This window comes from Ochotona princeps, chromosome 9 (genome assembly GCF_030435755.1).
Source record: "Ochotona princeps isolate mOchPri1 chromosome 9, mOchPri1.hap1, whole genome shotgun sequence".
Lineage (NCBI taxonomy): Eukaryota > Metazoa > Chordata > Mammalia > Lagomorpha > Ochotonidae > Ochotona > Ochotona princeps.
In genome coordinates this window covers 19,799,201-19,871,289 of record NC_080840.1, presented here as the reverse complement: position 1 = coordinate 19,871,289, position 72,089 = coordinate 19,799,201, and the positions used below count along the sequence as shown (strand labels likewise).

General features: G+C 42.3%; 1 protein-coding gene across 2 annotated transcripts; it reads right to left on the bottom strand.

Moving 5' to 3' along the window:
* Positions 1 to 37,223: 37,223 nt before the first annotated feature.
* RAD21 (RAD21 cohesin complex component) lies at positions 37,224 to 66,717 on the bottom strand. Of its 2 annotated transcripts, none has more exons than XM_004580692.4 (14): positions 66,589 to 66,717; positions 60,218 to 60,392; positions 53,487 to 53,616; positions 51,584 to 51,683; positions 48,939 to 49,045; positions 47,810 to 48,016; positions 47,346 to 47,471; positions 46,988 to 47,110; positions 45,249 to 45,472; positions 42,987 to 43,149; positions 42,022 to 42,167; positions 40,394 to 40,543; positions 39,446 to 39,529; positions 37,224 to 38,927 (listed from the first exon to the last, which is right to left on the bottom strand). In XM_004580692.4, the coding sequence occupies exons 2-14, from the start codon at positions 60,359 to 60,361 to the stop codon at positions 38,736 to 38,738; spliced, it is 1,896 nt and encodes a 631-aa protein (XP_004580749.1). In that variant the 5' UTR covers positions 60,362 to 60,392; positions 66,589 to 66,717; the 3' UTR covers positions 37,224 to 38,735. The 2 variants fall into 2 exon arrangements, with proteins under 2 accessions (XP_004580749.1, XP_058524515.1); XM_058668532.1 differs by lacking the exon at positions 66,589 to 66,717 and adding an exon at positions 66,195 to 66,326.
* Between the last annotated feature and the right edge of the window lie 5,372 nt (positions 66,718 to 72,089).

Sequence of the window (72,089 nt, the reverse complement as noted above, 5' to 3'; positions counted from 1 at the left end):
TATTTTAGGCTATGGGATTAAAGTGGAATATGACACACTTCTTATCCTAGAGAAATCTGTCTAACTGGAGAGATCGGTGCATAAACAAATAATGAGGCGAGGATAGACATTACAGAGCTTATGGACAGAAGGGAACACCTTAGTAGAGGAGCCAGCAGTGGTCCTAGCCACACTAAGTCATTTCTGCTTTGCTTGTTTTTTCCATGAACTCATCAATGTTACCTCCGACATGCAGCAGTCATGCCATTTCCCCCCAGTCCCAGTGATTCAGAGTCACACGCTAGGTAGACACTGAAAGGAGAAGGGAGAATCTGCACTAGAGTTGCAGGTTCTCTTTGTCTTTGCTATCTCTGTGACTTGAGTATGTTGGTCTTCATCTGGTGTTAATCTTGTGAAAATGCTTTGTGAAGTTACCTGTTTGACATTCACAGCAGAAGGCAAGCATCTTCCCAGGTCAGAATTCTATTAGTGTAAGGTGACATGCTCCTGAAATTCTCCCGCCTGTTGAAATTAGATCACACTGTTGCACTGGGGCACAATCCTAAAAATTACCAACAGCAAAACTTTGTAAAAATGCAAGGACTACTGCTAACAATGTCTCTCCTAACAACCATACTAATTCCTTCTCTAATATTATTTATTAAAGTAACATGTATTGGTAAAAAGAAAATACAGAGTTAACGACACAGACCTAATGGTTTTAAGAAATATGTTTGTTCTAGATTTCTGGAGTTCAGAAGTAAGGAAGATCTTCCATCCGATGATTCACTCCCCAAGTAGCCACAAAAGCCAGAGCTGAGTCAATCCAAAACCCAAAGTCAGGAACCTCTTCCAGGTCTCCCACGTGGGTGCAAGGTCCCAAGGCTTTGGGCCATCCTTGACTGCTTTCCTAGGCCACAAGCAGGGAGCTGGATGGGAAGTGGAGCTGTCAGGATTAGAACCGGCACCCATATGGGATCCAGGCACGTTCAAGGTGAGGACTTTAACCATTAGGCTATCGTGCCGGCTCTGTTTTCCTAATTTCACCTTGCATTATTTGTGCATCCGAATTTACTTTTTGAAATGATGTGGACAGTGCTTATGTAGTTACCCTTCTTACTGAGCCATTGCATTGCCGTTTGTACTTTCAGGAGTCCCGGTTAGAAGGAATATAAATGCAACTCCTGCCTGGTAAGCAGGGGTCATGTTTGCTCTGACAATCTGATGCAGAAATCAAAAGAGCTTCAGTTTCCAGGGAAACTGGATTCCACAGTGGCTCCAGGACCTCCTCACTAGTCACGTCTTTTTCACACTCCTAACTCGTTGAATCTGCTTTCTGTTGCCACAGCAGAGGTGCCAGCTGACCACAAGCTCTCTGTTTAACCAGGTCAATCTATGCCCCTTGACAAAAAGGGAAACCCTGGTTATCCTAGCCTGAATTTAACCTCAGAAAATCAGCCACAGACCCTGATAAGCTGGGCTCTTGCTGTTTGGTGTGTGGTCTTCAGACAAAGTGCACAAGCTGCTCCTGGGAGCTTGCTAGCAATGCAGAACTCAGGCCTCACCCCAGACACGATGAGTCCTAACCTGTGTTGCCAGGATGTCTGGGTGGCTTGTGTGCCCATGCATGTTTGAGGATGCCTGCTATAGTGATGGCTTTAGTTCTCCGTTTTGATTTTTCTTTATAGGTGTTGAAAAGCCTTTGCTGACTGACCAGCAACCAAGGTTTATAGCTGAAGGAGGTAATAGGTGAGAACGGTGCAGTGAAACAGTGAGGACAGGCAGATCCAAGGTACTGAGAAATACATTCTGCTGTCACCTCCCTGCCTGCGGTCTCTCACACCATGTAGCAGCTAAACCAGAACAGGCAAGACCTGCAGCTGTGCCATCCACACGTTGTCGGAAGCACCTCAGGAAAATAGTGCCTTACCAAAGCAAAGATGGTACTGGGCTCTGTCCCTGCTTAACTCGGCCCAGTCAATCAGTTAATATGTCCTTCCGTATTTCTGCATTAAAGTAGCACAATGGGCAGGCAGGGCAAAGCCAGCGTAATGTGATGTCATTTTGTAGGCCACTTGAGATTGCTTCTTTGCATTCTACAGAAGTCCCCTGCGGGGACGTGCAGGGGGCACTGCTGGGATTCCTATCCTATTAAGAAGCATGTGGCTTTCATGCTGCTGCTAGCCAGGGACATGTCCAGTCTTGGATAACACCTTGAAGAGAAAATAATTAGCAGAGAAACAAAATAGCTTTAAAGTGGCCCTCAAATGTAATCATTAACAAGATGAGTACAAATAGGCAATAGGAACTTAGATAGGGTGAACTTTTACTGTCTTAGAGTAAAAGCATTGATTCTTCCGTGCCTGAGGCCAAATCTTAGGATATTAGAATCAACAAGAAAAGAGACTTTAGGCCTGGCATGATGGCTCAATTTGCTAAGACTCCCCCTGCAAGCACTGGGATTCCATATGGGTGCTGATTCATGTCTCGGCTGCTATACTTCCCATCCAGCTCCCTGCTTGTGGCCTGGGAAAGCAGTCGAGGACGGCCCAAAGCCTTGGGACCCTGCACCCGTGTGGGAGACCTGGAAGAGGTTCCTGGATCCTGACTTTGGACTGGCACAGCACCGGCTGTAGTGCTCACTTGGGGAGTGAATCATCGGATAGAAGATCTTCCTCTCTGTCTCTCCTTCTCTCTGTGAATTTGACTTCCCAATAAAATAAAATAATCTTCAAAAAAAAAAAGTTATACAAACATAGCAGGAGTAGTAACCAGTGTCCATGTAGAATGCAGGTTAAGAGGGGAGTGCATTTTTGTTTAATGACTGTTTCCAGATGATGGGGCCAGTGTGGTCCTAATAAGGTGGTCCTCTCCAGTGGGCTCCAGTGGTGTGTGGCTTGTGCAGTCTCACAGGGTCTCATGCTTGTTCTGCTGTCACCATCCTGAAGTTTTTACATTAACTTTTCAGTAACAGGTTACACTTTCCCCTCCTGTGGTTGTAGGTCAGGCCCTGGCCTTACCTCCTCTTGGTCAAAGCCAGTGTCTCCCAAGAAAGGACAAGACTGGCAGAGTCACTGCCTCCTGCCCTGTCCAGGACTGGGGAGACTGGCCATTCACTCCAGGACCCCAGAAGATTGGGCAGGTGGCTGGCCTTGATGCCAAGGAGCCAGTTGTACTCTCTGAGCAGTTCTTTTTCTTTTTTCCGCCCCCCTCTTAGCAGTTCTATCCCACACCTTTCTCTTCTCCCGGGTAGAAATGCTTCCTGGGTTCCAGCTGACCACTCTCGGTGTGGTAACAGGTGGAGTGGCCTATGGAGGGTTTGGGTACTTTCGTTTGATCATTTTTCATTAGGCAGGATTTTTGTGGACAAGCTCAGGACTCTGTCCCAGCACGTAAGAATAATAATCTGTGGCCCTTAAAGAAACAGGAGGCTCAGGAGGAGAAACACAAGTCACTCAGCTATCACTCCAGTGGTCTTTCCAAGTTGTCAAAGCTACTCTGAAGTCTGCCTAGCTCATGAGAGGATGGCTAGGGTTTTACAGGCTGAACTGGGAAGGAATGCCTCTGTTGGATGACCAGGACTCAGCCAGTAAATTGATCCAGAGGAACAATATTGTCCTTGGAGCCAACAAGCGTGTGCCCTGTTTGTCCAGGTGCAGTGCTCATGTGCAAACCTGAGCCCTCCGAGGCTGTGCTGCAGGTTCCTGCAGATCCCGCAGGTGTGTGGCAGTGGGGAGGGGGACCTTGGACCCCGCAGGTGTGTGGCAGTGGGGAGGGGGACCTTGCACCAAAGATGGGGAGGGGAGTTCTCCTGGGATCCAGCCTGCGGCTCAGCACTGAGACTCGTGGGCCTGGAATAACAAAGGAAAGGAGTCAAAACAAAAGGAACCCGCAGCTCAGTAGTTTCAACTAAGCTGAGAAGCGATGAAAATGAAAAGAAAACTCAGCTGGAGTTCAGACTGTGGCGACAGTTAATAAATCAGTGAGTCTGGGATATGTTAAGTCCCACAATGAAATTAGGAAGTTGCAACACTGTCGTTAAGCTAGTATTAGTTTAAAAATAGTAATCATTAACACGTGTGTGTCTCCTGTAGCTATATTTTATTTATTCATTCATTTTTAAGTTAGACTGCTTTCTCCAGAAGAAATTGTGTGTGTATCGCTACACAAAATGGCTTCTGGCACCCAATCACTGTGTAACTTGGACAGGTTCTTTTATTTTTTTCTTTTGTTAAGATTTATTTATTTTTATTGGAAAGGCAGATATACCGAGAGGAGGAGAGACCGAGAGGAAGATCTTCCATCCGATGATTCACTCCCCAAGTGAATACTACAGCCGGTGCTGTGCCAGTCCAAAGTCAGGATCCAGGAACCTCTTCCAGGTCTCCCACGCGGGTACAGAGTCCAGGGTTTTGGGCTGTCCTCAACTGCCTTCCCAGGCCACAAGCAGGGAGCTGGATGGGAAGTGATTAGAACCTGCGCCTATATGGGATCCCGGTGCGTTCATGGCTAGGATTTTAGCTGCTAGGCCACTGCGCCGGGCCCGGACAGGTTCTTGAAGATCTCTCAGCCTCAAAGTACTCATCTGTAAACCTGATGTAGTGGTAATTAGCTCAGTGTTCAAATATTCTGTCAGCAACCTGGAATAAGAAATTTCATATCACGATGCAATATACTAAATGCACATCCGACACAACCATAACCAAAGCCAAGTTTGCAGAAAATATGCCCTATTTACACTCTCATTCTTTCAGTTCCTTTTTTTTTTTAAGATTTATTTACTTTTATTACAAAGTCAGATATACAGAGAGGAGAGACAGAGAGGAAGATCTTCCATCCGATGATTCACTCCCCAAGTGAGCCGCAACGGGCTGGTGCTGCACCAATCCGAAGCCAGGATCCAGGAACCTCTTCCAGGTCTCCCACGCGGGTGCAGGATCCCAAAGCTTTGGGCTGTCCTCGACTGTTTTCCCAGGCCACAAGCAGGGAGCTGGATGGGAAGTGGAGCTGCCAGGGTTAGAACCGGCGCCCATATGGGATCCCGGGGCGTTCAAGGTGAGGACTTTAGCTGCTAGGGCATGCCGCTGGGTCCTTTCAGTTCTTTTATATTGTATTTAAGAAATACTGGTTGAATTGACTAAGATAATATTTGTCAGTCACTGGGTTTGATTTCTGGCTCCACTTCAAATTCTCCAGGCGGCAGAGAATGGCCCAGGTACTTGGATTCTTGCTACAGGGATTGAGTTCTGCACTCCTGGCTTTGATCTGGCCCAGTTCTGCTTATTGCAGGCCTTTGAGGAACAAACCAGAGGATGAATGGTCTTGCACATTTTCTTCTTTCTCTTTCTGTCTTTCCAAACTCTGTAAAAAAATTAAATATCATAAAACAGCACATGTTTTACTTTTGCAACCCTTGATTCCCACTACGTGTTTGAGAATTTCTACTGGAAAAACAGGTCAGGCAATGTGTTTGAATTGTGGTTATGATTCCAAGCGTAATAAAGTAGAATTTCCTAGAAAATACTCTGAATACTGGCTTCTTGTTGGTCTGGCTAGTCTGTTTTCCGGGTTAGTTGGGTCATTCTGTCTTCACAGGTGATCCCAGAACGCATAGACTGTCTTGTGGTGTCAAGCCTGCTAATGGCACCTTGTAAAAAGTCACCCACTTTTCTTTCACACGCAGCAAGTGCTTTGTATCTGACCTCTTTCTAAGCTGGCTTTGCTCATAGGCTGTGAAACTTCAGAGCACATAGCTGGTTTTGGATACTTCTGTTTCCCAAATCCAGCACAGGGTCCAAGATGTTGCAGGGGCTCAGAAACTTCTGCAGAATAAATCAATGAGTGACTTTGGGGCTCCAAGCAGGTCTTTGGTTCTCTGGGAGAGCATAGGAGGACACACTATCTCCATGTTCTTCCAACCACTTGACTCTGGCTAACAAGGTGGGTTTTGTTTATCACAACGTCAATGGGAAGTAAGAAGAAAACTGGGGTGATTTGAGCTCACAATTAAACCAGAAAATAAAGAATCCTCTGCCACAGGGGCCTTTAAACTCTGAGAGGGCATTCTATTCCTGATCTCAAGGGGCACAGCCAGCTGCCTGCTGTTTTGGAAGCCAACACTGCAGTGCAGAGAAATCTAATCTCCTGGGGACATAAAGTCAGTCAAGTGCACGGGACTCTCCCAGGCTGGAGTGGGAACTGCTACTTCAGGTCTTGGGCTCTGGCCACTGGCGACGATCAGGATCTAATGCAGCAGACTGGCGAGGCAGCAATGCAGGAAATGTGGTTTTCCAAAGCAACTGAGAAACTTGGCTGGCTTCTGTGGGAAGGGATGGGCCCGTCTGGGTGATCTTAGTTGCAAAGCAGAAAGGAGCAGAAGGCCAAGGAGTGTATGTGTTTAATCTCTCACAATTTTTTTTCTTTTCAGTAACATTTTTATAATCTATAGATTTCATTCGTTTAAAATTAGATTTCTATTTTGAAATGTATTTTCCTTCTAATGTGATCGTAAAAACATGTTTTTGGGGGCAAATATCGCAACCCTAGAAGCCTATGGAACGTAACTAAAATTAATCCTAACTCCCTTGAAGGAAGAGCCCTTGATGATATATGTAAAAGACTTATTGATTGATTGATTGATTTGAAAGATTCATTTATTTTTTGTTTGAAGAGTAGCTTTACAGAAAGGAGACACACAGAGAATGATCTTTCAACTGCTGTTTTACTCCCCAAATGGCTACAATGGCCAGAGCTGAGCTTATCCCAAAGTCAGGAGCTTCTTCTGGGCCTCTCACATGGGTACAAGGGCCCAGGCACTTGAGCTATCCTCCATTGCTTTCGCAGGCCATCAGCAGGGAATTTGGATTGGAAGTAGAATAGCCAGGACTTGAACCAGCACCCACATGGGCTGGTCCCTGTCAAACATGTCACTTAAAGATATGTTGTAATAATTCTGTGCCCATGTGGGAGGGGAGAGGGCCCATGGGGACCTGGGAATGCAGTTTTGCCAATGGCCTGAGAGATGGAGCTTGAGGGGGTATGCAGGGACCTGGGCGCACACTCAGGCTGGCAGAGTGAGCCTGGGGATTCTCCCATGTTCTCAGTCCCAAGTGGGCGAAGGAGAGGGGTGAGGTTTAGGACAGCATGCTGTCCTGGCATGCTGGTGGACCAGGCTTAGGGAATTTTATCATGCCTTGGTTTTGGGCGTGTGGAAGAGTAGGGCTCTGGGCCAACATATGTGCTGGGAGCTTGGGATTACAAGCATCTGATGGGAAGGCCAAAATGGGGGATGGGCTACGCTGAGCTGGGTCAGAGCAAACACTGGTGCATACAAAATCTGTGGCTAGGAACAGGCCTGGCTGGGAGCTAAGAGGATGCCTCAGCTGGGTGGTAGTTCCTACTGGTGAGTACGAGGGCCAGAATGGGGGCAGTGATCTGGGCTGGACATGGCTGCAGTGTCCCTTGGGGTGTGTGTGGACTGGGTCTGGAGTGCACCAGACTGAGCTTAACTCCAGCACCCACTGGTGCTCATGAGTCCAGGGTGGGTGTAGGACAGGCTGAGCTAGGTCTCAGCTTCTGCTAAGCCAGGCGTGAGCAGTGTCAGGGCATAGACCAGGTGTGGCTGGACTGTAACACCCAACAGTAAGAACCGGAATAGATGTGGGCTGGTCAGGCAAGGCCACTCTTCCTTCCAGGACGTGAGGTAGATTAAGTCAGCCTGAGCCAGACACCTACCGATGTGGTGAGATCGGCCATGGGGAGGAGATCCGACAGAGGAGTTTGTGGAACTTTTTTGTCAGGACACAGTCCCTGCAGGTGAGTACAAGAACCAAACCACTGGAGTAGAACCCTTGGAGTATGCTGCACACTGGGGACCCTGGGTTGATGTCAGGTGGCAATTACCTATCCCTGGGTACTGGGGCATTTTGGAGGCTGGGTGCAGCTTCTCTACTTTACTCCCCCCTTTCCCAAATACAGGAGGAGGAAAAATTAAGTTTGGAGGTGGTGGTCTCACCCACTTTCCCACAACCCTTGATTCTTCATATCCTGATCAATTACATAAACATCATCAAAACCAAACCAAACCAAAACAACAACAAAACAATAAAAACAAAAAACCTTGAGATGGGGCTGGAGATAGAACTGAGCCAGCAACTGCAACTACAGTGTTTGCATAGGCTGATGTGGGTGACTGACTGAGCCATACTGCTAAACATACAGAAGAGTATGGTCTGGGATCACCTCCAGCAAGGTTTCTTTGGGAATCTCCTAAGTGAACCTCTGGACTCAGAACTCCAGCCATGAGGAGAATCACGGATCTGTGGCCTCACCATAGAATGCATGTGTCAGAACTGAGTCTCAGTGGCTTAGACAGAGCAGTGGATGGACGCCCAGATGCACATGGAGGATTTGGCAGTCCATTAGGCTCTGCAGAGGACATCTGGTACCAGTGTAGAGGGAGGAAGGTAGAACAAATTGGACAACGACCCCAGCCAAGCATTGAGAGCAAATATCTGGGCGAATGGAGATTCTAAGGTGTACCATGTCAGTCAATGGGCATTTGTAGGATTTCCTTATTCTTGGAGCGGCAAGACTGATAGCATTTCAGAATTATTGAAACCATTCAAGCAGAACCCTCCAAGCATGTACCACATCAGGGACCCTGGGATGATGCTGGGTGGCTGTTCCTCATTCCTATGTATTTAGGTGATTAGGAGGCTGGGTGTGGTTTCACCCCCATGTTCCCCCCTTCTCCCAGACATAGGAAGAAGAAAAAGAAAATTTGGAAACACTTCCCCTAATCCTTGACCCTTCCCACTCTAAGCAACTGTGTAAACATCATCAAAAAATGAAATTTATATTAAAAATACATATTGTAACATCCCTTTTTTATTTTTAAAAATTTCCTTTATCCTTAAATAGCCTCCTCAAAAATACCATCTTTACTGAGTCTAGCAGTTTGTTACCAAGAACAATTTCTGGACTTCTGTGCATTGTCCATGCCTTTCAGGGCCAACAGTGCTCATCTCTGTGGCCAGAGACCACCCTCTGTGCTGAGCAGTCAGTCCTGAATATGGTCGATGTTCCTTGAAGTTGCTCAGTGGGACTGAACAGCTGATGTTGTCTCCAGAGCCAGCTCAGGTGTTGAGTAATGCTTGACAGATGTGCCAAAAACTCTTTCAGAAGATGACATTCCAATTCAGAGCCTCTTTCTCATGAAACTGCTGTCACTCAGGAGCTTAAGTAACACAACTTGCATTATTTCGTAAAGTGAGACCCTGATTCTAACATATTCAATTGCAATTTTTTCAGTTGGAATTGCATCTACACAGCCAACTAAGACATCAATGGTGTTGGTTGTTGTTTCTAATGACCCTCTTCTATTAGGGGACACGTGATTTTTTTTTCATAAATTGATGTGGTGGTCCTGCTATTTCAGGCTTCATCTTCAACATCATCTTCCTCCCTCCTTCCCTTCTTCAATTTCCTTCTTTACATTTTGATAGAATTCCAGAGAGAAAGGAACACAGAGATCTTGCACTTGTTCACTCACCAGGTGTCCACAATGGTCAGTGCTGGGCCAGGTTGAAGCCTGGAGCATCATCTGGGTCTCCCATCTGGCTGAGGGGAACCCGAAACTTAGGCCATCTTCTCATGCCTTTCCCAGGCCTTTCCCCGGGAGACTAATCTGAAATGAAGCTGTTGGAACACAAACCATTGCCCCCATGGGATGCCAGCATCATAGGTGGTGGGTTTCCTGGCTATGCCACAGTGTTGGCCCTGTGTCCTCCCTTCTTAAAGTGAGTTATTCATTGGTAAGTTGTTGATTTATTTGGAAGCATTGACCCTATAAACTGGATCTAAAGTGTCAGTGGTGTTGACTTTCTTTTCTCCCAGTGCAACCATCAACTTGACCTCTGTTTCTCTTCCATTTTGAAAATATTCATATGGATATTCATATGATGGAGCTATTTGCTATTTTTAAAAAAGATTTATTTATTTTTATCGGAAAAGCAGGTTGACAGAGAGGAGGAGATACAGAGAGAAAGATGTTCCGCTTGCTGGTTTACTTCCCAAGCAGCAGCAATGGCCAGAGCTCAGTTGATGTGAAACCAGAAGCCAGGAGTCTCTTCCAGGTCTCCCACGTGGGTACAGGGTCCCAAGGCCTTGGGCTGTCCTCTGCTGCTTTCCCAGGCCACAAGCAGGGAGCTGGATGGGAAGTGGAGCAGCTGAGATTAGAACCAGTGCCCATATGGGATCCCAGCGCGTGCAAGGTGAGGACTTTAGCCGCTAGGCAACCATGCTAGGCCCAGATAGGGGCTATTTTAAAATGCATGTCTTATTCTTGGTGTGTCAGCTCTGTGCTGTCCATACATGCTATATCAAGTTGGTATGAATTCATTATGCTGTGAAAACTAAAGCTCACACTTAACTTTTTATAATATGCTCTTCTATGAACTGTTTAGATTGCTTGTAGGACCACACAGCCTGTTCTAAGTCTGCACTTTCATTTCCCCATCCACGTTAGTGGTAATGTTAGTTCCCACCTATTGAATGTGAATGCTCCCAGAAGTGGCTGTGAAAATGAGTTCTCTATAAATCCTTGACCAAGTGGAATGTCTTTCCTTGTTAGGTCACACATCAAACCATTGTTTTTTCAGGTTCTTTTTGATGAAGACAAAATAATATCCTACAATGGATCTTGCTTTTTTTTTCAAAATTAAAATAAGGCTTCCACATGTATTTTCATTTACATTCATGGCACATGCAACCAATATACCTTTGGTCCCTCAGAATCTGGTTTGCTTTATAATGGCATCTTCCAGCTGGACTTGATTTGCTTTTGGTGAGAACTCCATTGAAACACGACTGAAACAGTGGGTTCTGGTTATGCTGATGAGAAAGGAAATCCTAAAAAGCCTGTGTGGTTTGTTTATCTATTTGTCTTATGCATTTAATCATTCAGCAAAGATTAAATATTTGTGTTTGGTGCTGAATTTCATAGCTATTGGAATGTAAAGGCGAAAGAATTCATTCTTGACCTTCAGGAACCCATATGTCCTGGTGAGAAGAACCCATGTTGATAAACAACTGTACTGCCAAGTGATAGAGCTGTAATACACCAGCTATTTATTTGTTGGTTTCCTCTGGTGTGTCAGAGACTATCTGGGGACTGAGAATGTAATTATCTGTGCACAACATTTGACATCAAGGAGCCTGTACGGCAGTGCTAAAAGGCGGGCGTGATGTAGCTGTTACAGGCATACGTATGAGGTCTAACTTGCCTCTAGGAATTATGAAAGATTTCCCAGAGGAGGTGATGTTTTGAGCTAAGTCTTAAGAATTGAGTCAGCGCTTTTCCAAATGAAGGCTATGGGAGATGGAAGCTATAGGGCAGAGCATGAGGCAAAGACAAAGGTCTTTCTAGTCAGAAAAAACAACATCTGCTGAAGTGGCAAGTGTTATTGCATGTATAAATTGGGAAAAAATGAAAAAGTGAGGTTAAATGGGATGTACATACCTTAGGGACTAGAACTTTCCTTTTTTTTTTTTTTTTTTTTTTTTGATGATGTTTACATAGCCGAAAAGGATGCATTCCCGTGTGGACCACTGACCAAAGTAGGAAGGGTTGAGGAATAGGGGAAACTGAAGGAGCTCATTGTTTCCAGTTTTCTCGTTCTTCTTCCTGCATTGGGGGAACGGCAAGAGAAGGGAAGAAGCTGCACCTGGCATCCCAACCGTATCAGTACCTGGGAATGCGGACAGCCACCCAGTGTCATCCCAGGGTCCCTGATGTGAAGCTTGCCCTGAGGGTACTGCTCAAATGGTTTGGATAGTTCTGAAATGCTGTTGATTTTGTTGCTACAAGGGTGAGGAAATTCTTCCAAGTTCCATTGGCTGACATAGTACAACTTAGACTCTCCATTTTCCCAGAACTCTTTCTGTTATTGTTGAGACTTTAGAAAGAGGCGCAAAGTAAGTTTATGCCTTATGGCCATGAGGAAGACAAGCTTCTTCGGGATGAGGTGAGCAGGAATATTGTTAGGAATAAAAGTGAGGAGTCTTACTCAGTTACCTGAAAGGAAAATGAAAAGTGTTTAACCTATGAACTTTGGTGAAAGTAAAGAAGTGAAAGATTGGTAAGAAACCCAGAATGTGGGTTTGAGCACTGGATGAGAAATGTTGGAATTCACATTACCTATCATGTGTCTGGTTGTTAGTGACATAAGTGGTTGTTACATGGTAATGTCCTAGGAACCATGGGAAGCTATTGCGGAAGCTCTTCTGCTAATTCTGGTTGCTGTATAAAGAACATAGTGCTGTACCTTGTGAAGACTAACAGCTTATTCACTTCAAAAGGCCTTTTAGATGGGGCTATAGTTTGGGCAAATGTATGTATACACTTGTGAGTGTGTGTGTGTGTGTGTGTGTGGTGTGTATTTGACATATAGCTGTCTCCCACATCGCTAAGTTTTTAATGACATGTGGAAGCACCAATATAACGAGGAGCTTACATGTATGTACATGGATTATACTACAACTCCTGGACACAAACTCCAGCTCCACCTCTCACTTGTAGCATGAGCTGGCACAAGAAATAGAAGTATATCACTATGAGTCTCTTTTTCCTACAAAAATATACTCAATAATTATCCCTGCCTTGTAGGGTTGTTGTGAGGATTAAATGAATTAATTTATGGTAATCCACTTAGAATGAAACCTGCCTAGTACAAAGTTAAGTACTTTGCTATCTCTTATTATCATGCCAAAAATGTCTCCAAGGGAACAAATCCTTCACGGATCCCTGAAGTTGTTCAAATGCTATCTCTGCCTGTTGCTGATATGCAAAGCTCAGCTCCTTGCTAAGGCTGGTGCTATGACTGTACATATTTTACCTCCCTCAGTAGCCACAATAGAGTAATGACAGCCAGTGTAGAGCAGTGTGATTTCAATGCTGCCGAGAAAGACATGGATCAGATATGCTAAACAGCATATCTGAAATCACGGGACAAAAAAAATGGGACAGGAGCCTAACCTAAGACTAGCCCATTCTAATGTCCTTGGGCACAATCCAGGCTGTTGCTAGCACAGCCAGTGACCAGAACTGCCTGTCATTTCAGTAGGACTTCAGTGGAAAGGAATTCATTATTCCAACATCAAGAGCCACCTTGAGTCCTGAGTTGAAAAGCTTGCCCAATGCCACACATGGTGATGAAACACAATTTAGGTGGTGTCTTTGATCATGTAAGACTAGACTGTGCTCTTTGCTTTATCCTTCCCAGCCACCCAGCCCCACAAATCTTGTTCTCACTGCTCTTTTTTTTCTTTTAGAATTTTAGCTTTCTTATCTTTCAAAAGGTTTAATTATTTTACTTGAAGTTAGAGCTACAGAGAGAAAAGGAAACACAGATCTGCCGTCCACTAGTTCACTCCCCAAAGATTTGCAATGACCAGAGCTAGGCTGATGCAAAGCTGGGAGCCAGGAGCTTCTTCCAGGTCTCCATGTTTATTGTTATTTACCATATTATTTAGTCTTGAAACAAACACTAATTATCAGATGGCAAAACATTATGACACTGACCTGGAAAAGATGATTTTAAACAGCAATTGCCACAGCCTTGCTAACAGAGCTTTAGAAGCCATTTGGAGGAGTATTGAATGCATACTCTGAATAGGTATGAGTGCCTCAGTTGGCCTGTTTCCACATCATCACTTCATGTCTTGCTAGAAGTTGGCAAATATCAAGCTTATCTTCAATTGCATCTTGGATATGCTCCTGCACATTGCGCTGATGGCTCTGACCAGTGTGTTCTCTTAGGAAGCCTTCCCTAATGTGTTAATATCACAGACATTGATACAAGTGTGAACTACAACTAATTGCATTGCCCTTTTCAACTGCAAGCTGTTGTACGGGTGTGTGTGTGTGTGTGTGTGTGTGTGTGTGTGTGTTGTGGGGAGAGGCGGTTGAGGAGGTAGGAATAAGTTATGGATGTAGGTTTCTCCCAAGGTGATGAAGTCTGAGAACTTGGCACCATCCCAGGTCATGTTCTGCAATCTCGGTTGTGGAAGTGGAGTTTTCAAAGCTTTGCATCAGTCGCTGAAGGGAATCATGTTTTCCCACTCTTGAAGATCTACTAGTCTTTCATGTTACTCTCTCCTGGAGAAAGAAATCTGGTTTTTACCCAAGTCAGGTGTGCTGTTTTAGCTCAACTGGGTATTTGAAAATCTGCACATTAAAAGCCGATAAAAACAGATAAAACTAGGTCAATTTAGCAACAAGCCGTTGATTTTCAATAGGATTCACTTCTAATATTGTTTCCATTGAGAGTTTCTCCTGTACCTTTTGAGATGCTCTACAAAGTCCCCTTCACACAAAACTTTTCAAGAACTCATACTGTAAGTGCTCTTTTGCTATTTTGAAATCTTTGGTTGTCATGGGAAGGAAGAGACATTTTATATCCATATTTGAAAAATAAAATCTATTGGCAATATCAAGAAGGATTGACTTGGGGTGGACCGCATTGTCACGGATTCAGGAGCAGGTGCCTTGTTTCACTTCTGTACATGTTAGTGAGAACATGGTGATGTCTGAGTCTGAAGGGGACTCGAAGGTCTCACACAAAACACAAATCAGGTTGCCAGCTGACTGAGAGGGAAGTGGTGCTTTATTTTGCTTTCTTTGAAAGCTACCTTTAGTGTGCCTATAATGGGCCAAATGTTCTGTAAAGTGCCATCTCATTTCATAAAACTTTTGAAGTAAAGATTATCATCTGGTCTCTGAGAAAACTAAGCGTCTTAGAGATGAAATAATTTTTCCAGGATCACACAGTTAATGTGTAGCACTTGATTCAAATACAGGCCTGTACAGTGTCACAACTCATATATACTGAGCTTTGACATTGTTTTAAATACTTTAGATGTGTGAAACTAATTCAAACCTTATGAAAGCTCTGTGTGGTAGGTTCTAACATCCTTCTCACTTTACAGACGAGGAAAAGAAGTCACCATGGTGTGAAATGATTTCCTAAGAGCACTCAGAAAATATGGGCTGTGGGTAAGAATCCTAATCTTCTGGTTGTAGAAACTTCTTTTTTTTAAATATTTATTTTACTTTTATTACAAAGTCAGATATACACAGAGGAGGAGAGACAGCTTCTTCTGGGCTCCCACACAGGTGTAAGTCCCAAGGTTTTAGGTCATCCTCCACCACTTTTCCAGGCCACAAGCGTGGAGCTGGATGGGAAGTGGAGCAACAGGGACATGAACCGGTGCCTATATGGGATCCTGGCACTTGGAACTGGAAGATTCCAGTAAAGCCATTGTGCTGGCCTCAGAAGGTAATAATCTTGAGGACCATCTTAGAAACTGCCTACCATATTTTATTGCAAGTAGTAAGGGTACTCAGGTACTGTCTTGAGCCTGATTATTGTAGTTGTGTAGAGAGGAGGAACCGCCCACCTTTGTCCCCAAAATTGGTTCACATGTTCAAACTGATGGACTTATATATGTACCAAGACTATATGGGGCCCGGTGGCATGGCCTAGTGGTTAAAGTCCTCGCCTTGGACATGCCAGGATCCCATACGGGTGCCAGTTCTAATCCCGGCAGCCACACTTCCCATCCAGCTCCCTGCTTGTGGCCTGGGAAAGCAGTCAAGGACAGACCAAAGCCTTGGGACTCGGTACCCGTGTGGGGGACCTGGAACAGGTTCCTGGCTCCTGGCTCTGGATCGGTGTAGCACTGGCTGTAGTGCTCACTTAGGGAGTGAATCATCAGATGGAAGACCTTCCTCTCTGTCTCTCCTCCTCTGTGTATATCTGACTTTGTAATAAAAATAAAGCCATCAAAAAAGAATATATGAAAACATTTGCTACTCCAATAATGAACTGACTTCCCACAGCTTAAGAAAACAAAAGACTGAGAAAGCAAAGAAAGAAGACTGACTTAGGGTATTAGGCTGGTTAAGGGCTGGGGCCAGGAGCAGGGCGTCTGCGTACGCCAGGGTCTGGATGTTTGAATTGCCTGCTGGAGCCAATAGAGGGCATATGCTATTTCTTATCAGTTCTTCCAGATGTGAGGCAGAAGTGGAAAGGGAAACTGTGGCATTTGGAAGCTGTCAGCACTCAAATATCAAAAGTAGAGCTGGAGTGTTCATTGCATTGCTGAACTTGAAATTTGGTGGATAAGACTGGGTGTTGAAGTTCTGAAGTCTGGTTCCACAATGGCTCTGAAGAGTGATTACGTTGTACGCATACTGACCCTGGAAACACGTGCCTGACAGCACTTCACATCCTCCGTGAGCACGGACTTAATGAAATGTGAGGGACTCTGAAGCAGCTGAGCTCATAGAAGCGGAGAGCAGGACATTGGTTACCAGAAGTTGAAGGGTGAAGAGCACATGGAGCCGTGTTTCTTCAACCCTAATTCACTGAAAGTTTTTTCAATCATTAATGGATGTTGGATATTATCAAAAAATTTTTTATTGGAAAGTTGGATATACAGAGAGAAGAAATAAAGAGGAAGATTGTTTGTTGGTTCACTCCCCAAGTGGCCACAAAGGCTGGAGCTGAGCCAATCCAAAGCCAGGAGCCAGGAACTTCCTCCAGGTCTCCCACACGGGTGCAGGATCGCAAGGTTTTGGGTCATCCTCAATTATTTGGGCCAACCTTGCCTTGCAACACGCCGGGAACCCATATTGGTGCCAGTTCGTGTCTTAGATATTCCATTTCCCATCCAGCTCCCTGCTTGTGGCCTGGGAAAGCAGTAGAGGATTGCCCAAAGCCTTGGGATCCTGCAACTACGTGGAAGACCCAGAAGAAACTCCTGGCTCCTAGCTTTGGATCCACTTACCCTGATTGTTATGGTACTTGGGGAGTGAATCAGTGGATGGAAGATTTTTCTCTCTGCCTCTTCTTCTCTCTCTAAATCTGCCTTTCTAACAAAAATAATAAATTTTTTAAATGTCTAATTCATGTCTGCTCTTGTATTTATCATTTCATTTTTTCTAGTTACTGTTTTTTCCCTTTCTTTTCCAGGACCTTGCAATGCACCATTAAATTGTTTATTTGAGATCGTCTCATTTTTTTTGAGGTAGGTGCTTATTACTACGAATTTCCCATTTCATACTACTTTTGCTGTATACTGTGAGTTTTGCTGTATTGTGTTTTTATTTTAATTTGTTATTAGGAATTTAAAAATTTCCCCTTTGATATTTTTTCAATGATCATTCAGAAGCATGAGTACAAGAGAGAATTGTAAAAATACAAAAGAAAAGCTTGTATTCACTTAGATTGCAACTCATTTAGGACAAATGACCAACGTCTTGGCAGAAGCTTATAGACCAGGAGAGAATGGGATGATATTTTAACAAATCTTAAAATAAAAATATTGCAGAAAGAGTGATATACCCAGCAAAGATATCCTCCACAAATAATGGAAAAATAACGACTTTACAGGAGAAAATAGTTAGAACTAAACCTGATACTGATGAAATGCTTAAGTGAGTCCTCGAATTAGAATAATGATGATAATGATCATTATGAAGGCATGTGGAAATACAAAAATTAACAGTAAGGCACGCATAGTAGACAAAGAGAAAGGAATCAAACACTATCAAGATTGACAACCACTAAACCACAAAGGTGAATAGCAAGAGAGGAAGAAAAGAACAAAGGATGTACAAAACAAGCAGGAAAAATAACAGAATGATAGGAGTATGCCTTCATCCACTAGTGATACCCTTAGATGTAAATGACTTAAATTATCCGGGTGCAAGATCCAGAGCGGCTGAGTGGATATGAGAACAAGACCCAGTGACGTGCTGCCTCTGAGAAACGCATTTCCCCAGCAAAGACGAATGTTAACTGAAAGTGAATGGATGGAAAAACATGCACCATCCAAAGGCAAAGCAAAAGTAAGAGTAGCTAGATTTATATTTGACAAAAATAGACATATAACCATGAAAGTATTAACAATGCTTGTGACTATCAACAATAAAAACTCCACACACAGTTTTATATAGCAGTAGAGTTACTGCAGATATATGAACACATTATTTATGTTCACGTCTATTCATTGCCACTTCAAAATTCCTGGTAGTTTTAAATTTGTGTAAGATCTTGTTATTCTTTGGATCCCCACCCTCTCTTGCAATGACCATCAAGGTTGCTCCGGAGTCCCCCCAAAAATTAGATCAGATAGACGGAGACCAATAAGGAAAGCTTAGAACAGACAGGAAACAGTCAGCTTGGACTCACATATGCCTTACTAGGTAGGACACAAAGATTAGTTACTCCTCACTAAGGCATTGAAGATTTCTCTGCACACCTCTCCTAAAGCTGTTCTGCACCTCAAGTGTTAACATATGCCTTGTTAGAGTTATAAGCCTGTTTGGGCTATTCTAAAATTCGTCAAGTTCAGTTAAAAAAAAAAATCAAGCTTAAATACTATAAGCTGCTAAATATAAAAATGAAAATAGAAAAAAGACAGCTGAATAGTACCCTATAGCCATTTTAAGGTGTATAATACCTGGTTGTGTATAAACTAAAATTGAGAAGCCAATGAAGTAGTTATAGGATGTGGTTAAGAACTTGCATTTTCTAACATATTGGTCACTTAATACCATGTCAATTAACTCCATAATGTTGTAAATTGTTGTTGATGTTGCGCTGTGGCTTTTCATTGGAGGGGATGATAATCTGCCAGCTCTACTTTCAGACCAGGGATGGTCTCCCAATGAAACTGTTGAATTTATCTGGACAATAAGACGCTGAACACTATGCATGGTACATGCCTGCAATGAAGGAATCATGACTGGTTATAATTGTACTCCAACAATGTGGAGGAGTCCAACATGGGGGGGTGTTGGGGGAGGGGCTGGGGGAATCCCAGAGTCTATGAAACTTTGTCATAAAAAAAAGATCTTGTTATTCACTAACATGAGGTCTCTTATTGCTTTATAACAGATATGTCGTTAAAATGTCGATAATTCTATCAATACAATTTTCTTTGTCATTGTATATTCTATTTTGGGCATATATAAGCAGTCTGTCATGTGGCCTGCAGCCTTCAAAGGAACTTCAGGGATCAAACAGGGCAGAAGATGCTGACAGAGTCATACTTTTATAGAATTCTTGGCTACATTCACCTCTTTGATGAGCATCAATAATGCACTTCCCAACTTGTCATTTCCAGCTCCTCCTCAGCTGGAAGATTTGAGGATGTAAACCAGCTCTGAGAGAGCCTGACCTTCTGCACTCACTTCAGGCACAGTCAACTGCAGGAGCCCAGCAGTTTATCTGTGCGAGGTGATTGCTTCCATCAGCAGCAGGGCTCACTAGATTTTAGGGGCTGAAATGTCTTTGCAAGGCTTAGCTGATGACAGATTTTCCTCTCTTCTTATAAGCTGGTGATGTGAAAGATGACTTTTCACATCTATGAAAGAACTTTAAATCTGACAAGCTGGGCTTGGAGCTTCCTTTCATTTAATCAGCACCAATTCCAGCCTGTGCTTTGGACTCCATTGTTTTCAGGGCACAGAGGCTGTGTCCTCACTGTCTCCTCGGATTCTGCCTCAGCCCTCCTGGTAGTCCTTGTCTTCTATTGCCTCTCCATCTAGCTGTGGCAGTTGGTGAGACCAGGAGCCTGGAGGATCCCAGCTTCCAAGCCTGGCAGGCTCCTGCTGACAAGCTGTCAACTTTCACCGTGTGACAAAAAAAGAGAACAGCAACAAATCAGGCCCACAGCAGAACCCGTGTGGAGTTGGAGTCACTGATCTTGTCAGTCTGTCCTCAAAACTCTCTCACCCAGAACTCTATCTAAGCTTAGCTCAGAGACAAAACTTTTTGTACTCTGTTACCTGAGAACATACGGTTGTATACACCTCTGCTTCTAGATTTAACTGTAGTGATGAAAAGGAACACGTTAAAATTGAAGAAGAGTTTTCTTAGTCATAATTTCATTTACTCCCCACAGCAATTGCATGTACCGAGTTTTCTTGCTCTCCTCTGACAAATGAGGTAACCTGGCTAGAAAGATGAACATGAGGACTCAGACTGGGCTAGGTTGCTGCATCTTCTGGTGAGATATGGGACATGGAGGCAGAACCTGCTGGCATACACGCAGGCTGGGGCTGGGGCTGGGGATGGGACTGGCCAGGCAGCTGCGTCCAATGGCATGTGTATTGACCGGTGCTAGTGACAGACTGCATTTTTTTTAAACATATATTTTTATTGCATTTCCTTTTTTTAAAAAAAATTAATTACATTGCATTATGTGATACATTTTTTTTATGCACTGGGATTCCCCCAGCCCCTCCCACACCCTCCCCCCACAGCGGATTGCTCCACCTTGTTGCATTTCCATAGTTCAAATTCAGTTGACATTCTTTCATTGGAGGTATTTACCAAGCATAAAGTCCAGCATCTTATTGTCCTGGTAAGTTCAATGGTTTCTTGGTGAGACCATCTCTGGTCTGAAGGTAGAGCCGGCAGAGTATCATCCCAATCAATTAAAAGCCCCAACATAATATTTCCAACCATTTACAACATTATGGCATTAATTGACATGGTATTGATTAACCAATATGTTAATAGGAAAATGCAGGTTCTCAACCACAACCTGTGACTTCTTCATAGACATTTTAATTTTGGTTTACATTCAGCCGTGTTCTATACACCTTAAAATGGCTTAGATTGCTATTCAGCTGTCTCATGCCTATTTTAATTTTAGTCTTTAGCAGTTTATAGCATTGAAGCATGATTTCGCTGAGCCTGGCTGTTTTTCGGGTGGTCTAACTCTATAATTCCAACAGGATATATGTCAACAGTTTAGGTGAGCATGTTTAGGAGGGGTGTGCAGAGAAATCTTCTATACCCCAGTGAGGAGTAATTAATCTTTGTGTCCCACCCAGTGAGGTATAGGTGCATCCCTGCTGACTGTTTTCTATCTGTTTCTAAGCTTTCCTTGTTGTTCTCTAGACAAACTGCATTTGACCTTGCACTGACTGGAAGTACTTTTTGGGGGGAACTCTCCAACTGATTGCTGAAACAGGGAAAAATCACAAGATACATGGTCTGACCTTGGAGTGCATGTGTCAGGACTGGGCCTCCTCTGTTGCTGCCCACTTGCACACAGGTGACATGACAGCTCATCTAGGCCAACAAAGGATGTTGAGTGCCTCACATCAGAGGATGGAAGGCACAACAGATTGGGACACATTCCTGGCCAAGGTTTGCAGCAAGTGTCTGGATCTGTACAGACTCTAGGGTGGACTTGGTCAGCCAATAGATTTTTGAAAGATTTCATTACAAGCCTGGTGTAATGAAGCTGCCAACATCTTAGGACTATCCAAACCACTGAAGTAACACCCGAAGCATGGTCTGCCCTCAGTACCAGCCTTTGTGTGTGCTGATGGGTGCTGCAGCCCCCAGATCAAGTTCTCTTGCATTCTTGTGGTTGTCGTGGCCCAACCTGATGTGGCTCACCTCCTGGCCCTTACATTCATGGGTGGGTACTGCTGTCTAGCCCAACCTGGCCTGCTCCCCATCCTCAGCTTTTGTGTGCACCAGTGAGCAGTGGGTGATGCCATGGAGTCCAGCTCAGGTCTCCCACCTGGGTGGGTGCCTTATCCTGACCCTGACATGCCCTTGCTTTCTCCCCTCTAAGCAATCTTGCCTCAGCTCCCTTGTTTACCTGTGAGTGCGGTGGCTCGGTCTGTGGAAGCCCAGAGGTCATTCCTCTCCTGTCAAACATACCTTCAGCAGCCCCTACTCCAAGACAATTTCAGACCCTCTTCCCCAGGCAATCCGCAGCTCCCTTGCTTTACTGGGAACATGCAGCATGCCTGGGCGGTGGAGGAGGGAGGGTTGCATCGTGATCCACTGTCCCCCACTTGCCCTACATATCTTTAAAAAAGAGAGAAAAAGTGGAATAGACAACTCTGCTGGCACACTGGTATACTTAACACAGATTTGGCATTAACCAGGCCCAGGATGCCTGCCAGCTATTGGCTACTGTTCTCTCAGCAGTGTAGCACTTGCCTAGGTATAAGGCAACCTGGGCAGTTGCCTAGAGCTGGGGTCAAGTCTTGGAAATGTAATCCCTAATGCAACAGTGCTGAGAGGCAGGGTTGAATGTTCTCTTCTGCAGACTAATAAATAGAGTTGGTGAAAATGCTTCATTCACTTTTGCCATCCAGGCCAATAAAAAGAGTTAGTGAAAATGCTTCATTCACTTTTGTCATCCAGGCCAATAAAAAGAGTTAGTGAAAATGCTTCATTCACTTTTGTCATCCAGGCACACAGTGCCTTGGAACTGGAGACAGAATCTGTTGATCCTTGGATCTTAGAATTCCCAGGCTCCAGAGCAGTGTGACACCCACCCTGTAGCCTTCTGTTAGAGCAGCACAAAGTTGGCCAAGACTGGGACCCCGGTCCTTCTTTTGAGAAGTTACTTCCCCTCCCTGCCTCTATCTTCTTCACCTGAAAAACTTAAATGTGGGAAGACAGAGAGGAGAAAATCAGGGCGTCAGCATTGTTTTCCTAAGCCCCAGATGATGTGTTGTTCCAACATGGACTTCATACAACCAGTAATATTATCTGAAGAAATATCTGTTAAACAAAATCATGATGACTTAGACTGAAAATGAATGTATATGTATATATATATATACACACACACATATATATATATGTATATATATATATCTTCCCCAAGGAAAAACAGGAAATTGGTGCTTCCTTGTCATTTCATTACTACCACTTTCCTTATATCAAAGGCAAATTGGTAATAATGGCAAACAGCCTGTCATCTCTGGCCAACTATTTTTTTTAAAAGATATATTTTATTTTTATTGCAAAGTCAGATATACAGAGAGGAGGAGAGACATAGTGGAAGATCTTCTGTCCATTGATTCACTCCCCAGGTAGCCGCAATAGTCAAAGCCGAGCCAATCTGAAGCTAAGAGCCAGGAGTCTCTTCCAGGTTTCTCACGTGGGTGCAGGGTCCCAAGGCTTTGGGCCATCCTCAATGGTTTTCCCAGGTCACAAGCAGGGAGCTAGCTGGATGGGAAGCAGGGCTGCTGAGATTAGAATGGACGTCCATATGGAATCCCAGGCGTTCAATGCTAGGACTTTAGCCGCTAGACTGACACGCCAGACCCCATCTGGCCAACTATTAAAGGGAACTGAAAATGTTTTCTTTCATCCTTTTTTAAGGATAACAACAATAATGGTAGTGGTCATTGCAAATATGTATTCTTAATCAGGTACTCTCCTACTCGTTTCTTATATGTTATCTCATTTAATTTTTACAATGACCTCCTGTAGTAGGTGCTTGTCTCAATATTTCACATGTGAGGATTGGAGATTTGAAAATAAATATGGAGTCCTTTCATTTCTGATTAAAGCATTGTAGACAACTCCCCTGGATATTACCACAATTCCTGAAAATAGAATAGAGTGCTTACATTATGAAATGCGCCATAATATAACTAGTTTTGTGGCAAGAGGAAGACTGTTGTGTTATAAAATAAAAAATTGGGACAACCCTGTTCAGTGACTTGAATGTGAAGGGAAAAGGTTAGTGATATTTTCCAAGAAACGTAAAAGTTGAAGAAACAATAAACTTTGGGTGATGTTGGAAAGAAAGACATATTGAGAAAGCATTTATTAATGTGCCAAATGGAATGGGTCATTGAAACACACTTATCCTAGATTACACCTTACAACATGATCTGCTGGGACAGCTGTATTTGGAAGAGCTCCTGTGTGGGGATAAGCCTGCATCACTCTCATAGACTTTTGATAAAATACCAAAGTATGAAAGTAACAAGGCTGTACATTTATCAAGAAGTAATTCTTTTTACAACCCACTTTTCATTTTAATGTGCAGTGGGGCAGCTTGCTCATTACTCTTCTCTTTCTCTTTGGCATGATCATCATAAGTATGTGTTTCCAAAATGCAACCGTTGACAGCCTCAAAGCCATTGTACTGAATTCTCCTCCTTTGATACTATTCATACTATCCCGTATCATCCTTTTTGCCTTTTCATCCACTTTCTTGGCTGTCAAGTTTCTCATTTATCTGTCTCCTTTCTCTTTTGTCAGGCTATTCTGAAAGGTAATTTTTCACTCTGTTTCCTGATCCTAGTGGACCATTTATTTGATCCCACCTTTTTTCCCCTCTCTTCTTCTACGCTGCCCTCATGACAGCTCTTTCTATAGCAAAGTTTTTAAAACATTCCAGAGCTGACAGCTGAAGATGATGATTGGGCTAGACTGCAAAGATGAATTGATTCCATAGCTCTTACAGGACTTCAAATTAGTAGAAATCTTGGCTACAAATGATAGAAACTCAATTGAAGTAAACTTAAGCAAAAGACCATGTAAGAAAAAGGTCTTGAGACCTTTGCTAGAAAAGGATATTGAGATAAAGCAGATTGGAAGGCATTGCTGTAGGAACCAAGATGCTACTCTTTTTTACCATTTCTGCTTATTAGTTTCATTTTGCACACAAGAATTTTCTATGTGCTAGGAAATACAGCAGTTGTCTTTCAGCTTCAGCTTTAACTCACCCTACAGAAGACAAAGACTTTGTGCTCCTCCACCTCCCTTTAGTCATCACTTCCAGGGGAGATATCTGATTTGTTCTGGTTGTCTGTGTGTGCTTGAGAGTTTGGAGATTTTAGCAGAGGAGGATATATATATGTATATATCTCCTTATATATCCATATATATCCTATATAAGGATATATATATATGGATATATAAGGAGATATATAAGGATCCATATATATATATATATATATATATATATATATATATATATATATATATCCTTAACCAGAGATGGATCCTCCTCCAGCAGTTCAGATTATCCTCCTGGATTGAGGGTGCGTCTTTGGGAGAGGTGGACCTCCAAGCAACGGGAAGAAGGAGACATCTGCCTGACTGGTCAGAGGAGCCAACCCAACCCTGGAGGTCAAATCTTTTGAAGTTCGAAAAGCTATTTGGAAACCTTTTATGCTATAATTCTCCTCAAGGTAACTTTTAAATTATAATTCAAGTAATACCAGAGGAGGAGACTTTTTCCTTCACACTTTTTCAGCAAACTTTTCGTTAGTTCTGCAGTATTTACTCGTTATATTTGTCTAATATTAGTCTAAGTTCTGTCTCTTTAGAGGCCCACTCTCCTCAGTGTTCAGGAGGATTGCTAGTCATGGTGCCATCTGCTGTGTTTCCCTCCTCACTCAGGTTTGACTAAGACTCAGCAGTTGTTCCAGGAAAGTAACCCACAACCAGGATGTGATGGTGATCTGGTTGTGACACCTGTCACCTCATTGACCTCCAGGGTTGGGTTGGCTCCTCTGACCAGTCAGGCAGATGTCCCCTTCTTCCTGTTGCTTGGAGAATAATCTTTATCTATCTATCTATCTATCTATCTATCTATCTATCTATCTATCTACCCTCCCCTGCTAAAACCTTCATTTCTTTTAACAGTTTTTGTGTTGAAGCCTGTTTCTGTCTTATGTTAAAATGGGTACAGTGCTCACTTTTGCTTTCTATTAGCATGGAAAGTTTTCCATCTTTTTCACTTTCACTTTTTGAGATACATCTCTTGTATGTAGCAATTAGATGGAATTTGTTTTTAATCCATTACGCCAGTCTGTATCTTATGAAAAAGATCTATTTACTTTTATCAGAAGAAGATAAATAACAGCAAAACAGAGAGGAGTGTCAGAGAGAGTTCTTTCATTGACTGGTTCACTCTCCAAATGCTGAAATGGCCAGACTTGAGCAGATCTACAGCCAGGATTCAGGAGCTTTTGCTGGGTCTCCCACATAGATATAAGGGCCCAAGGCATTGAGAGATCATCCGCTACATTCTCTGGCTGTAAGCAGGGAGCTGGATCAGAAGAGGAGCATCTCTTCCCTGCTTGTGGCCTGGGAAAGCAGTAGAGGGTATCTCCAGAGCCTTGGGACTCTGCACCCACACTGGAGACCTGGACAAAACTCCTGGCTCCTGGCTTCAGATTGACTCAGCTCTGGCTATTAAGGCTACTGGGGAGTGAACCAGTGGGTGGAAGACATTTCTATCTCTGCTTCTTTTTGTAAATCTGCCTTTCCAATAAAAATAAATAATATATATATATTTTTAAAAAGGTAGAGCAGTTGGGACATGAACTTGGACCCATATAGGATGTACTTGCCGCAGGTGAAAGATTAGCTTGCTATGCTGTGATTCTAACCCAGTCTGTATCTTTTAATTGGAGAATTTATGACATTTACATTACAAATGATAGGTGTCTTTACGGGAAATGGCAGAACCAATTTGGATTTCTTTTTTCTATTACTAAGATATTTTCCACCTTCACATGAAGCAGCACCCATAGGGGATCCCAGCGCATTCAAGACGAGCAGGCTACCATGCAGGGCCTCCAGCTATTATTTTGATTGTGACTCTTCTGAGGATAATCTGCCATTTCTCTTTGGCGCATTTTAGAATCTTTGCATTTTGATGTTGAAATGATTTAAGGAAAATAAAATGATTTAAGCAATGATTTAAGGAAACAGAAGGTGGTGACTTAAGCTTGAATAGCGGTAATAAATGTATTAAATTGTAGCTGAGTGAGAGCTGTTTTTAAGACACAGCAGTAAGATTTGTAGGAGGATGTGAAGTTGCATGTGGGAAAAACTGATGCATCCAGACCAGTTCTAACATTGTGGGCTTGAGAGTGGGTAGAGTTCCTTTAACTTCGATCATGGCTTCAAGGAGGAAGTTATCTGTGGGTGAACATCAGAAGGCCAGTTCTCAGAATATTAAATTTGAGAGTTCTCTTAGACATCTCATTGGAGATACCAAAAATGCATCCTTGAATGCAAGAGAAAAGTCACAGGTGAAAGGAGATGGTATTTAAAGTAACGAGGTTTGAAGAAATCAACATAGGATGTAGCATCAGAAAAGTGGAGTCATCTGATGGAGCCTTTGGGCATTCCAATATTAAGGATTAGACAAGAAAAATCAACAAAGGATTTTGACAAGGAGCTTGTAGTGAAAGAGAGAAAACAAACAGCCAAGAGAGTAAGAGTAGGATTCTAGAAGACAGTAAATTGTTTCAAGGATGAATAAATAATCCATTGTGTCAATTGTGAGAATGTGCTAATTCAACAGAATAGTTTGAATAACGTGACAATTTTACTGTGTAATGTAAATTAATAAATTGGATTTCTAATTTCAGTTTTCTGTGGCTTGGGTATTTTAATTAGGAACCAGAGAAAAGCTTTTGCTTTGGGCTTGTGGGCAACCTATTAAGTTGCTTTGCTTCCCCTCGGCATGTCTGCTGGTTGTAGTGACACTTCAACTTTGTTAGGGGCAGAGTAGGCTTGCCCATAACATTACTCATTCTATAATCAGTTCTAACCAGTCTGCTTGTTGTTGAGCTAGTTTACATGGGATAGGCTCTGCATAGTTTCTGGAGTCACTGTCCCACAACATAGTGAATGATCAATGAAACTATGACCCTTATCAGGCTTGAATTCGTATAGTAGAAAGACGACTGGCCTGGCTACCAGGAACTGTTTGCTCTAGTTCCAGCTCCACCGCTTCCCTGATTTTCTTATGTAAGAGTTAGTTACTGGACTGTTATCAGGAAAGGCTGGGTTATGTAGTAGTAATGACATTTAAAATATCAGTGGCTGAGAACAGCCAAGGCCCATCTCTCAGGCCAGTTTGTTGTGATTAGGATATGGCTCGAATCTTTCCCCAAGAGTGCAGGTGCTGGAAGCCTGGTCCTCAGTGTAGAGCCTTTAAGAGTTATGGGCTGGTGGAAGGTGGCTACACATTTAGAGGTACTTTCCTTGGGAGGGACAAATTAATTTATGAGTCTTTCTCACAGGATCCTGGATAGTTTCTGAGTTTAGGTTGTTGGAAAAAGAGTGAATTTCTGATTGTCTTTTTCACCATGTGATTTTTCCCTTTTGTACACAAATCCACTGTGCGTGTGTGTGTGTGTGTGTGTGTGTAACAGGGGACGCTTACTGGGGCTGAATGGATAGAATCATTCAATCTTGGACTTTCAGTTTCCAAAATCATGAGTTGAAAAATACCTATTTAGAAAATACACCGTCCAGCTTTGGGGGTTTTGCTAGAACAACAAAAATAGACTAAGCACCCGGTACGGTACGGTGGCCTAGCAGCTAAAATCCTCACTTTGAATGCACTGGTATCCCATATGGGTACCAGTTTAAATCCCATGGCTCCACTTTCCATCAAGCTCCCTGCTTGCGGCCTGGGAAAGCAGTTGAGGACGGCCCAAAGCCTTGGGACCTTACACCCGCATGGGATACTCGGAGGTGGCTCTTGGCTCCTGGCTTTGGATTGGTGCAGCTCCAGCTGTTGTGGCTGCGTGACTCAGTGGATGGAAGATCTTCCTCTCTGCCTCTCCTTCTCTCTGTGTATCTTCTTTTCCAATAAAAATAAAATGAATCCTTTAAAAAAATTCTAGCCTTGATAAATGTATTAAGTGGGCAATGGGTTATAGTAGTCATTTGATTATTATATGATTAATCAAGAAGTAACTATGCCTAAGCGCTTAACCATCTGTAGGTTTGACATAGTCAGTTTGCACTGAGTAGCAACCCATCATTAAGACAAGAGCCACTGAACAATTTCAGGAAAGCTAATTGCTGAAGCCGCTGCTTTTTACTCTCCACCTTTGGCCCACCCCGTTTTCAGCGCTGATGCAACTGGCAGCAATGCAGGGAGGAGCCCGGACACACCGAAGAGTTCCACCTCTTTCTTCTTCTGAATGATTTTCCAGGATCCTGGTTTCTTCCATTGTGCCCAGGCCATCAGTGCATGATGATTAAATGGAGAATGCAGGACAAATTCTAGAAGGGACCTCATTTGTTGGTGAGCATAACAGTGTACAGCAGTCCAGGTTGAGGGAAGGAATGAAAACTAGGTGGTTTTGAGCCAAATACCTGTTAGAAAACCCAGCAAGATTGCTTAGTACAACTTATTTCTATTTCTGCTACTTTTTATTATTTCCTTTTATCCACGCTTGCAAATGAGCCCTACTCGCCAGGTCTCCCATGTAGGCAGCAGGCTCTATCTACTGGGCCAGCAGCCGCTGCCTTCCCTGGTGACCAAATGCAGGATGCTGGAATTGTAAGTAGATCTGGATCTCAAACTCAGCTATGTCAATATGGGATATGAGAACTAGACTGGAATACTAGCCCGTGAGCCAAACATGTGTCACAACTCCAACTGATTTATTTGAAAGGCAGAGTGACAGAGAGACTTGGGGACTGTAGGAGAGTGAGGGCATCTTCCATCTGCTGGTTTACTCTCCAAATGCAGCAGCCACAGTTGGGCCGAGCTTAAACCAGGAACCCGAAACTCCATTTGGTCTCCCACATGAGTGGCAGGGACCAAGCAGCTGAACCATCATGGGCTACCTTCCTAGGCACATTCGTAGGAATGCTGGGTTAGGGTTAGAGTAGCCAACCAGCAGAGAAGTGGTACCCTGATTAGAGGTTAATCCTGTTGTGTCACAGTGCATAATTAACTCCTCTCCCTTTTGCCTCCCTGTCTTTGCCTATGCCATTTTTTAAATGCAACAGTCTTCCTCCCGATCGTCGGTACTCTCTATCAAATACAATTCTGCTTTCCTCAATGTCCTAACTCTGTAGGAGCAATTGCGAAGATTATGTCTCATGCGCTTCCCACCCATCATAGTGGCAGATATTTAAGAACTCATGTTGAGCTGGATAGCACCCCCTTTTCTTCATGAATTATATCCTTCAGGGACTGTCAAAGATGATAATTTTAAGACATTTCCTTCTGCCAGCATCCCATCAAAAAACAGACTCTAGTGCTGAAATTTCTCAGGACCTTTGAGATCCCGCAAGAAATCAACCTGAACTATGTTACATTTTCTTACCTTTTTCAAAATTGACTTTCAGATTACGGCCTAATATTATTTTCATCTAACATAATCACTCTTGTTAAGGGGGGTATGTTATTATTGTAACTACATTTGTGCAACTTTTCAGATTGCAAAGTCTGTGAATGTACATTACCTCGTTTAGAACTCATCATGATCATGGGGCTTGGTAGAAGAGGGGGTAACTTTTCACACGAAACTTCTCTAATCAAGCAAATCTAGTGGTCTCCTATTTCAGTGGAGTCAGTCTAAACAAATTTGAGATGGCTTGGGAGAAAGGAAAGAGAGTTTACCAGCTGCCATTACCCTTAAAACAGCACAAAGAAAATGACACCAGTGATTCTTGGGAAAAAAGATTTTATACCTAAAATTGTTGTGGGATCTTGGAACCCCAAAGCAAGTATCTTCCTATCTATTACCACTCATGTGAACTTCAAAGATTCTGAACTAGTAGTAAATGTTATCACTCAACTATGGGGCCCTTGTTCATTCGCTTGGAGCCAGCCACATCAAGGAGCGGGCCCTGAACCAGTACAGAGCCTGTTGGGGACAGGCGTCTTCTTGGTGGCCCTTGAGGGTTCTGTAGCTGACATTCCATCAACTATCAGTTCGCAGATGAATTATTCTCTTCCTCACCAGTTTTTTCCCCTTGTTTCTTTTTCGTGTGTAATTTTATTTTTAAAGAGCTGAATTATGCGTATATTTTCTTGTTTCTTTTGGGGATAAGACCATTGTTTCCTCATTCTGTCTCTCTCTCTCTTTTTCTTTTCCTGTATCTGGGGTAAGGAGGGAGATAAAGGGAGAAGCCCCACCCAGCCTCCTATGCATCCCAGGGTCCCCGACCTGAGGCATGCTCCAAGGGCACTTGCCGGAGTCCAGCTCCAGCCGAGAGTTCGGAGCTCGGGAAGGGTGTGTGGAGTCGGCGATAAAGAAAGACACAGACACTGACACTTGGTGCGTTCTCACCACAGCCCAAGAAAAAACTGTCCTTTTTATTTACTCAAAACCTCACAAGCTTCTGCACAAGCAACTAATTGTTCTATTTTTTTACTTCATGACTAAGGGGGCATGTACAGACATTCGGTCATTCCGTCTGCACTTCAGGGCTAAGCAGGTGTCCCCAGAGATAATTCTTTAAAACACTGTATTCATATTCTTCAAAGCAAGCCATTATTCATTCTTCAACAGTAGCCATAGAGCGGCAGCCAGGACTCTAAGGCCAAGGCACATGCGATTACCTGCTAATCAGTAGTACATTCCTACCACATTTCTATTTCTACAACTTGCCCATTATTCAATGGGAAAATAGTTTACAAGGGAAAAAATATAATTCTAAAAATAAAAATTACAAATATTAAATCCCTCTACAACTATAGACCCTGCAACCCCATAAATAAAACAATAATCAAAAACATTTTTCTTTAATAAAAGCATCCTTAATTCCTCTAGCTAAAAATTATAAAAGTGGCTAAAACAGCTACATTTTCTATGCTCCAAAAAATTACAAAAACAGGCTAGCCTATAAAATAACAATAACTATACTTATTGCCATAGCAATTTCAGCTCTCACTCCCATCACTTGCATTCCCGTGGGTCCACTGGGTGCTACCTGACTGGCCAGGCCCTGGAAAGAAGGCAGATCCGCCTCACCTGTGACCTCCTGTCTTCCTGCTGCCTCCTGGCCTTGAACCAGTCATTATTTTAGAGCAGGGCACTCGTGCAGTGCTCCCAACAGGCACTGCTCAAGTGGTTTTGATAGTTCAACTGTTCTGAGTTACTGCCATTCCAAGCACAAAGAAACTTCTCCAGAATCCACTGGTTGATACAGTCAACCTTAGAATCTCCATTTGCCCAGATATTCACTGCCAACACTTGGCTGGAATAGTTGATCAATTCGTTCTGTCCTCTGTCCTCTGTTGTGGTACCAGGTGTCCTCTGTAGATTCCATTGGACTGCCATATCATCCATGTGCACCTGGATATGCTGTCCACTGCTCCATCTGAGCCTCTGAGAAGGCTCAGTTGTGACAGACGCACTCCACAGTCAGACAATGGAACCTGCAGTTCTCTCCATGGTTGGGGTTCTGAGTCCAGGAATTCAGTTGGAGAGATCCTCAAAGAAACTTCATCTGTGGTGATGCCAGACCTGATTCTTGGGTGTGCTTGTTAATAAGGGTCCAGTACAGTCTGTCACCCCAATCAGGTTATACACATGCTGGTGGTTGCAATTGCTGGGTCAGTTCTGCCTCCAGCCCTGTCTTCCACATGAACCAATGGGTGTTGCAGTCAAGCCCGATGCTGTCTAGCCCTGCTAGACAGGACCTCAGCCCTAGCTTTGCATGGACTGGCATGTTCTGTGGTATCAAGTCCTACACAGGACTCACATGTAGGCTGGTGTATCAATCTGACCAATACAGATCATCTGACCTCACTCCTCCAAACCACCATGTCTCCGTACCCTCACTTGCCTTCAAGTAAAGTGACCCCGTCGTTGGGAGTCCCTCATATTGATTCCTCACTAACACACACATTGACCTCATTCATGGATATACCTAGGCAGCAATTTCACAACACCCCAGAGTTCACCTCCAGTCAGTCAGCCCAATGCCCAGAAGTAATTCACTGCATGGAGCGGTGACTGTGGCCAGGGCCCCAAGCACTGAGTCCAACCTGGCTTGGGTGTTCCTAGCAGCCGCCAGGCTGCTGGAAGTTCTCTCCATCCAGGCCCTGAGTTTGAACTCTCCTAGGTCCCACCCACCACACAATGGTGGTGGTGGGTGGAGTCAGGGCCCACCTTTACTCCCAAGAGATCCCCTCCCAAAGTACTCACCATGAAGGGAGAAACCTCTTGGACTCATGCCAATCCAGGACTCGCTCACTGCATGGCAGCGGTGGCTGTGTTCCCTTGTTTCTTAAATGCAAAATATCAAGCCTGTAAGATATTACATAACACTCATATTCTACTCTCAGGCCCACTATCCTGGCTCTGGTTTCTGAGGAATTATTTTGCTTTTGTGCATTATCGTTGGTCATGCTGAATCCAGGGACATATGCCTACTAAGCCAGAATCATTGTTAGATCTGTGGTTGCTTTGTTTGCACCCATAGATGTAATTAGCACCTATTCTTTGGGGCACTTTAATATCTCACAGGAGACTTTCAGCAGCTGGGATAATTATAACAGGACGTGAGAACCCCTCCTGCCCTCATGACCAGATGCCTTTGGGAAATACTGTCTGCTCAATTTAGAGAGCTGCATTCCACCCCTCAAGTGTGCTAGTGAAGGAGGCTCACCGTGGGCCTTGTCAGAAATGAAGAGTCACAGTTAGATGCTTTTGCTATCAGACAAGATGGCCAGAAGTTACCAATAAGACTGTAAAAATAGGCAAGTGAATTACGGTATATTGTGATCCAAGAGAGTTGCAGAAAATATTAAAGCAATAGGGAAGATGGGGAAATGTTTCTTTGACAGAATACAGGGTGGTTTATTTCTGAGAGCCTACCTTGATTCTCTTGGACTTATTAAAATGATATACTTTGTGGGTCAAGCGACCCCATCTGCTTTGGTTGTAGCAGTACACCTGGTACCAGACTCATTTCTCAGGGTGGAACTTGATAAATTCCTTCCTTCCACTCAACTATTATGTGCTCAAAAAGCAACCAGAAACCAGAGGGCCCAGACATCAGCACCATTTGAAGGTGCCATGCTAAGAATCTCCGAGGGGCATAATCAGGCTTGTTCTAGCTCCCACTAACCTCCTCCTGGTTCAGCTGTAGTTTGCTTCATCTGCATCAAGGACTTCCCAGTGCCTGAGAGCCTTGGATCTAGCTGATCTCTCTGCAGCATGCCATCCTTCCCCATTGCCTTTACATCTTAACTCGTTCACATCTTTACTCACACCTCACGCTCTCAATGTCTTACTCTCGCCCAACTGTCCTGATGTTCCACATCCTTGACTCATTACTGTTCTGGTCTATGTTATCAGAAACTAAGCCTTATGCAGACTTTTTGTGTGTATTCATGGACACCTTGCATATAGTTAGAATCTTAAGACTTTTTTTTTTTAAAGATTCATCTATTTTTATTGCAAAGTCAGATATACGGAGAGGAGACAGAGAGGAACATCTTCCTTCTGATGATTCACTCCCCAAGTGAGTGGAACAGCCAGAGCCGAGCCGATCTGAAGCCAGGAGCCTCTTTTGGGCTTCCCACGTGGGGACAGGGTCCTAAGGCTTTAGGCTGTCCTCAACTGCTTTCCTAGGTCACAAGCAGGGAGCTGGATGGGAAGTGAGGCCACTGGGATTAGAACTGGTGCCCATATGAGATCCCTGTGTGTGCAAGGAGGACTTTAGCCACTAGGCTATCACGCTGAACCCTTAAAACTCTTTTAAGGTAGTCACTTTTGAAATTCAGATAGCCTGAACTGAGGTAAGTTGTATAATACAAAGTAGATTTTAAGAGGAAAAAGGTAAAATAATTCATGAAACTTGAAAAAAAAACTGATTATACTTTTGATGTGGTAAATTGAAGCATTATTAGTCACTTTTCATTTTAAAAATTTTTAATATTTTTTGTTTTATGATACAATCCCATAGGCTCTGGGATTTCCCTTGCCCTCTCTGCAAACGGCCCCTGCCCCGATTTCCCCCATATTTTAACGAATGTATAGTCCACAAGCAATCATAAGTCCATCATTCTGCTAAGCGCATCTTGACATTGAGGGTATGGACAGTGGTAGACAGTCCGGCATTATATTGTCAAGATATATTTGACAGTTTCATTGGGAATCCATCTTTGGTTAGGAAGTACAGATGCATACTGCATTGTATTTTCTACCTGAATATGATAAGCCTCTATTTAAGCTATCACTATACATTCCTTTAAATGAATATCCATACAAAAAAAATCGACAACAGAAATAAAGTTTAAAAAATGTACAACATGAAGTTAAGTAACATGCTACTGAATGGCCAATGCATCGACGAAGAAATGAAAAAGAAATCAAAAAACCTTTCTGGAGAAAACATTGCTGCTGTATGACCTATATATCATTGAGGAATTTAATAATAGAAACTATTTTTAAGAAATGAAAATAAAAGCCAAAACATCAAAAACCATGAGTTGCAGCAAAAACAGTATTGAAAGGGATATTGATCCTGTAGTTTGCATGAGGTTTGCCTTATACAAGATAGAACATATGATATTTGTCCTCTAAGGATTGACTTACTTCATTGAGCAGGAAGGTCTCCAGTTGGGACCACTTGATGGCAAATGGTGAAAGTTCATTATTTTTAATGATTGAGTAATATTTCATGAAGTAGATTTATCAGTTTCTTTATCCACTGCTCTTTTGATGGACATCTGGGTTGTTTCCATGTCTTTACTATTGGTTTATTTTCATTTCTCTCAGCACTGTCCATACTGATTTCCATAGTGGTTGTACTAGCCTACATTCCCACCAGCAGTGAGGGTAACCTTTCCCCCACATTTGCACTAGCAGGTGTTGTTAATAGTTCTGAATGTAGGCCAGTCTCTCTGGAATTAGGTGGAACCTCAATGTGGTTTTCTTTTGTATCACCCTGATGACAAAGGAGCCTGAGCATTTTTTCATGTCTGTTAGCCATCTGAATTTGTTCTTTTGAAAAATGTCTGTTCATTTCCTTTGCCCATCTCTTCACAGGGTTGTTTGTTTTGCTGTCCACTGAGTTTCTGAAGCTGTGAACCTGGATATTAGTTTCCTATCAGTCATGCAGTATGCAAAGATTTTCTCCCATTCTGTTGATTGCTTCTTCACTTTGTTGATCATTTCCTCTGCAGTACAGAAGCTTTTTAGTTTGATGTAGTCCCATTAGTTAATTTGGGCTTTTACTACTTGTGCTTTTGGTGTCTTTTCCAAGCAGTCTTTTCATATTTCTCCATCTTGAAGAGTGCTTACTATGTTTCCTGTAATAGTCCGCTGATTTCTGGGTGCAGACTGCGGTCCTCGATCCATTGATAACTGATTTTTGTATAAGGTGACAGGTGAGGGCCTTGTTTCTTACCTCTGCAGGCTGCTATCCAACTGTCCCAACAGCATTTGCTGAGGAGACCAGGTTTTGCCCTGGACTTTTTTTTTCTTGGTAGAGATTAGTTGGCCATTCATGTGTGGACTCCATTTTGGTATTTCCATTATGTTCCTTGATCTGTTTCTGCAGCAGTACCAGAGTGTTTTGATGACCACTGCTCTGTGGTATGTCTTGAAGTCTAGAATTGTGATTCCTCCAGCTTGATTTTTGTTCCTCAGGATAACTTTGGCTATTCCTGGTCTTCTGTGTTTCCTGATTAGCTTTTCTAAGAGTGTTATTGGGATTGTGTTGAATCTGTATATTTATATTCACTGTTTTTTTTAATGTGACTACTAGAAAATTGGAAATTGTACATGACTTACAATGGACAGCACTAAGAAATTAACTTATAATGACTCACAACTGAGGACCCAACTTTTATAATCCCACCATCTTATTGGCATGCCACCTCAGCTGGTTTCGTATTCAAATCAGCCATCTAATTTTAGGTATCTTCCTTTGCAGTGACAACATACAAATGTTACACCATTTCACTTTATTTTTCAAGGTTTCCTTGTTTATGAACAAAACATAATTTATTGACGTTTGTAGCATGTACATATGCCAATAGGCATGGTACAACTTATAACAGCCCTTCAGAAAGTTCATGGAAAAACTGTTCATTTTAGTACTAAAAAGTTGAAATCCATGCAATGTTTTTATCATCACATTTTTTTCTTAATTTTGTTTTGAAGCTTTTTAATCATTTAAAATGCAGAGTGACAGAGATCTATTTGCCACTTCAGCCATGTGTTTACCAGGGTTGGGACTGGGCCAGGCAAAGGCAGCGACCTCGATGCCATGTGGCTCTCCCAGGCGAGTGGCAAGGGTCTAGCTGCCTGGGTCATCCCCTGCTGCCTCCCTGAGTGCCATCAGCAGGAAGTCCCACCGCAAGTCGAGTGGGGACTATGGCATGGGGCAAGTGTCTCTCCAGCTGGACGCCTGAACACCCAAGCCTTCCGCAGACTGTGTGTCACGGCTTTCTTAGCACACTCTAAGACAGATGTTGATTAGACATTTAAGCTTCAGATCACACAGTTAAATTACAATCTATTCTAGGTTTTCATTTTTTAGTCACTTTTGAAAAATCATTTAATGTGTAGAGATAACTATTCCAAATCAGTATGGCGACATTAAATTTCCTGTTAGCTTTTGCTGAGGAACTCCAGCTGCATAAATCAATACTCTAAAATCTACAGCTTATAACACAACTTTTATTAGAAAAGTTATACATAAACATAGCCTTAACTATTTTCAAGAACAATATTAAACCCAATAGGCAACAAAAAACAGACCAACAAAATGTGTAACAACAAACTAATGACCTTTCTATAATCAAACATTTAATTATCTACAATGTCTTTTTACAAAGGGAAGGAATCCATGGTTTACAGGCACATCATATTGAAAATAAAGCTGCAATAGCAATTTTATACAATTACCATTCTTGAGAAACTGAATCATTAAAACAGTAATTACGAGTTCACAAAGTTAAAACATTTCACATGATTTTAAATTAGCGGGTAGACACTGAAGTCTGTGTTTCGAGAAGTATTATTTTTCCCATAAAAGTGCCAACACTTAAGCTAGAACTCTCAGTGTAACTCTGTCCTAGAAAGTTAAAAACCTAATTTGATAATCACAATAGTCACATCATTTCTGGTGTTTTCTGGTCTGTTAATAAAGCCTTTATTTAGATGTATTTATTTCTTCATTTAAATCAAAGGAAACCAGATACAGGATTTCAACTGCAAAGCCATTATAATAAAAAATCCCAAACACAGGAGTGTGCGGCATTGGAAAAGGATCAGTACTAACTTTTATAATAAATATCAGAGAAGCCATTAGTTTTTACAGCATTGTCTGCTAAAAGGTTAAGTCAACCACATGTCTAACTTCCCAGCTGTCTGCCTTTTTGGTAGACAGGGCAATTTCTATGTTCATGATCTGAATATGCAAATGGGTATATCCAACTATCTTTTAAAAACTCCCGATTTTGAGCTCCTGGGACACTGTAAATGTTTCCTATGGTCATGTGACTCTAGAGTTTTACGCCTGCTCACTCTAGAGCATCACTAAAACAACAGACTCCAGGATAACAAAGACTCAACTGGAATGATTCACAAAAGAACACTTTCAACCAAGTCATCTTTTAGGGCTGACAGGGAGCAGCCACAATACAGTTTCACATACACTGATTATGGAGTTACATTTTAAAACACATCTCAAGACAATGGCCTTTCCTGTTTTCGGCACTGTCCCCACGCACAGTGGTCAACAAGATTGCCCACGTACTGTGACAGGAAGGCTTTTAAAAAATTATTCCTGTCGGGCATTTTTCTAGACAGGTTTTCACTTTTAATGTAGTGATGGAGAATTAAGATAAAAACATGACATCTGACTGTTACTCACATTATTACATGCACTGATATTGCACACGTTGTGTCCTGAACTGTTTAAATAGTCTTCTGGGTCCCTGGGGCGCTGTTTTCTCCATCAGCACAAACACAGCTCATTAAAGCAGTTTCCTTTAAAAATGAAATTGATAAACCTAACATAATAGGGGGGAAAAAAAAGGAAAGAAAAAGGCAGAGACTTTGTACAGACAAAAACCTAAATTTTCTGAAAGGGTTTTGTGTGCCCTACACATGGGGGCAATTTGGACGCACTAGTGAAATAAACACTAGCTATAATGCTTTTAGCTCTTCAAATAATATGGAACCTTGGGCCAGGTGTTGCAATGATGTCACTGTACGGTTCTTCCTGCGTCAGCTCAATAGCTTGCTGCTTTTTGAGAACCAAGAAGCTGTAGAACTTTGCTGCAGCTTGCTTTCTGTTCGTGTTTCGACATAACTCAAGCAAACTGATAGATTCAGCTCCAGTTTTAGCAAGAGCACGCTGCAATGAAACAAAAAAGGATGAATTAATTTAAAGTGCACTATAAATTTATTGGGGCTGGTGACGAACTTTGAATAAACAGCACATTATGATTCTCAAGAACTCATGATCATAACAGATAATGAAACTCTTTCGAAGAATTATTAAAGTAGCTAATTTTTTTGGTGTTTTTAATGCGATACAATAGCAACATCTAGCATTTACTTGCCAGAGTTTAATTCATTGTTTCATTAAAGCCCAGGATAAGTACCAGCTGATGCTATGCTGTACCTGATCCAACAAGTTCAATGTATTTCAACAGGTTAACTTGGCTTAACGAAAATGATGGATGCAGATAAGCTAAGGAACTGCTGCCACAGTTCTCAGGATAAACACAGGGAAAACGGTGTTTTCCAGGCTTCCTCTGGGCCTAATAGTTTATCTATTTAATTAAAACACAGTTTTCCAAAAGCTCACTAGAGGTACATTTTCTTGTGTTTCACAACGTGAGGAAGTTCTTGAAGATGACGCAGGCATACCTGAAGACCATGGAGCATTTGCTGGGTCCTTTTGTTCCACCTTCTCTCTTCTTGATCCTGGTCACCCCCCAAAGCATCTTCTTCCTGAATGAAAATGACCCCCCAAGAGCTCACAAAACTCTTCTGCTGCAAAAGCAAATATTTCTATAGCTTCTGAAAGTTCTATGTTAACTCTGATCATATATTCTAATGGAAAATTGTACGTAATGTTGCTGGAAAATCACACAGCATTTACTGTAAGCTTTCTTAAATTTCTAAACAATCTTCTACAAAATGTAAGCAAATTTAGCCAAATGTCATTCTACATTAGTCTTGAAGGGTATCTATGGCCCACAGACAGCTGCTGCTCACTGAAATTTTTTTCATTACTGGCACAATTAAGGAATTTATATGGGGATGTAAATTGTGCCACTGAGCATACTGGTTCTTTCAACTGAATATATGTAGATAACTTATCCTGGTCAACTGTTAAATCATTGTAAACCAGCACCAAGAAGCCCACAGATTAGCTAAGTTGATTACTAATGCTGATCTATAGAGTGTACTACAAAAGAAATCAATACCTATAGTACAATCCCCCCATCTATTTTAGGCTAGTCATGTCTCACTCAAGTCTAAAACAAACCTGAAACCCAGATGAATAGAAGAGAGCATGCAATAGGCAAAGAATTCTCACAGCAGTAAACCACGACCACAAGGCAGTAATAAAAAGCTAGGAGTCAGTATAGGTCCTTCAAGAGGCTAGGAGAATTCATAAATTACAGATCACTGCATAAAATTTGAGGCTTAATGATTTTTTTATATTAGTAAGAAATTTGGGTTAAATTTGTTTAACTTGAACTCTAACATTTAACATCAATTAGGCACCACTATGAAATGCTGGCTGAAGGTGTTTGCTAAATCTGAAATCAGAATGTATTCAGTTAGTATCTCTTTTAGTTTCATTACCTCCTCTTCTTCATCATCTTCTTTCTCTTTTTCTTTTTCCTTCTCTTTCTCTGGGAGAAGCTCTAACTCGGGGATTAGCTGACAGATATTTGGAGGCTCTTCAGGGGGAAGCTCCACAGGGGGGATTTCCATCTGCTCTACCTGCTGAGGCTTAACATGAGAAAAATTGTGCAATTTGAGTGTTTTAAGTGCAGTGTCTTCTAAAAATATGAAAATACAGTTTGCTAGAAGCAAAAGAAATATTGGAGTTAGTGCCCTTTTGTCCCAGCACGTGGATTTTTATAGCAGCACGGTAATTTACAGAGAAATTAACCACTACCTTACCTAAAACACACGTTCTATTTTTATCTTTCAGGAATTCAGTGCTGAAAAGAACTATGTAAGAATTTTGCAAATAACAAGAAAAAAAAAAATGTAAGTGTGTAAATGTAACTTTCTTTAGTAGTATTTTAGAAGAGAGCAAAATAAAAATGGTATTTTATTCCAGGGCTGTGAATTATTACTACATAACACTATCATACTATTATTATACTGGAAGTTAAAATCCTAAAAGTTCTGATTTCCAATAAAAGCCTTGGAATTCCTGTATCAGCAAGTAGCAGGACTGAGATTTTCTGGGGCAGTTTCCTGCATTCTTTCTCTCAGGCTTCGTATTATTTAAAAAAAAAAAAAATCCATAAAGAAATGAAAGCATGAGGAGAGTAGTCGCCTACAACCTACCTGCTTCCATTCCTGGGATCACAAAGGAAAACACTCCTACTGACAAATCATTACCATAAAGAGGGCAGAGAACTAGTTCTTACAATTGGTTAAACAGGGATCAGGGCAACAGCTCGCGGCTAAATCCTTGCCTGCATGGCCCAGGATCCCCATACGGGCAGCAGTTCATGTCCTGGCTTTTGCACTTTCCTTCCAGCTCCCTGCCTGTGGCCTTGGGATCCTGCACCCATGTGGGAGACCTGGAGGAGGCCCCTGGCTTTAGATCGGCTCAGCTCTGGCAGCTGTGGCCACTTGGAGTATGAACCAGTAGATGGAAGATCTTTCTCTTTCTCCTGATCTTTCTCTCTCTCCTTCTCTCTGTAAATCTGACTTTCCAATAAAAAATAAATAAATCTTAAAAAAAAATTTCTACCCTTTCCTCTGGCATATTGAATTAAATGCCCAATGTTATCTAAAAGCCTCATTTGCTCAAATTAATTCACTCTAAAGATTGGCAAGCCCTGGAACAAACTGCTACTTCCTTTATGCTTAATTTTCCTATCCTACCTGAACTTATTCTCAGCCAAAGTGAAGTAGACACAAAGTGCCTGTTTTCAGCTATTTAATAAGCACATGCTGGTTACTAATAAATAGCCTAAAGTAGATTTGCAGGAGTGTGCTAAAAATAAACCAGACCAAGTTTGGAATCCAGGGTTATACATGCTATAACTGCTTACTTTGACGACCAAAGAAAAACTATGCAAAGATGGTCAAGTTGCAGACTCCCAGGACATCTCCCTCTTAGACCAACTGTGTTCCTGTCACAGGCTGCCATCCTGGCCTAAAGCACATGCTTCAAGAGCTCCCAAAGCAATCTGCTATTAACTGCAACAAAGAATCAACAGTCTTGAGTATATTTGCTTGCTTACAGGTATCACAGGTTCCGGGTCAATTTGCCCAGCTTTCCGCTTAACTCCCTGAGTGGGTGGTGGGGGCATGGCTGACTCATCCACGTTTGTCCTGCTGGCCTCCATGGTTTCCTGCAGGCGGCTTGGCTCCTCCATAATCGGCTCATCTGCAATCGGTCATATGGAAAGGGGACTTCAGTTAGAGCTGTGAACACTATGTCCATTTGCTTTTAAAACTAATACACTAAACACTTGTCCTTTCTCTAATGAAGAGTCAATTTTAAGTTGATAGAAGTGATTCAATCTATTAAACATAAAGGTAGAAGGAGTCTTAAAAGTGCAAGTCTAGGGCTGGCTCTGTGCTGCACTGGTTTAAGCCACCGTTCCGCAGCACTGGCAGCCCACATGGACATCGGTTTGAGTCCTGGTCACTCCACTTCCAACCCAGCTCTGGCTAAGAGCCTAGGAAGAAACGGAAGCTGACCCATACCCATGAGCCTCTGCAGCACATGGAAGGCCCAGAAGAAGCTCATGGCTTCGGCCTGGCTCACTCCTGGCCGTGCGGAATGGTCACAGAATGGAAGATCTCTCTGTAACTCTTTCAAATAAGTAAAAAAAGAAACACACAAATCTTAACTCTCTCCACTGCAAGGCAATCCTTTAGCAGACTAGCCATCAGTCCTGAACTTCAGACCTTCCCAAGGAAAGCTGACTTCCTACGTACCAGGGGATTTCAAAACAATCTGTGGAAAATAGAATACAGAAAAAAATTCTGGAATCCACACAGGTTACTAACACACATTATCCATGATCTTTCTAAAAAGACAAAGTCAATCAGATCCAATGCACTTCTCTGTCCAAAAATTTTAAGTATTCTCTTCCATTCCTGATTTCTTTTACTTCAGCAATATAAAGGTAAAACTTAAGTAAAATCTTTAAATTGCAAAATGTAAACTGCCACAGTGAACTTTGCAAACAGAACCAACCAATGACATCGCGCTGCTGTTGCTGCTGCTGTTGCTGGTCGTCCCTAGGAACCTCTGGGTTCTCAAATTCTTTGAGGAATTCATCCAGGTTATCTGCCTCTCCTCCTTTCCTCCTCTTCCTCAGGTCTTCCGGTACGAGTGGTGTAAGACAACGTGTAAAGAGCTATAGAAGTTCAATTATAACATTACTACATTAAATGAAAACTCATCACCGACATTTTGGGTTTTCATTAAGTATGCTTTAACAAATATAATTGTAATCAATGTACCACTTATATAATTAAGGCTTCAATATTATATCATAGTCATACTTTATTCCATCTTGATTTTTAAAAAGCTATTTCTCGTGATACAGTTTTGTAGGTGCAGGGATACCTTCCTAGCCTCCCTCCCCCTCTCCTCATTTTCCCCATATAATCACAGCTATTTCAGTGTTTAATGGCACTGTAGGTATAGGCAAAGGTACAACATCTAGTATCATATTGCCAAGGTGTAAACATAACTCTTTCATTGGGCATCCTCCTTTTATTTGGGAATAGAGACAAGTACTGCAATGTATATTCACTTCCTGGTATGGATTTTAAAATGATAGTAATTTTAAAAAAGTTGGAAATAATTTGTCTAGACTCCAAAATTTTGAAGTTGTCAGCAGTTACCTAAATACTCAATCTAACCTGGTACCTTATCAAATAGTTTTACACTGTAGTTTTCCCATTTACTATCTGCTAAACTTACTATCATTTAAAGTATTTTTAATGGCTACATAATATTTCACCAAGCAGGTACCTGTGCGAATACTACTGCTGAAACAATGGTCTACTTTTCAGAATTTGTGGTATTTCCTGGCAATATAAACAGAAGTAAGTGGCTTTTTCTCATTTTACGTTAATTTCTAGTAAAAATTTTTAATGATGGATCCACAAGCAGATACCCTAAGGACCTTCTTCAAAGTAGTTCCTTGACAGTGTTTCCAGAAGAGAGCAGTTGTTCCAAAGTCTTCATGCTTTGGAATGGCCCGATTCTGGACATTTCAGAATATGAGAAAAAAAAGGCCCATTATTGAGCAAAAATTTCCATCAAATCAAGTGCTTGATTTTGGGAAAAGTAGAACCACCTCATGTCTGTCTCACAGTAACACCTAAAGAATACAGATTTCAAGCACAGCATACACCAAGGTTAAATATTAATTTATTATGGAAGCTGAGGATGGAGAACAATTAAAAATATTGGTGGCCTTTTTAACACAGAGAAAACCCGTTCTACATCTATCTTTCAGAAATGCAGGGATTTAGAGGCTGGCACCAAGGCAGAGTGGGCTAATCCTCCCCTGGAGATGACATCCCCTAAGGGCTCTGGTTCGTGTCCAGCTGCTCTACTTTCCACCCAGTTCCCTGCAGATGGACTGGAAAAAGAGCGGAGAATGGCCAATTGTTGGGCTCCTACACCTACACTGGAGACCAGGTAGAAGCTCCAGCCACTGCAGCCACTTGGGACAGTAAAACAGTGGATGGAAGACCTTTCTGTGTGTTCCTCCTCTCTTGAAATCTTTCAGATTTAAATGAGAATCTTTAAACAAAACACAAAAATCAAAACCAAATGGAAACAAAACAACACCCAGGCATCACCACATTTATATGAGATTACGCTAAGCAACCTGTGACACACACTTGATCAAAAATGATTCAGGCCTAAGTGTCCATCAATACTGACTGCATAAAGAAAACATGCTACATACACATAATGAAATCCTACAACCACAAACAAGGACATAAATCTCGTGGTCTGCAACAATATTGAAGAACTAGAGCTTATTTTAAGTAAAATCATCCCAATACAGAAAGACAAACACTGCATAATCTCACAGTAGTTGAGTCTTAAGGGTGGTTATCAAAAAATGGAAATTAGTGACAAAGGAAAGGTGGGAACAGGCACTAGATTATATTTACACTGGGATAAAAAATGCTGGGTCCTATTTCATTAGGGTGAATACAAATAAGGATATGTAGCATGCTTCTAAAATAGAAACAAAAACAAAACTAGAAATAAGGATTCTGCATGCTGTCGTCATAAAAAGGATGACAAACGTTTGATACTTATTTCTGCTCTGACTATATTATGCAATCCGTACATGTGTCAAGATATCACACGGTACCCCACAAATATGCACAACGTGTCAGGTAAAAATTCAAACTGTTAAGAGATTATTTTTTAAAAATGGCCAAAATGTATTTGAAATAAAAACAATTCTGCAAACTCTACTACCTTTAGTAGTCTGTTATTCCACAGAGGCTGAGCAGGTAGTGAGAAAAGCTTTTCTACTCCTCCTGTCTCTTTCCACATCATCAACTTCTTGGTGGGTGGCGCCAAGTCCAAAGTCGTAACAATGTCAGAATAATCACTAAGTTGGGCTCTAATTGTCTTGCTATCCAACTCTTTCACACTGTCAACAATTAGCTTCCTCTTTCTCTTGGCTTTTGTTTCTTTGACTGGAAGAAAAGAAAGTAAGATCATTTTCTTGAGAGGTTAGCTCTTAGTTCTGGCCTGAACATTTCTCCTGCTTTGTAAAACACTAGGTGAATCTGGCATATACTCAGCCTTCTTGAGCTGGTTGTAAATGCTATTACTCTCACTGGAAAGCTGTAAACCTTATATGGCAGGTGTAAGAGTACAAACCCAGCCAGACGGACCTGAAACTCCACCCCAGACCCGTGTTCTATGTTCATTTCTAATCCCGGTAGCTTTATTAAGTAACTAAGGCATTAATGTCAAGTTTTTAAGAAGCAAAAATGATGATGGAATTGAATAAATTCAAGATTTCACTTTGTCCGATATTCCATATGGATTTTTAGAATACAAAACGTCAGAGCTCTGTAAAGTTTAGAAAAAAGTGACAGTCCCTCTCAAAGCCCTGTCATCCAGCCCTGTCATCAAGTTCCTGCTCCTGAAAGAAGCCAAGGCTTTTACAATGGCAGAAAGATGTGGCAGCATCACTCTTTACCTTTGTCACAGCTCTTGGTAGTGTATGTCACAGGGCAAGGTCCAAGAGTTTATCTGTGCTTTTGTAATTATTTGAGTTCTATAAGGTTTAAACTTTACTTATTCTTACATCTATAGCTCCTAAAAAGAACCAGGCTTTATGCTGGTATTGTGGGTATTGTTCATGGTAGGCTGGCAATGAGTTTAAGTTGCTGCTGCCTGCAATGGCTGCCTCTCATGAATACCAGCTGAGGTTCAGCTGCTACAATACACGTTAGCTCCTTGCTAATGTACACAGCAAAGCAAAAGAACACGGTCCAAGGACGCAGGCCTTTGCCACCAGTGTAGGAGATTGGATGCAGACTGTGACCTCAGGCTGGCCCAGCACTGGCTGTTGGGGCCATTTGAGAAGTGAATGAGCGGACAGAGCTCTTTCTCTTACCACCTCCCAAGTAAAGTAAACAAATCTTCAAAAAACAAAATAAGATCCCAGTTTCATCAAAAGCCAAAGTCACAATTTTAGGTGATCAACGGTTATTTTCAGCAAGAAACCCAGAAAGTTGGTTGACCTTGTTCTACGTAAAGTAAAAACCAAGTCTGAAATGATTCTTTAGCTATTTTCATGTATTCCACCTATTTCCTAAAATCAAGAAAATTTTAAAACATACATCCTCGTCTTTTCATATCCCAAATTGCTTCTTTCAACCAAGAACAACCACTGTTAACATCATGTTCTGCAATTTTTTTAAACGATAAAAGAAAAAAATTATTTCTATCTTGCTATTTCAAATTTTTTCTCGAGCCCCCAAAGACTTCTACATCAGCAGAGAACTTGCTTTATACCAGTTATTTCCTAGCAGCTTGTATATTCTACAAAATACTTGAATTATAAACTCTATGAAAGATGCCTGTAACAAGAGAAAGCAGCTTAGTTATCTATAGTACCCACAGTCTGCCAGTAAGGCAAGAACCACAACTAGCAGCTTACATTGTGTGTGGTATAGATTAAATGTTTGTTTGCTCACCAGTTATATCAATAGGTTCCAAAGCAAATGCTTCCTCCTCATTTGGAACAAGCGTTGTTTGGTCAGTCATTGTTGGCATGGGCTCAACGGGATCCACTGAATCGGGACTATCAGGCCCACCCACTGGGGGAAAAGCAAAACAAAACAAAACAGGGTCACAAAGGTTTGGGTATACAACATGTACTGAACAAGTGAGAGGGTAAAAAAAAAATCCCTCCATGAAACTGGTATTAAAAAAGAGGTAGGGACACAGGGTGAAACATACAAGAGCACGAGACATAAATCAATCATGGCAACTGATGTATGATTTTGGATGTCACATAATCCTCTCCAGAACGATGGAACATTAAATACTTACTTGATACATTGTCATCCTCGTCCATGTCATCATGCGCAGGTTGTTCTGGCAGCATCACTCCTGCCTCAGAGAGGGCAGGTGGGTCATCAAAAATACCACCGTCATTATTACTAATGAGCTTATCATCTAGAACAGGAAATGTAACAGGTAATTTAAAAACCAAATACAAAGGAAGCAACAATCACTCAAAAATAAAAAAATTCAAATCTGCATTCAGTTTGCATGTTCTCTTAAACCCAGTATATAAAAATGAGAACTATATGTTAAAGATCTCTCATTCTTTCAACACATAAAAATATTTCAGATAACAAATATGAATATTTAGAACATTAAGTATTGCTCATACTTAGCTACTTTTACAGAAAACCTTGATTAAACTGATCCCAATTCCTCCATATGTATCTACACAGCTGTTCCAACATCACTCAATAAAGAAATATAATCATCACTTCGTCATGACCTACCCAATATTCCACCATCATTCCCTTCTCCAAAATTATCATCCTTATATTGGTCTTCGTATTCTAAATGGTTGATTTTCTCATTCAAGTTGCTGGTGCTCTGTTCGGGTTCCAACAGGAGGTTGGAAGCATTATTGCTTCCCAACATGTCGTCATCTTCAAAAGCGCTGCCCTCTCTCATTATCTCCCGATCATCCACTCCGAAGTCACCTAAACAAATGTCAGCAAGTCATTAGCTCAAAGCGTTTCAAAACCCACGGCTATAAAGGAGCACAGCTAAGGATAATCAAATTCACACGCCACAGTTGTTTCCTAAACTATTATTTATCTTGAAACACCTGGTATGAATTCAAAATCTTTAGCACCTAAGTCTTATAAACAGATTTTTAAATTATAAATGGCTATTCTGGGGCATGACTAGAAAATTCACTTAGCTCCAAACTGAGGTTATCCAAACTCTGCTAGGTGACCCTGATTATCTACTACACTACCTTATAGCCACATTCATAATTTCTGTTTTCATCAAGAGAAAAATCTGACTTACTGCCAGTTTTGAATAACTGAACCTTCTGAGTAGATCAATCTCAGTCAGCATTACTGGAGCTGGAGTTACAGGGCAGTGGGATTACAGTGTAATGCTGTTACAGTATAGAGGGTGGCATCAATACAGGTAATGAATCAAATCAGGTGCTCCTTCCCAAGCCAGCTCCTTGCTAATGTTTCTGGAAAAGCATCCAACCATGGGCAAGACTTGCTTAAAAATTGCTGGTTCCTGCCTGGCCCAGACCTTGGCCATTTGGGGAGTAATCCAGCAGATGGACAATCCCTAACTATCCTCAAGTAAATAATTGTTTGAAAGAAAAAGTGAACATGATTTCATTGTCAGGACTTCAAACACAAATCAAAATACAGTTGTATAACCACCTATGTGGCAGGTGTAAAGACCGAACCACTCAGTTTGGTATGCAAATGGAAGTAATGCTTAATGTTTTTACGGCAAAGAAAGTTGTTTTCTTGATGAAAATGGACTGGACTTACAAGTACGTAAACATGAGGATAATGTTTGCTTTTTAAAAGGCTATTAGTATCACCAAATACTATCATGCTATGATGAGCAATCTGTTGCTTTTACCAAAATCATTTTCTTGTAGGATACTGATGTTCCCGACTTCTTCCCTCATGGTTATCTCTTCCACTCTACTCTGGTTCAGGCTGAACTGCTGCGCCACATCGATGTCACTTTAAAAGAAATATGAATGTATTTTAGTCTCAAATCTCACTATAACATATGAGGAGAGAAAATATCTTAGTTCTCTCCATAAGAAAAGTACATAATACAACCTACTGAATTTGTAATGCCTCAATTTAATCAATCAAAATACAACAGGCCAGAATTATCAGCTAAAGCATGAAGGTATATGCCGCAGAGGGAAAAAATGAGAACTGATGGGCTAATCAGGCAGAGCTTTTCTTCTGGTTCCTGCAACTGACAGGTCGTGTGAACTCTGAAGTTATCTGGCTTTTCTGACTCAGTTTCTCCTTCCAACAAGAAGAGCCTCATATAGTTTACAAATATTAAGTGAAAGCATGTAATGTCAAATGCCCTTCTGGAGTATTACTGGCCAAAACCTGAAGGTAAACAAAACAAACTACCAACTTCTTTCAATAAACGAACTGCAAGCAAAACACAGGAGCTTTAAACTGCATACACTTATGAGAAATAGTGCCCAAATGGAAACTGCAGCCCTCCTGCAGCCCTGATTCCATTGGGCAGAAGGGCGTTGAGAGCTTGCACGCCAAGTCAGGAAGTTAAATATTGACGGGATATTCTAGGAAATAACTACTAGTAACTTTAAAACATATATAACAGACAAAATATATAACAGACAAAATAATTAAAGAGGCTAAGTAATTGGTATAGGGTGCCTAATTCAAATCTCTGCATTATTTAGCCATGTTTAACAATTTCTATGACTATGTCTGCTACTATGGTGCAGTGCGTTAAACAGCTAGCTACAACAGTGGCATACCATATATGGGTACTTCTTCTAGTCTTGACTACTCTGCTTAGGGTCCAGCTCCCTGCTAATGATGGGAAGATTACTCAAGTCAGACAATGGAAGATTACTCAAGTCCCTGCACACCAACTGGGAGATCAGAACGAAGCTGTTGCTGGCTTTGGTCAGGGCCCAGCCCTAGATGTGGCAATCGTTTTGGAAGGGAGTGAACTTGTGCATGGAAGATCTCCTCTATTCCCCACTGCCTGTAGCTATATGAAAATAAATACAATTAAAAAAATTTATTTATTTTTACTGGAAAGAATTACAGTAGCAAAATCTTCTATCTACTATTTTTCCTAAATGGCTGCAATGGCTGGAACTGAGCCAAACCAAAGTCAGGGGCCAGGAGCTTCTTCTGGGTGTCCCACACAGATAGAGGGTCCCAAGGCTTTGGGCCATCCTCTGTTGCTCTTCCAGGTCATAAGCAGGGAACTGGATGGGAAGTAGAGCAGCCAGAATAGAAATCAGCACCCATGTGGGATGCTGGCATATGCAGGTGGAGAATTAACCAATGGAACCATCATGCCAGCCCCAAAACACATAAATCCTAAAAAAACCCTGGTAGCCAATAAAATAGGTGTTGGCTCAAGTGACCGGGTCCCTGTCACCCATGTGGGGCACCTGGCTGTATCCCAGGATCCTGGCTCATCCCAGCCCTGGCCAACGCAGGCATTTTAGAAGAGCAGACAACAGCAAATATGAGCATGTTCCTACTCGGTCTCTCCCAAGGCATACATACATCTAAAAATGTACAGGAAGAAAAAATAGAGCAGTCTATTAGTACCTAGCATTAATTAATAAACATAATACAGCAGCCAGTGTGGTGGCATAGCAGCTGAAGCTACTGCTTGCAATGCTGGTATCTGACACAGGAGTGCTGCTTTGTGTCTAGTTGCTATTCTTCTATCCTAGTTTCTTGCTAATGTGTCCCCAGAAAAGCGCAAGGTGGCTCCATACTTGTGCTTCCTGCAATCCATGTGGGAAATCAGGATGGAGTTCCTGGCTTCTGCCTTGGACCTGCCTTTATTATCATTTGGAAGAGTGGACTAGCAGACAGAAGCCTTTCAAGTAAAAATAAATCTTTGAAAAGAAAAACACAATATAAAACAGGTCAAAAATTTATTCTAATCAGGTGCCATATGCCAATCCAAGAAGCAGAGAAGTTGTAACAAGTGGGGTGCGGTGTGGGGGCTTGGTGGTTGTGAAGTGGACTACTCAGTCGTCTGCAAAGCTTCAGCCACATTCCCAACCATGTCTAACAGCCGGCACTCTAAGGCGGAGAGGAGAATCCAGCACTGTAGTCTGCTAGCATGGACACCCCCGCACTCCCTCCTCTTTAAAGTACGTACTGTGACAATGACCCTTTTCTGCACTAATTATTTTACGTCATTAAAGCAAAACTACACAAATGTTGGCTACAAGTATATCTAAGCCAAGAAGAGAACAAGCAGCTGACCTTAACGCAAAACTCTGCACATGCGTGGACATCTATTCACGTTCACTCACACTGTGGCCTATCATATCTCACCTGTGTTAGAAAGCTGACACTCAGGTGATTTTTGTCTAGAAGAAATACTTTATAGGTTACATACTTTCATACGTTATCCTAAATGAAAGCATGCGTACAGCTACACATAGGAAAACTATGTATCTGAACACAGTACTATGCTTTAGATCAACTGAACCACTGGTTACAAAAGGTCAAAGTCTTACATACTCTAAGTCGGGCAGCGGCTGATCAAAGTCATGAAATTCTTCTGGTAAAGTAATGGCGTTGTAAGCTGCTTCGCGGTTTTCTTCAGGAAGATCAACAACACCTGGAAAAACAGCAGGGTGACGACCTGTCCACACCACAGAATATCTAGGAATCAGAGGGAGGTGCAGTGGGTACAATCCGAGGGTTATGCTTAATAGGAAGACTGATAATATTCAAAGTTGGCTGAAGCACAGTACTTCCTCTTTTCGATCATAAGCCACTATAACTGAAACGAGCCAAAACAATTATAAACTGATAAACCTAAAGAGGATACCTTCACAAGTAAGGACTGATGCCAGTTTTCTAGTTTAGCAGAGTCTGCGGGGGCAAAGGAGTGACTGCAAAGAATATTATGAATGTTAAAAGGAGCTGGTTATTTTAGGGAGACATCGATAACACGATTTTACAGATCTTCATATTTTACCCTACATTTTTTAAACTGTCAGTAAAATGCATTACTCTAAAAAAAGCCAAAAATAAGTGCTGGCATTGGTGCACAGAATTAAACCACCACCTGTGATGCCCAAATCTGATCTGGGTACAAGTTCATGTCCCAGTTGTTCTACTTCCAATCTGATGTCCCGCTAGTGCTTCCTGGGAAAGCAGCAATGGCCACAGCGCTTGGGCCGCTGCCACCCATATGGGAAATCTGGAAGAAGCTCCTGGCTCCTGGACTCAGCCTAGCCCAGCCCTGGCTGTTGTAGCCACTTCAGGAGTGAATCGGTGGACGGAAGATCTTCCTTTCTCTGCTTCTCCCACTCGGATTCTACTTTTCAAAGACTACGTCTTTAAAAAAAAATAAAAATAAGCAAAAGTGAAAACAAAATGATTTAAACCAAATGCATTTAGTGATCATGTATTCTAAAAATTAAGATATCATAGCCTTTTCCTAAGTTCTTCAAATTCTTCACTGTTAATATATTATAAATTGACATATTCAAATAAAACCTGAGCAAAAACTACTGTTATAGGTCATGCTATACAAATTCATTTTATTTACAATAAAATTTCATCAGTGGCTTAAAGAATTATAGATTATGTACATTTAGATAAATACTCTGGCTAACTATAGACACTCAGGTGGAAGTCTGGGTCGGTAAGGTCTAACTTAAGGCTTAAATCTGATTTAAGAGTACACTAAAATTACTCGGAAAAAAAGAAAAATCCCAACATTGCATTTTCTTAAAATATATTTAAAAAGATACATTATTTGGTAACTACTTTTCAACATTTCAACCTCTGATGAGGACTCAACTCTTTGTGAGCTGCTAAAAAAAAAAGGGTTAAAAGAAAAACACAAGGGCCCAGCACGGTAGCCTAGTGGCTAAAGTTCCCTCACTGCATGCGCCGGGATCCTATATGGATGCCAGTTCATATCCCGGCAGCTCCGCTTCCCATCCAGCTCCCTGCTTGTGGCCTGGGAAAGCAGTGGAGGACGGCCCAGCCTTGGGACCCTGCACCCACGTGGGAGACCCGGAAGAAGCTCCTGGCTCCTGATGGGTGCAGCTCTGGCCGCTGTAGCCACTTGGGGAGTGAATCATCAGGCAGCTCTTCCTTCCAGTCTTTCCTCCTGTCTGTGCATCTGACTTTCCACTAAAAACAAAGAAATCTTAAAAAGGATAAGGGAATGAACGAATACATAAAGGAATAAACCAATGAGGGCAGGGAGAACTCCACCATGGAGATGGAAACAACGCACATGGGTTTCTTGCCTGCAATCACCGCCCCACACCCAAGCTCTGCTGTTTCTTCAATGGTTCCCAATATGGTGATTAAAATACGGCAAAATATGCTGATCTAGGGTTCTGGGCTTTGTTTTTCATGTTTTGGAAACCTAACAAAAAAACATTCAGCTCAACAATACCTGGCCGGAAAGCCATCTTGATCTTAATGAACGCTTCATTACAGTCCGCAAGAAGGTATTTGGCTTTCCTGTGATAGATTCGAACGACTCCCAGTAAAAGATGTCCTGAAGTTCGCAGCGCCATCTTCACCTACAAACAGAAAGGCAACTTCACTTGCAGTTACCTTCACAGTTTGAGGTAATCATACGTGCACACTTGCATTTTATGCCGCTCGCACTCGATTTTTACTTCCCTTTCATACCTTTTATCTCTTAACGGTGCCTCATAATCACCTGTATTTTCTTCATGTCTTTATTGGAATTCCTATTAAGTACTAATGAAGTAACACAGACATGAAGTTAGCTTACCCAGCAATTTTGTTCACAGACATGAAGCAGGAACCATTCTGTCTAACATGTCATTTACACTTGAGGAGCTGGTGACAGCCCTGGTTACCAACCCTGAGCTACTGCTCACTGCTGACAAATCGAAGTGTAATTTTGTTTCGGAAGCACATGTCTCTAGTCTTGAAGGGTTAGCTCATTCTGCCAGAACTTGCTGTTGACTATGCATATACCACAGTTCAGCCAAGAAGTCACGTACGGCAGCTTCTGAGGACTTCCAGGAAGAAGGCCTCTCTGCTTTGTGAGTAGGCAGGGCATGGAACTCTCGCAGTCACGTATCCACAATGCCATTAAGCGTGATGACCAACACGCTGACAATGGCGAGTCCCTGGATGATACGACCAAGCCCAAACTGCAAACCAATCCTGATCTTTCTGTTTCCAAGTTTCTACCTAAGTAGAAACCCACTCACTGTTTACATTTTCATTAAGTTTCTCTTTCTTGAGTGGGGGAAGCAGGCAGACAAAAACGGTACCCCCATTTTTTTTTTAAAACCAGAAATATATCCCCGGAGCCCATTTTCTTTTAAAAAGATCTTGATCAAAAACTAATATGAGATCCAGCGTGTCGGGTGAAAATCAGCCGGGAAAAGACTGATTCAAGTTAACATTCAATCTAAATAAAAGCATTCAAAATTCCTCTGGTTATAATCATGAAATTTTTGATAACAGGATAATCTGAACACAGTCTTTATCAGATCATCTTCCAAATCATCACATTTAAAGATGGTAAACATCTGCTCAAAATTTACCTTGTGCCGAGGGATGTTATTACACACACATGCTCTGTAACAATCTAGGACATTATTTATGACCAACTCTGTACGGCTATTTTATGTAACTTTCACCTATATTATGTAGTTTACTATTAAAAATTTTAGGTACCACCAATTGTAACAAATTTATGAGAAAAAAAAGACCTGTCAGGTAACACATCCTTGATAAATAAACTTATAACTCAAACTGTTAATAGAAAAACAGAATCTCCCTTAGGTGGTTTTAGTAAATTTAAAATTCATACTAACTGTGATTCCATCTGAGGAGAAGAAAAAAAAATCTCTTTCATCATTAACTTGTCTATATTAGCACCATTCAAAAAAATGTTTAGGCAGAAGATTTCTTTATGGATTACTTTGGTTCAGAAAACAGAATCAACTAGGATGCTGTACTGTGAGCTGTACAGTCTGATAAGTAAGATGACGAGCACAGGCTATCAAAAGCCAGGGAAAGCTCAGCAACATTGCTCCCAACGGGCGAGGGAGGCGGGGGCTTCGCACACACACCGACGTGTATAACCAAACACTTCCCTCCAAAAAGCACACAGTTAAACAAACAGGAATTTCTGCTCTTTTGATTCTGGAAATATCTTAAAATTAGTCATTCACTCTCTCTTACCCAGCTCACTATACAACTTCATTTCTGAACTGTGTGTTATGCAGTGCGGATGTTAGTGTGCACCTTCTTACTATCGGAGCACCTCACACTGAATGCGGGTGCTGCACATACCACAAAAAAAGCTGCTATTATTTTCATCCAAAATGTACCTGACATTTACTTAGGGATATTATAAATTAGCCACACACACACAAATATTAATTAGCCACAAATATTAATTTCAAGGAAAGAGTACAAAATCTCTCCATTCATCTCAGTAAGCACAATCTATAAGAAAACAGAAAATATCATATTCCTATTGACTAGCAGTGCAAGCTGATGTTATCTTAGAAGGTCCACTGCTAGTGCACATCAGAAATCTTAGACATCAGCATCGCCTGGCCCATCTATCATATTCCTAAACATCATTAAGGGAAGATTACAAATGTGATCAAACTTTAACAAGAAATGTTTATTAAACGATTATTAAGCAGAGAAAAATCCCCATAATCCTACTACCTACTGAAAACTTCAATATTTTGTTAGGCCTTCTAGGCTTTTCTGTATGCATGTCAGAGTGTATTCTGTATGGGCCAAGTGTGCAAGTGCCTAAGCTTTCTTGTCGTAAAAGAGCATTATACTAAGTTGCTGTAAGAAGGATGCAGAGAAACTCTGCTCACATCTCTACTGTCAGGTTCTCAGGACAGCTTAACTTCATACCCAAGTTGTGCCTTCAGTACCATGAGCTGCATTCACACTTCTGTCACCAGGTGTGATCTCCCTTCCATCAACACCTGCATCAAACAGGGACTTCACACCAGCACACCATCCCCACCCTGCGTCCGCAGCTTTACATTAGGGTCCATTTCTGGTATTGTGCATTCTGACTTAAGCCATCCTCTGCTGCTCTCCCAGGCCACAAGCAGGCAGCTGGGTCAAAAGTGGAGCAGCTGGGACACAAACCTGTGCCCATACAGAGTGCCGGCACTGCAGGCAGACACTTCTCTTCCTACAGCACAGGACTGGCTCCAGTGTTTTCATCCTGACCGTGTCCTACAGAGCCAAGACTTTAATTTCAATGAATTTAATCTCATGAATTCTTCCTTTCATGGATCACGGTTTGATGTTCTATCCAAAAGTCACTCCCAAATCCAGAGTCATCCAGGCATACTGTGATGCGCTTCATACTGCTTAGACTGGTTTGTGCTTTGCACTGAGGTCTAGAATTCATCTTACATTAATTTTTTGAAGGATGCAGGGTCTGCATCTACAGTTTTCCCTATGGAAATGAATGTTGAAAAGGTTACTTTTTCTCCATTACAGTATTCTATCACCATTTTAAATAATTACACGTACAGAATCACAAGAATTAGTTCCAAAAAATTAGAAGTACTATGACCTACCCACAAAGAAAAAAAAAGGGTTAAGTCAATCACAACTGAAACAATGATTTACAGGTTGATAATCTGCTACATAAAATTCTAGAGGCCAAATGTTTTAAAATCTAGAACTTTACAAATATAATAAAGGTAATGCAATACACTATTATACCTATTTTACATTGTTTCCGAATAGTCTACAACAGTTTTCATAACCTGATTTTACACTGGTATTTCTATAGTGAATTTATAAATACTTAAATTACTTTATAATACTTAAGTCTTGATTTTAAATCTGCCTCAAATTCTACATTTAAATTATATGAATAAGAGACCATTAAAAATAATGGTAGAGGAGCCTGGCACACCAGCCTGTGGGAGGACATTGTGACCGTAGGTCAGTGAGCACAGGATTACAGTTGATGGGACAATATTTGTATAATAAACAACTGAATGGATGTCTTGTGTGTGACTGATTGGATATCCTTTGCATGAGAAAAAACTGTATGGCTAACTTTTGTATACCTGATGAGATATCATTTGTGTAAGAACAGTTGAGTGGGAAGTAATATACAAGGCAGAAGGACTTCCAAACTAAGGCATAGAAACAGTTGATGGTTCTGCTGGTGAACTAAGTATCTCTACCCTAATCCTGTATGACCCTCAACATATAAAGTCTGTTGCCTCTAATAAGTTTTGGCTATTGATCATCAGTCAGTAGTCCAAGCGTGTTATTATCGGCTCCGTGCACCAAGTCCATCGCTGCAGGACAGCGACACCAGCCTAGTGTGCTGGGATCCCATAAGGGCAGTGGTTCTAATCCCGGCAGCTCTACTTCCCATTTAGCTCCCTGCTTGTGGCCTGGGAAAGCAGTTGAGGACGGCCCAAAGCCTTAGGACACTGTACCAGCATGGGAGACCCGGAAGAGGCTCCAGATTCCTGGCTTCAGATTGGCTCAGCTCTGGCTGCCGTGGCCAATTAGGGAGTGAACTAGCAGACAGAAGATATTCCTCTCTGTCTCTCCTTATCTCTTTCCAATAAAATCAAATAAAAAAAAGTAGAGCTATGAACAAAGTCCAACTGTGTTATAAAATATGGTTTTTGGGCCCAGCGGCGTGGCCTAGCGGCTAAAGTCCTCGCCTTGAAAGCCCCGGGATCCCATATGGGCGCCGGTTCTAATCCCGGCAGCTCCACTTCCCATCCAGCTCCCTGCCTGTGGCCTGGGAAAGCAGTTGAGGACGGCCCAAAGCCTTGGGACCCTGCACCCGCGTGGGAGACCTGGAGGAGGTTCCAGGTTCCCGGCTTCGGATCGGCGCAGCATCGGCCCGTTGCGGCTCACTTGGGGAGTGAATCATCGGACGGAAGATTTTCCTCTCTGTCTCTCCTCCTCTCTGTATATCTGACTTTGTAATGAAATAAATAAATCTTTAAAAAAATATATGGTTTTTGTGTACATACAAACAAAAAACTACAAACCTGTTATATATGCCCCCACAAAGACTGATAAGCCAAAATATGATTCAAGATTTCCTCAGGTTATACAACCATAGGTTATTTGCTTTTTCTTTCTGGAGGGTAGGAGTGTTTTTTTTTTTTTATTAAAATTTTCAATTTAGAATTATTTTACAGACGCTGGACACCAATGACTTCAATACCTCATCAATAAATACTATGTCAATAAATTCCACCAACTATATAACTCTAAAGCCAGGAAAAATCCAGATGCAAAGCAAAATTTCATAATTTGCTCTAAGTACAAACTTTCACTTTACCAAACCAAGAAATATTTTTTCCACATAATTTTTCTGACCAATTCCCTGTGCATCCCCAATTTTATTCAAGATTCCCTCTTCTTAAAAACTACTCTTTAATTAACACATTTTGCCAACACGTGGACAAACCAAATTCTCAGAGGACTTCCTCATGTTGGCAGGCCACGCATGTATAATCTGGAACATTTTCACCACAGTCAACTGGTCTGCACATGTGGTATATATAAGGTACAGGAAAGAACCATTAAAACACAGATGTGTATATATGTAAGTTGAACTTCCGAACATTTTCTTTGAGATTGGTTCTTCACGCACTTCAAGTCAACCTGTCCTTCAATGAATGCCAATTACAGTGTACAGTAATTGCATCTGTGTTTTAAGATCCTTTCTTGTTAAAGTTAAAATTTCATACTGTTTCAAGCTATGCTATTTGTGAAATACAAATGTGGAGACCAGTACTTTAGAACACATTCCAAGTCAAAAAAGTTTCTCTAGGCAGAGAATAGGAAACCTAGCAGGTAACGCAACAGGGAGCAAATGCAAGAGGGAGACAGACAGCAATTAAGGGAACAGATATCTAGGGAGAGCATCCCTTGAAAAATGCATAGCAAGTGCAAACTTGTGAGAGGAGGAGAAGTGCCTGCAAGAAACCCCAAGTAGCCTGGAAAGGCTAAGGTAAAGAAAGCACTGCGGGGCCCGGCGGCGTGGTCTAGCGGCTAAAGTCCTCGCCTTGAAAGCCCCGGGATCCCATATGGGCGCAGGTTCTAATCCCGGCAGCTCCACTTCCCATCCAGCTCCCTGCTTGTGGCCTGGGAAAGCAGTTGAGGACGGCCCAATGCTTTGGGACACTGCACCCACGTGGGAGACCTAGAAGAGGTTCCAGGTTCCCGGCATCGGATTGGCGCAGCATCGGCCCGTTGCGGCTCACTTGGGGAGTGAATCATCGGACGGAAGATCTTCCTCTCTGTCTCTCCTCCTCTGTGTATATCTGGCTGTAATAAAATGAATAAATCTTTAAAAAAAAAAAAAAAAAAAAAAAAAAAAAAAAAAAAAAAGAAAGCACTGCGGACACTAGGTCAGGCGTGATGGTCTAGTGATAAACCCTCGCCTTGTACATGCCAGGATCCCATATGGGTGCTGGTTTGTGTCCCAGCTGCTACATTTCCCTTCCAGCTCCCTGCCTGTGGTCTGTAAGCAGCAGAGGATGGCTCACTGCCTTGGGACTTGGCACCTGGGTGGGAGACCCAGATGAGGCTCCTGGCTTCCGACTGGCTCAGCCCCGGCCACTGCAGCCACTTGGGGAGGGAACCAGAGGATGGAAGGTCTTTCTCTGCTTCTCCTTCTCTCGGTAATCTGCTTTTCCAATAAAAATAAGTAAATCTTATAAACCAAACCAAACCAAACCAAACCAAACGCAAAACCAAAACCAAAACCAAAACCAAAGCAAGTGCTGTGCATAGCACCCCTGATGTGGAGAGGTTGTATCTGGCCGCTGAACTGGGATACTGTATTTTAAATATTCTGTAAATTCCCACATTAAGAACACCGATGCATTCAGAAAGTTGAATTTAAATTATTTGAGTATTATCTCCATCTCCTGGTCAATGTGGATTAAAGCAAAAATATCCACATCTGAAGTTTTTTTTTTTAAAGAGTATCAATTGCGATCACATCTCCAGGTGATAAAGACACAATGTAACAAAGGAAAACTCTGGCTAACCCAAGGTTTTTGTTTATTTACACATGCCCACCTAAAGGGTTGTTTAAGCTCCATTTCACATATCAATAAATAAAAGGAATACAAATATCAATATCAAACATACCTTTGGTGATATTATACTCTCCACACTGCTTTCCAAATTACACTCAAATACATGGGCTTTGGTTAGTTTCTTATCCCAATGGGCCGCTAGCCAAATTTTGGCCAGAGGCCCTCTTTTACTGAGGACGAAATGTGCGTAGAACATTGTTCTTGTTGACTATCCAACAGGAGGAAACCTGAGAGAGAGAAAAAGTCACTCTAAATACCATATGAAACAGAAATATTTCAATACATAAGAAATCTGAAAAATGTGAATATAATTCTTATATTCATTTTACAAAACCATCCTGTAAATTTTGAGAAGCAAGACTCTTATCATTAAGGGCAGGGCTGGTGCAATGGCTCAACTGGCTAATCGTCCCCTTGCAAGCACCGGGACTCCATGCAGGGGCCTGTTCATATCTGGTTGTTTCACTTCCCATCCAACTCCCTGCTTATGGCTGGGAAAACAAGGGACAGCCTGAAGCCTCAGGACCCTGCACTCGCACGGGAGACCAAGCTCTGTCTGGACTGGCTCAGCTCTTGGGCCAACGTGGCTGCTTGGGGAGTGAATCAGCGGATGGCAGATCTTTGTTTCCCCTTCTCTCTTAATCTGCCTTTCAAAAAAATAAAGTCTTAATGAAACACACACATACCACTACATACACAGTAAGGGGGCGAGGGTCAAGCATCAAAGTACTTTCCTGTCATCTTAAAAGAGCTAGTGTAAGAGTACAAATTGTCATCAGAAAGCTTCTGGAAGTGCCACTAAACTTAACTAATTCTATTCCTGTTCTGGTGACTAACAGTATAAATTGACTGTGTACAAGACAAATGCTGGAGGACATGTCAGCCACGGTAAAAGATCAGTAAAGGCAGAAATGACCATCAGAAGCTCATTAAAAAAGAGTCTTAACTACAGGCTTGCTGCAATAATTACCTAATGACAAGCACTGAACTAAGAACTTCATACTCCACTAAGCAAGGAAATGGCAGACGGCTTAGAAAAACTGAGGCTCAAAAACGTATTTCATAGATATTGAATTAACTCAAGAACTTGAAAAACACTGGTCTGTTTATAATTTAAACATCAAGCCTAGTAAAACAGTGTTAGGGTTACAAATATATTATTGTTCCTTTGCTTTTCTTTCAGCAAGCTAATATAGTAATTCATAAGAAAAGATCAGTAGCCTGAAAACTCCAGTTTAAAAAAGAGTATTAATTGTGCAAATGGTTATTCTCTTTCCCAAAAGACCTAAAAAACCCTAATCTGTCAGAATTATTTCCTATCTGTCTTTTCCTAAAACATTTATGACTAAAACAAGACCCTTCAGTCTGCTTCTGCAGAAGTCATGCACAGCTCAAAATGCCACCACACAGTATGTGGCTTCTGCGATCAGCCCAATCTGGTAGACTTATCAACGGTATGTCCCTTTTACTGCCAAGCAGTGTTCCCTTGTATGGATGCACCACAATTCACCTGCCTACTCACATACTGGAAAAATATGGGGTTGTTTCCACACTTTGGCTTTCACAAACAAAGTCACTATAATATTCATGTGATCTACAGTGAACTGAACTTTCCATGGGACAAATGCCCTAACGGTACAATTACTGGAGAGCGTGATAAGCATATGCTCAATTAGTTGTATGTGCGTGTGTGTTTAAACAAAACAACACAATTATCAAAACCTCAATAAGATTTATGTTTCATAACAAGACAAGATTATTCTATAGTTTCTTTGTTAAGGTTAAGACACTAGAAAATTTAAAGCCACTTTAAAAAAGAAGAACGTTTAAGCTGGTAAAAAAAACTAAACTACCTGATTTCAAGATTTTTACTGAACCACATGGTTCTGCTCATCTCCCCCTTTCATCACTTCATAGCAAAGGGCCCCGAAATTCTCATTTCCTGAACCTAATGCTCTCTGGAGGTTAGTTCACACTAGGAAAGTGCTCAGAAGCTTCGCCAATCACCCAACATTCTAACCTTTTTCTTCCAAATCTGGAGTTAAGAACTAAGGAATAGCACACTAAGAACTCACATTAAACACTCCAAGGCAAAAGCATTAAACAGGAACACCTCAGGATTCCTTATTCCCTACACAGCAACTGACAGATCAAAATAGGTTTTCCACAATCAAAAAGCACTTCCTTATCTTGCAAATCAGTGCCTATACTTTAAGCCTTACGAAAAGTTTGCTATAGAAAACTTAAGCAAACTGTTCCAAATACTCAAAAAGCTCCCAAAAGATTGTCACATGACAATTATTAAGTATGTGCTTAATGAAAAAGTAAATGAGATGCACAAGTGATCTCACAGTTAACAGCTGAAAAAAATTCTAGAGGTCTTAGAGGTCAAAACAGGTGCTGGAAGCACAGGGCCGGATTGCAGCTGCTGGTCAGGCCCCAGGTCTAAAACATCCCAGCTATGCACGAGGAGATTCTTAAATAGATGCCTTCTCGGCATGGGATTTTTTTTTTAGAGGGCTGGAGAATAAGCTAAAATTAATCTGGGCAATAATTACCAAGAGGAAAGCACCTTAATAACCATAGGAAGCTAAGCAGGCATTACTGTAAGAACAGCTCACATTTGAACAAGGAGAAAATGCAGTCACGGTTGCTCTTCAAGATACTTATTTCCTTGGTAATACCAACCTTTATCTAATTATTAAAAATGGCTGATTAATCTCTATATATTGTGAAGATCCTAAAATATGATCTCTCCCCGCATAAAAGAGAATAATTTTTTCCAACTGATTCTCAATAGTTTAACTTTGTCAAATATTTTAGAACATATTCAATAATGTAAAAGATTTAATTTCTCTTAGATTATTCCAAAGAATCAATGTTAAACTAAAGTTGACAGGTGTAACATACAGTTCTTATCAACAGTTCATCCACCAACAAATGTAACGATTTGCATAAACTGATAAGATCTCTTTGAAGGATACTTTGGAACATCTCATCAAAATTTCATCCTCTTACTAAAAACTGCAATTCCAATAGTTAATATAAGAGATATACTTGGTTTCACAAAGGAAGACACACAAATAAGCATCAAATAAACACTCAGTATCACTATTCATCAGGGAAATGAAGATCAAACCACAAAGGAGACACCATCTCATGGTGGTTATTGTTAAGAGAAAAGGGAATCCTTGAGCTCTGCTGGTAGGAATACAAATTATTAGGACAGCCATTAGGGAGAACAGCAGTAAGGAGGCCCCTCTGAAAACTAAAAACAGATTTAGCCTTGGATTCAGCTATCCCATTTCTTGGGTTAAATGTAGTAAAGAGATGATCAGGGTAGCACTATTCCCCACAGCCAAGATATGGAATCAACCTAGATATCCACTGTTAACGAAGATAAAGAAAATACAGCATATTCACACAAAGGAGTACTATTCACCAATGAAAATGAGATTTATGGTAAAATGGATGATACTGGAGATCATTATATTAAAACAAATAGGCCAGAGAAAGACACATACTTCAAGTTCTTCATATGGAAGTTAAAAACAAAACAAAACAAAAATCAGAGTCAACCTTGAATAGTGATTACTACTAGGTGGGAGGGAGGATGAGGTACAGTGGGGCACAGGACAGAAGGATGTTTGGATAATGGGCACAAAAAACAGAGGAAAGGAATAGCTTCTAGCACTCCACAGTATAGTGGGGCAGCTACAGTTCACAAAAGTGTATCATGTGCTGTATAAAAAACTCAGACAGGCGCTGGCAGGTTCCAAACAGAGAATAAATACGTGGAAATACCAGCCGCTTGATTTGGTCACTTCATGCTGACATATATGCTGAAATACTGTTTGGCACCCCCACAAAATGTACAAGTACTATCTATTAAGCATGTTTTTTAAATTTAAAAGAACTTAAAAACACTCCCCCATCTTATTAAGTACCAAATATTTTATGAATCCAAGCTTCATCATGACTGTTCTATATGGCAAGCACTAGCCCATTTTGCATACAGAAAAACAAAGCAGAGGTAAGGAAGTGTCACCAGCATTTACAAAAGCAGGGATTCAACTACAGAACTCTCACTGCTCCAAAACTACGCTGCCTTGGCAATATAATGTTTAACAGCCAAACCTTAGAAATAATAGTTGGCCAACAGTAAGAGACTTATATCTACACAAAATAATACAACGCAGGCTTAAACAACAGAAAAGCTGGCAGTAAAATGGAAAAATCTCCAGTATTATTTTTGGAGTGAGGGAAGGGTCCCCCCCCCCATCTGTGGCTTTCAGCCAAACACAGAGCAAGCAAACATATACATTGTATCTGTCCCCAGAATGCACAAGATTCAGGGGCTGGCGGTACAGTTACCACGTGCAGAAGACCTGGGCAACCCAGGCAAACTCCTGACAGCGGCTCCCCTGGCTAGGAAGGCTGCAGGCAAAATGATGCCCACCCTCCGTGCACTGACATCTGTGTACACATACAGGAATCTATGCAAAGTACAAACCATTACAATGGATGTCAAAACAACTGGACTTTGCCATTCAGTAGCAAGTTAAGCAGCATATGCTCCCTGTACTTCAGTATGTATACATATCTAAGTTTGAAAACCTGAGTACTAGACTCAGAAGAACAGGGTTCTAGCCTTTCCAGAGTGGAAGCTGGAGGTCTTGGGGGAGAAGGTATGTGACCACAGCTTCCCACCTTTTTGGTTCTCAAAGTTTCTGACAAAAGGGCTTTACACAATCCTAGATTGCAGCTCAACTCCCTCCTGACTTAGTTGTTTTGTACAGTAAGTTATTCTGACATGGGAGTTTTAGCTTTCTCAGTCTTAGAGTGGGATAATTTCCCCCCAAACCATTAAATTAAAATTGACCACCCACACCTAACACAGTGCCACAAGAGATGCTAACAGCAATTTAAAAAGTTGCAGTGCAATATCAGCCAGTCAGCATGATCTTAATGCTTTTGATATGAACAGTTAACAAAACACACATTGTTTCTCAAGTTTCTCAAACTGCCAAAGTATATGCACAAAATTTATGTTGCTAAGCAGAAATGCATCTAAAAAAAATTTCTCAATTTTAAGTGTACTTTCATCACATGCCACTTCAAGTAGAACGTGAAAATCTATGGTGTACTAAAGGTATAAACAGAAAAAAAGTGAAGCCTAGCCAAGCAAAGTCACTTTCACGTGTACAGAAAGCTAGTTAGCCGCTGCTGTCACATCAAACTGTGAAGTCACTTCATCCTGGGACACGGCTTGTGTCCTCACCAGGACCTTCTCAGAGTTTCCTCCCACGTGAAACAAAGACACTCGGCTGACTAGAAGCTAGCAAAGCGTCTCTAGCCAGTCTCGGAATGCTGAAGACTCCACAGAGCTCACCGCCACCTGAACTTTCTATTCCCCCCAGAAAAATCAATAGTAATCCTAAACAGTACAACGAGAACAGTTAACTCCGGGCTTGCAAAAACAAGCCAACAGACACAAGCCTTTACCAGAAACCTTTCACAGCGCTAAAGATCAGATGGGGGATCTTCCCCCCCAAATCCCTGGGGCGTCCTTCCCGCCCGTCCCCAACACTAAAGTAGAAGGACGCTGAATCTGGCAGCCCAAGCCCTCGGTGTCACCCACACTTTCACAGCCTTTCTCGGCCACCCCAAAAGGCAGCAAGCATGTCAGACACATACACTCACACACCTCCCCCAGAGCGTCCCCCAAGAAACCGGATCGCCTTAATCATTCAAGTAAGTTGGAGGGGAAAAAGCTAAGAAGGCTCATTTCCTGACAACCAGAAGCAGCTCCCGCCGGTGAAGTCCGATCGGACTAAAAACTGCATTTCTAACCAGCAAGGCGGACGGCGGCGGGCGGGGGGCTGCAGCCGGCAGAGCGCAGCCAGGGCCCCCGGTGCCCCTCGGGTCCCGAGGCCCCGGACGGACGGCCCCCGCGGGCTGGCACCCCGGCCGCCCGGCCCGCCAACGCCGCCTCCCGCCCCGAGTCTTGCCAGCCAGCCATTTTTTACCCGAGGAGGAGGAGGAGGCGGCCCGGTGTCCAGAGCGGGCTTGTTCAAATCTCTTCTCCTCCCTCCACGACCCAAGCCTTTTTTCTTTTTTTCCTTTTTCTTCCGCCTCTTCCGGGAGACCCGAGAAGCTTAAGCGTCCCCCTCCTCCCCGCCCCCGAATAACGGCTTTTGTTGGTCTCAGAATGGACCGGAGCCCTCTGTGACCCAACCGGCGATGGGGAAGGGCCCCGGCCCGGCTCGCTCCGGGGCGCCGACGGTGGCACACGCGGGGCCGCGGCGAGGGCTGCCCCGGCCTCCCGCCGCCTCCGAGGCCGCCGCCCGACGGCAGCACGGCGGGGACCGGGTGGGGGGAGGGAGCCGGAGCCGGAGAGACGGGGTCGGCCGAGTTTCTTACCTGGTTCTCCGCTGGGAGCGGGGCGGGCGGGCGGGCGGGCGGGCTGCCTGGCCCGGGGAGGGGGAAAAGGGTCGGGGGAGGGGGCGGGGAAAGGGGGCGCCCTAGCGAGGTGAAGCTTCGGAGCGGCTCCCGCCGGCGCTGCGGCCGCCGCCTCCTTTCCGATTCACTCAAACAAACAAGATGGCTGCCGTTACGCCGCGGCTCTTCCTGCCGCCCAAATCCTCGGTTCAAATCGGCAGGATGTTTACGGTCAAAATGGTACCTGTGCGCCTGCGCAGCCGGCCTCAGCCCCAGCCGCGGCGACGCAGGCGCAGCGACCATTTCCTTCTCTTTGGAGCCCTCCCACGGAAGGGAAGCCCGTCACTGGGCATGCGTGAAGGTGTTTCACTGGCTCCGCGGTTCTGGCTGAGCTTTCGGCGGGTCGTTCCGGTACGTGGTTCCTGTCCCAGCGCCCCGTACTTGCATTTGTCTTAAGGGAAATAGACTGGGGCTAGGCAGCTGTAGTGCCTTTGACGTACAAACTCACTTGCAAGCTCTTCAGCCACGAAAGTACACAAAAGTCTTGAAACAGTGAAACGTAGGGGTTCATTCATTCATCGAATGTGCTCTGTAGAGTGTCTTGGCCACTTGTGCTAACTAGGCTCGGAAACAGGCGGATGAGCACGATGGCGAGAATTCCTGTCCTCACGAAGCTTAATCGCAAACTATTCACCAGTAATTGTTCCATTTGGAGCAGGCACGGGGTCGGCGTGGGGTGGTGATTTACCACTGTGTCCGGTTTCTGACTGTAGATTGACTATCCAGCTTCGTATTTTTTAACTCTTAACCCTCAGCCCCGAGACCGCTTTTCCACCCCTGAATTTTCGTACTGTTTCTTGGCTCCCGTCTGCTGGGTTGGATTCTTTTTGATCACGGTATGCCGTTCTGCTTGAGTTCCACCCTGTCAACATACTCTTTCATCTTCCTGACCTAAAAGGCCGATGTTTTTCTTGCAATACTTAGCTACAGTCAGTGTCTGTTTCTTTACCTGGGCACACCTTAGGAACGCGCACTTGTCAAACTCACTAGTTGTGAATTTGTTCCACTAGAGCCAGGGCAGAAAAGATTTCAGTTACAGATGTAATCTTCATACAGTCAGAAGTGGCTGACTTTCTTTTTGAGAAATGGTGTTGCCACTGTTTTTTGAGGACGTCAGGAAAGGCAGCTGTGTTATACTTCACGGTTACCCATACGCAGCTGAGACATTCGATAAGTGTTACAGAAACAGATGCTGTAACACATAGTAACAGCCTTGGTTAAAAGATACAGTATTCTAAAGTTGTTTCCATACAGCTGACACGTTTTTCAAATAGGATTATCTGCAACATTAGAAAGATCATAGTGGTTAGAGAAACGAGATTTGGGGCCCGGCGGCGTGGCCTAGCGGCTAAAAGTCCTCGCCTTGAAAGCCCCGGGATCCCATATGGGTGCCGGTTCTAATCCCGGCAGCTCCACTTCCCATCCAGCTCCCTGCTTGTGGCCTGGGAAAGCAGTTGAGGACGGCCCAAAGCTCTGGGACCCTGCACCCGTGTGGGAGACCCGGAAGAGGTTCCTGGTCCCGGCATTGGATCGGCGCGCACCGGCCCGTTGCAGCTCACTTCCCGGTCCGTTGCAGCTCACTTGGGGAGTGAATCATCAGACGGAAGATCTTCCTCTCTGTCTCTCCTCCTCTGTGTATATCCGGCTTTCCAATAACAATAAAATCTTTAAAAAAAAAAAAAAAACGAGATTTGCAGGGGACCTCAATGTTAGCAATGGACAGATATTGATTATTTTGAACCACTGTTTTTTTAAATTAAATTACGGAATATTTGTTCCACTTAGGTTTTTAAACAAGATTTATTTATTTTTATTGCAAAGTCATATGTACAAAGAGAAGGAGAGACAGAGAGGAAGATCTTCCGTCAGATGATTTTAAAGCTGCTGAAGAAAAAAGTTCATAAAAAGGAAAGAATTACTTTAAATTTCTGTTAACCTGAGAAAAAAGGACTGAAAAACGTTGTAAGTTCTGATTTTCCTTCTAATGATAACCATGTATTGTCTGTCTCCAAAATGAGCCATAATATTTTTATTAAAAAATAACATATTTTAAAGATGAAATTCATAATGAAACTGTCATGATCAAATGCCGAAATTTTGAGAAGCAGAAAAAATAAGTATGAAGTGCCGTTATTTGAAATGACAATTTTTTGAAATTGTTTTGAACCTTTTAAAATTTCATTGGAAAGGTAGATTTACAGAGAGAAGACGGCAAGAGATTTTCCATTGCTGGATTGCTTTCCAAATGGCTGCAGTGGCAGGAGCTGAGCTGTCTGAAGTTGGGATCTTCCTCTGGGTATCCCACCCAGGGAGAAGGAACCCAAGGCTCAGGGCCATCCTCCGCTGCTTTCCCAGCCCATAAGCAGAGAGTTGGATCAGAAGTGGAACAGCCAGATCTAGAACCAGTGTCCATATGGGATGCCAGACTGCATATGGGATGCCAGACCACAGTGCTGGCTCCTGAACTGTCAATTCTTTTTTTTCCATTTTCTAAATTGTATTTTTGACAATCTTTACACAGTTAATTAGGGTAAAATGGTTTAAGGGCTACAGGAAAATGGTAAGACTATTTTTTCCATATTGTTTCCTTCATGTATCTGAGGTAAAGGGGGATTTTAAGGGAGAAGGTCCACCCAGTCTCCCACCCATCCCAGGTCCCTGATGTGGGGCATGCTCCGAGGGTCTTGCTCAAGTGCTTTTGATAGTTCAACAGTTAGGAATTGCTGCCAATATCGCCACTCCAAGCAGAATGAGGTCGTTGAAAAATCCTCTGATCGACATAGTCCATCATAGAGTCTCCGTTTTCCCAGTTTTTCACTGCCAACATGTAGCTGAGGTGGTTGATTGACTTGTTCTGTCCACTGTCTTTTCATGTGAACTATCAATTCTTAATGCACTAGATATTAAGCATAATAAATGAATGATAATATTGTGGTTGGGGGGTTGAAAATTTTCCAAGTGGTCCATTTTCCTCCTAGGCACATTCTCTACTTTAGGCAGTAGCTATGGAGGTTTGTGCTAGGATTTGGGGTTGTGGAAGACATTGCTGTCAAGATGAGGCTCAGGTCATCAGGTGTTTAGCAAAGGAAAGTCACCAGGGTGCCAAGAGTGGCTGCAGAATGATAGCGGGCCGGTCTGTAGGCTTGAAGATTGTGTAAATATGCCTAGACGGACTAATGACGTGGGTGGGTGGGTGGGGGAGGCGTCAAGACCAGAAGCCAGAGGAGGGTCTCCACTGACCACTTGGATTTGTCTCAGAACATTTCAACGTTTCAATATCAGGAGCATGTTTAACTGAGAATTTGTGCGAGTGTCTATTTTGATATATGTTCACCCTTTTCTGCTCCATTGTCTTTTCTGCAATCATACTTCATCTTTGACAATCAAGGGTCCTTAGTAAAAGCAGTTGGACAGCATTTCTCCTGAAGCCCTCAGCCATTGCAGAATGCAGACACATTGATTATTCTTTTTGCAAAATTGCTTCAAAAATTACTAGGCAAATTGGAGAAAATGAGGGGGTGAAGGTAGATCTCCTAAAACCAGTGCAACTACTACAAATGGTAACAGGCCTATTGAAAATCACTGCAAAATTTAAAAATCTCAAATGACTACGAATCAAGGTTACTACAAAGAAAACAAAGGTACTTGATAGAAGGACTAGATGCCACAGAAGCGGCTGAGCTATAAGAAAATGAAAGTGTCGGGCCCGGCGGCGTGGCCTAGCGGCTAAAGTCCTCGCCTTGAAAGCCCCGGGATCCCATATGGGCGCCGGTTCTAATCCCGGCAGCTCCACTTCCCATCCAGCTCCCTGCTTGTGGCCTGGGAAAGCAGTTGAGGACGGCTCAATGCATTGGGACCCTGCACCTGCGTGGGAGACCCGGAAGAGATTCCTGGTTCCCGGCTTCGGCCCGTTGCGGCTCACTTGGGGAGTGAATCATCGGACGGAAGATCTTCCTCTCTGTCTCTCCTCCTCTGTATATATCTGGCTGTAATAAAATGAATAAATCTTTAAAAAAAAAAAGAAAATGATGTCCGGGTTAGGAAGACTCCTGTGGTAGGCACTTTAATGACCCAGCATGGAGCCAGGCTGAGCCAAGAGCCAGCTTGAAGTTTACTGGCATGGTGTATGGTATTTGCTTCCCTGTGGCTGACTGCTCGGCTGTGTTAATATATTTGCATTAACTTGTTGGGAACAAAAATTTTCCTGGCTAGAGGAAAAAAATGTCACATCTGAGTTATTATAGCTTCCATGCTGTTTGGAAATAATTGCCCTCTTCACTAATTGTGTATGAGGAATTAGTATTATTCTAGAAACACAGCATGATTGAAATTCTCTCCCTAAGACGAACGTTAGGGCTTTCTTCTGCAGGGTCGGCTATATTCATGATGGGTGGAAGGCAATGATACTTGTCCAATTTTAATGGGCTTACTGTGTACCTCAGAAAGTCAGTAGTTTGAGATGGGGCCTGAGAATCTGCATTTTTAACTGCTTACAAGTGAGTTCCAAGCCTGCTGGAATGTGGGCCACACAAAGGAGTTGACGAAAGCCCATGTTGGTAAGGAAAAGACTGAAATATGCACATGAAGAAACTCAATTCACATTTAGAGGGCATTAATTAGACTCATAGCTGACTTCTCAGAGCAAACTTCGCAGGCCAGAAGAGAATGGAGTGACATATTCCAGATTCTAAAGGGGAAAAATTAGCCCAGAATAACGTACCCAGCAAAACTTTCCTTTTGAAAATGAAATAAAATTCATCTACAGTAAAGAAAAGCTCGAAGAATACATGTCTTCCAGACCTGCCCTAGAAATGATACTTAAACATATTCTCTTGACAAACAAAAGGAGTTGCACCCACCAAAACCCAAGACAAATGTGGAGAACATCCCAACAAAATGACAACAGAATACCAAATCAAACAATGAACAGCTCATTGCTAAAATGACAGGACCAAACTACCACTTATCCATACTGACCCTGAATGCAAATGGTTTAAACTCATCAATCAAACGTCACAGATCAGTGGACTGGATTAAAAAGCAAAATACATCTATCTTTTGTCTGCAGGAGATACATCTCACCAACAAAGATCAGCGAAAACTAAAACTCATGGATTTCAGTATTTTTGGGGGGTTTCATTTCTTCAAAACAGTTTTTTTTCTCATATTATTCACTGACTGATAGGTCATATAATAGCATCTTTTTTTTTTTTCAAGAAAGCTCTTGATTTTTTTTTAAAGATTTATTTATTTTGGGCCCGGCGGCGTGGCCTAGCGGCTAAAGTCCTCGCCTTGAAAGCCCCGGGATCCCATATGGGCGCCGGTTCTAATCCCGGCAGCTCCACTTCCCATCCAGCTCCCTGCTTGTGGCCTGGGAAAGCAGTCGAGGACGGCCCAATGCATTGGGACACTGCGCCCGCGTG

Coding starts and splice junctions, on each gene's coding strand:
- RAD21 (XM_004580692.4), bottom strand. CDS start 60,361: ATGTTCTACGCACATTTCGTCCTCAGTAAAAGAGGGCCTCTGGCCAAA. Junction 51,684..53,486: donor CAAGATGGCTTTCCGGCCAG/GTATTGTTGAGC, acceptor CTGTTTTTCCAG/GTGTTGTTGATCTTCCTGAA. Junction 42,168..42,986: donor ACAGCAGCGCGATGTCATTG/GTTGGTTCTGTT, acceptor GACCGATTGCAG/ATGAGCCGATTATGGAGGAG.